The 72,089-nt window shown below is 43.7% G+C and overlaps 2 protein-coding genes across 3 annotated transcripts; both read left to right on the plus strand.

The window, feature by feature from the left end:
- Window positions 1–24,848: 24,848 nt before the first annotated feature.
- LOC123449478 (la-related protein 1B-like) lies at window positions 24,849–34,512 on the plus strand. 2 transcript variants are annotated; one of them, XM_045126717.1, is made up of 7 exons: window positions 24,849–25,401; window positions 25,562–25,636; window positions 25,827–26,370; window positions 26,449–26,608; window positions 26,690–26,780; window positions 32,821–32,922; window positions 33,806–34,512. In XM_045126717.1, the coding sequence occupies exons 1-7, from the start codon at window positions 25,150–25,152 to the stop codon at window positions 34,109–34,111; spliced, it is 1,530 nt and encodes a 509-aa protein (XP_044982652.1). In that variant the 5' UTR covers window positions 24,849–25,149; the 3' UTR covers window positions 34,112–34,512. The 2 variants fall into 2 exon arrangements, with proteins under 2 accessions (XP_044982652.1, XP_044982653.1); XM_045126718.1 differs by having other exon boundaries at window positions 26,452–26,608.
- A 20,004-nt stretch (window positions 34,513–54,516) lies between these two features.
- Window positions 54,517–55,327, plus strand: LOC123449479 (mavicyanin-like). Its single transcript, XM_045126719.1, has one exon. It carries the CDS (start codon window positions 54,613–54,615, stop codon window positions 55,144–55,146), a length of 534 nt encoding a protein of 177 aa, XP_044982654.1. The 5' UTR covers window positions 54,517–54,612; the 3' UTR covers window positions 55,147–55,327.
- Window positions 55,328–72,089: the final 16,762 nt, after the last annotated feature.

The raw sequence follows: 72,089 nt of genomic DNA on the forward strand, positions 1-72,089 counted from the left end.
CCCTAGTGGGTTGGTGGGACAGCCCAAGAAGGCCCTATGCGCCATAGGAAGAAAATCAAAGAGAAAAAAAAAGAGGAGGTGGGAAAAGGGGGAAGGACTCCTCCTTCCAAACCTAGTTGGACTCGGTTTGGAAGGGGAGGGTTGCCCCCCTTGGCTCGGGCGACCCCCTTGGGAGTCCTTGGACCCCAAGGCAAGGCTCCCCCTCCTCCCCCTATATATACGGAGGTTTTAGGGCTGATTTGAGACAACTTTGCCACGGCAGCCCGACCACATATCTCCACGGTTTCACCTCTAGATCGCGTTTCTGCGGAGCTCGGGCGGAGCCCTGCTGAGATAAGATCACCACCAAGCTCTAGAGCGCCGTCACGCTGCCGGAGAACTCATCTACCTCTCCGTCTCTCTTGCTGGATCAAGAAGGCCGAGATCATCATCGAGCTGTACGTGTGCTGAACGCGGAGGTGTCGTCCGTTCGGCACTATATCGTGGGACGGTTCGCGGGGCGGATCGAGGGACGTGAGGACGTTCCACTACATCCACCGCGTTCACTAACGCTTCTGCTGTGCGGTCTACAAGGGTACGTAGATCGGAAATCCCCTCTCGTAGATGGACATCACCATGATAGGTCTTCGTGCGCGTAGGAAATTTTCTGTTTCCCATGCGACGTTCCCCAAAAGTGGCATCATGAGCTAGGTTCATGCGTAGATGTAATCTCGAGTAGAACACAAAAGTTTTTGTGGGCGGTGATGTGCGTTTTGCTGCCCTCCTTAGTCTTTTCTTGATTCCGCGGTATTGTTGGATTGAAGCGGCTTGGACCGACATTACTCGTACGCTTACGAGAGACTTGTTTCATCACTACGAGTAACCCCGTTGCTCAAAGATGACTGGCAAGTGTCAGTTTCTCCAACTTTAGTTGAATCGGATTTGACCAAGGAGGTCCTTGGATGAGGTTAAATAGCAACTCATATATCTCCGTTGTGGTGTTTGCGTAAGTAAGATGCGATCCTACTAGATACCCATGGTCACCACGTAAAACATGCAACAACAAAATTAGAGGACGTCTAACTTGTTTTTGCAGGGTATGCTTGTGATGTGATATGGCCAACGATGTGATGTGATATATTGGATGTATGAGATGATCATATTGTAATAGATAATATCGACTTGCACGTCGATGATACGGCAACCGGCAGGAGCCATAGGGTTGTCTTTAAACTAACATTTGTGCTTGCAGATGCGTTTACTATTTTGCTAGGATGTAGCTTTAGTAGTAATAGCATGAGTAGCACGACAAACCCGATGGCGACACGTTGATGGAGATCATGGTGTGGCGCCGGTGACAAGAAGATCGTGCCGGTGCTTTGGTGATGGAGATCAAGAAGCACATGCATGGCCATATCATGTCACTTATGAATTGCATGTGATGTTAATCCTTTATGCACCTTATCTTGCTTAGAACGACGGTAGCATTATGAGGTGATTTCTCACTAAAATTTCAAGATGAAATTGTGTTCTCCCCGACTGTGCACCGTTGCGACAGTTCTTTGTTTCGAGACACCACGTGATGATCGGGTGTGATAGACTCAACGTTCACATACAACGGGTGCAAAACAGTTGCACACGCGGAACACTCGGGTTAAGCTTGACGAGCCTAGCATGTGTAGACATGGCCTCGGAACACATGAGACCGAAAGGTCGAGCATGAATCGTATAGTTGATATGATTAGCATAGAGATGCTTACCACTGAAACTATTCTCGACTCACGTGATGATCGGACTTGAGATAGTGGATTTGAATCATGTACCACTCAAATGACTAGAGAGATGTACTTTTTGAGTGGGAGTTCTTAAGTAATATGATTAATTGAACTAATTGTCATGAACATAGTCTAATGGTCTTTGCGAATTACGATGTAGCTTGCGCTATAGCTCTACTGTTTTTATATGTTCCTAGAGAAAATTTAGTTGAAAGTTGATAGTAGCAAACTTTCAAGAGGATTGTCCTCGTTGCTGCGTAGAAGGCTTATGTCCTTAATGCACCACTCGGTGTGCTGCACCTCGAGCGTCGTCTGTGGATGCTGTGAACATCCGACATACACGTTTTTGATGACTACATGATAGTTCAGTGCAAAATACTTAATGGCTTAGAAGAAAGGCACCGAAGACGTTTTAAAACGTCACGGAACATAAGTGATGTTCTAAAGAGATGAAATTGTGATTTCATGCTCGTGCCCTTGTTGAGAGGTACGAGACCTCCGACAAGATTCTTTGTCCACAAAGTAAAGGAGAAAAGCTCAATCGTTGAGCGTGTGCTCAGATTGTCTGAGTACGACAATCACTTGAATCAAGTGGGAGTTAATCTTCGAGATGAGATAGTGATGGTTCTCCAAAGTCACCGCCACCAAGCTGTGAGAGCTTCGTGATGAACTATGACATATCAAGGATAGATACAATGATCCTTGAGCAATTCGCGATGTTTGACACTGCGAAAGTAGAAATCAAGAAGGAGCATCAATAGTTGATGGTTTATAAAACCACTAAGTTTCAAGAAAGGCAAGGGCTAGAAGGGATACTTCGTGAAACGGCAAAACAGTTGCTGCACTAATGAAGAGACCCAAGATTAAACCCAAACCCGAGACTAAGTGCTTCTGTAATGAGGGGAACAGTCACTGAGGCGGAGCAACTCTAGATACTTGGTAGACAAGAAGGCTGGCAAAAGTCGAAAGAAGTATATTTGATATACATGATGTTGATGTGTACTTTACTAGTACTCCTAGTAGCACGAGGGTATTGGATACCGGTTTGGTTGCTAAGTGATTAGTAACATGAAATGAAAGCTACGGCATAAACAGAGACTAGCTAAAGGCGAGGTGACGATACGTGTTGGAAGTGTTTCCAAGGTTGATATGATCATACGTCGCACGCTCCCTCTACCATCGAGATTGGTGTTAAACCTAAATAATTGTTATTTGGTGCTTGCGTTAAGCATGAACATGATTGGATCGTGTTTATTGCAATACGATTATTCATTTAAAGAGAATAATGGTTACTCTATTTGCTTGAATAATCACCTTCAATGGTTTATTGAATCTCGATTGTAGTGTTACACATGTTCATGATATTGGTGCCAAAAGATACGAGGTAATGATGATAGTACCACTTACTTGTGGCACTGCCGCTTGAGTCATGTTGGTATAAATTGCATGAAGAGGCTCCATGCTGATGGATCTTTATACTCACTTGATTTTGAATCACTAGTGACATGCAAATCATACCACATGAGCAAGGCCTTGTTTTCATTGAGATGAAATAAGATAGTAACTTGTTGGAAGTGATACATTTTGATGTATGCAGTCCAATGGGTGCTGAGGCACGCAGTGGATGTCATTATGTTCTTACTTCAATGACGATTTGAGTAGATACAAGAGTATTTACTTAATGAATCACAAGTCTGAAATATTGAAAAGTTCAATTCTGTTTCAGGAGTGAAGTTCGTCGTAACAAGAGGATAAACTGTCTATGATATGATCACAGAAATGAATATCTGAGTTACGAATTTTGGTACGCAGTTAAGACAATGTGGAAATTGTTTCGCAGTTCATGCCACCTGGAACATCATAGTGTGATGATGTGTCTGAACGTCATAGCCACGCACTATTTGGTATGGTGCATGCTATGATGTCTCTTATCGAATTACCACTATCGTTTATGGGTTATGCATTAGAGACAACCGCATTCACTTTAAATAGGGCACCGCGTATTTCCGTTGAGATGACACGGTATAGACTAAGGTTTAGAGAAATCTAAACTGTCGTTTCTTGAAAGTTTGGGGCTTCGACACTTATGTGAAAAAGTTTCAGTCTGATAAGCTCGAACCCAAAGCGAATAAATGCATCTTCATAGGATATCCAAAACAGTTGGATACATCTCCTATCTCAGATCCGAAAGCAAAGTGTTTGTTTCTAGAAACGGATCCTTTTTCGAGGAAAGGTTTCTCTCGAAAGAATTGAGTGGGAGGGTGGTGGAACTTGATGAGGTTATTGAACCATGACTTCAACCAGTGTGTAGCAGGGCACAGGAAGTTGTTCCTGTGGCGCCTACACCAATTGAAGTGAAAGCTGATGATGGTGGTCATCGAGCATCGGATCAAGTTACTACAAACCTCATAGGTTGCCAAGGTCACATACTACTGCAGAGTGGTACGGTAACCCTGTCTTGGAGGTCATGTTGTTGAGCAACAGTGAACCTACGAGTTATGGACAAAGCAATGGTGGGCCCGGATTCCGACAAATGGTTGGAGGCCATGAAATCCAAGAGAGGATCCATGTATGAAAACAAAGTGTAGACTTTGAAAGAACTACTTGATGGTCATAGGACTATTGAGTAAAGATGGATCTTTAAAAGGAAGACAGACGATGATGGTGATAAGTCACTATTAAGAAAAGCTCGACTTGTCGCAAAGATGTTTCCGACAAGATCAAACAGTTGACTATGATGAGACTTTATCACTCGTAGCGATGCTAAAAGTCTGTTAGAATTATGTTAGTAGTTGCTGCATTATTTATGAAATATTGCATGTAGGATGTCAAAACATTGTTTCCTCGACGGTTTCCTTGAGCAAACATTGTATGAGATACAACCATGAGGTTTTGTCGATCCTAAAGATACTAGCAAGTATGCAAGCTCCAACGATCCTTAAATGGACTGGTGCAAGCATCTCGGAGTTGGAATATACACTTTGATGAGATGATCAAGGATTTTGTGTTTGTACAAGGTTTATGAGAAACTTGTATTTCCAAAGAAGTGAGTGGGAGCACTATAGAATTTCTAATAAGTATATGTGGTTGAGATATTGTGGATCAGAAGTAATGTAGAATTTCTGTAAAGCATACAAGGTTGTTTGAAAGGAGTTTTCAAAGGAATACCTGGATTGAGCTACTTGAAGGTTGAGCATCAAAGATCTATGGAGATAGATCGAAAGCGCTTAATGGAAGTTTCAACAAGATGCATGCCTTGACAAGTTTTGAAGGAGTTCAAAATAGATCAACAAAGAAGGAGTTCTTGGTTGCGTTGTACGGTGTGAATTTGAGTAAGACTCAAAACCTGACCACGGCAGAATAAAGAGAATAGACGAAGGTCGTCTTCTATGCCTTAGCCGTAGACTCTAAAGTATGCCATGCTGAGTACCGCACCTGATGTGTGCCTTGCAGCAAGTCTGTTGAGAGATACAGAGAGTGATCCATGATTGAATCACTAGCAGCGGTGAAAATTTATCCTTAGTAACTGATGGACTAAGGAATTTTTCTCGATTATGGAGGTGGTTAAAGAGTTCGTCGTAAAGGGTTACGTCGATGTAAGCTTTGACACTAATCCGAATAACTATGAGTAGTGAAACGGATTCGTATAGTAGAGTAGATATTTGGAGTATTTCCGAATAGCACATAGTAGCAGCATCTATAAGATGACATAAAGATTTGTAAAGAACACACGGATCTGAAAATTTCAGAACCGTTGACTAAAACCTCTCTCATGAGCAAGACGTGATCAGACCCCATGACTATATCGGTGTTGGATTCGTTGGAATCACATGGTGATGTGAACTAGATTATTGACTCTAGTGCAAGTGGGAGACTGTTGGAAATATGCCCTAGAGGCAATAATAAATTAGTTATTATTATATTTCTTTGTTCATGATAATCGTTTATTATCCATGCTATAATTGTATTGATTGGAAACACAATACTTGTGTGGATACATAGACAAAACACTGTCCCTAGTAAGCCTCTAGTTGACTAGCTCGTTGATCAAAGATGGCCAAGGTTTCCTAGCCATAGGCAAGTGTTGTTACTTGATAACGGGATCACATCATTAGGAGAATCATGTGATGGACTAGACCCAAACTAATAGACGTAGCATGTTGATCGTGTCATTTTCTTGCTACTGTTTTCTGCGTGTCGAGTATTTGTTCCTATGACCATGAGATCATATAACTCACTGACACCGGAGGAATACTTTGTGTGTATCAAACGTCGCAGCGTAACTGGGTGACTATAAAGATGCTCTACAGGTATCTTCGAAGGTGTTCGTTGAGTTAGTATGGATCGAGACTGGGATTTGTCACTCCGTGTGACAGAGAGGTATCTCGGGGCCCACTCGGTAATACAACATCACACACAAGCCTTGCAAGCAATGTGACTTAGTGTAAGTTGCGGGATCTTGTATTACGGAACGAGTAAAGAGACTTGCCGATAAACGAGATTGAAATAGGTATGCGAATACTGACGATCGAATCTCGGGCAAGCAACATACCGAAGGACGAAGGGAATGACATACGGGATTATATGAATCCTTGGCACCGAGGTTCAAACGATAAGATCTTCGTAGAATATGTAGGATCCAATATGGGCATCCAGGTCCCGCTATTGGATATTGACCGAGGAGTCACTCGGGTCATGTCTACATAGTTCTCGAACCCGCAGGGTCTGCACACTTAAGGTTCGACGTTGTTTTATGCGTATTTGAGTTATATGGTTGGTTACTGAATGTTGTTCGGAGTCCCGGATGAGATAACGGACGTCACGAGGGTTTCCAGAATGGTCCGGAAACGAAGATTGATATATAGGATGACCTCATTTGATTACCGGAAGGTTTTCGGAGTTACCGGGAATGTACCGGGAATGACGAATGGGTTCCGGGTGTTCACCGGGGGGGGCAACCCACCCCGGGGAAGCCTATAGGCCTTGGGGGTGGCGCACCAGCCCTTAGTGGGCTGGTGGGACAGCCCAAGAAGGCCCTATGCGCCATAGGAAGAAAATCAAAGAGAAAAAAAAGAGGAGGTGGGAAAAGGGGGAAGGGCTCCTCCTTACAAACCTAGTTGGACTCGGTTTGGAAGGGGAGGGTTGCCCCCCTTGGCTCGGCCGACCCCCTTGGGAGTCCTTGGACCCCAAGGCAAGGCTCCCCCTCATCCCCCTATATATACGGAGGTTTTAGGGCTGATTTGAGACAACTTTGCCATGGCAGCCCGACCACATTTCTCCACGGTTTCACCTCTAGATCGCGTTTCTGCGGAGCTCGGGCGGAGCCCTGCTGAGATAAGATCACCACCAACCTCCTCAGCGCCGTCATGCTGCCGGAGAACTCATCTACCTCTCCGTCTCTCTTGCTAGATCAAGAAGGCCGAGATCATCGTCGAGCTGTACGTGTGCTGAACGCGGAGGTGCCGTCCGTTCGGCACTAGATCGTGGGACTGATCGCGGGACGGTTCGCAGGGCAGATCGAGGGACGTGAGGACGTTCCACTACATCAACCGCGTTCACTAACGCTTCTGCTAGGCGGTCTACAAGGGTACATAGATCGGAAATCCCCTCTCGTAGATGGACATCACCATGATAGGTCTTCGTGCGCGTAGGAAAATTTTTGTTTCCCATGCGACGTTCCCCAAAAAGTAGACCAAGCTAGGCCAAAATCCTAAGCTTGGGGGAGTATGTGTTCTCACCGACCTTACATTCATGCTTATGCTTTCACTTTGTTCGTCGGTGTTTACACTTTGCCACTGTATTATCCATGCTAGTTTATTTTCGTTTTCTTGTTTTCTTGTTTTTTGTGTCCTTTTGAGAAAACCCAAAAAGATTTTCCTTTCTTTTTTTTGCTTGTTGTGAGCTTTCCAATGTAAATAGTTTTCTTTTTCTTTGGGTCAAGGTAGAAGATAATGGTTACAATGTTTAGTAGCTCTTGCATGCATACCTGTTTAGCTTTCAAAGAGCCATATTACTTTGTCTTCTCCTTTGTGTTTGCCTGCAGATTCAGCTTAGTCCATTGCATGAGCACACTTATTATTGTTCACATCGTTCGATCGTGCAAGTGAAAGGCAATAATGATGATATATGATGAAGTGACTAAGACAGGAAAAGCTGGTATGAACTCTATCTATTTTGTTTTTGTAAATATGACTAACTTGTCGTTCCAGATTCAGCTTTGTTGTGAGAGAACCATGTTTGCAATGACAACTTAGAGATCATAGTTTCTGATGCCATGCTTATTTAGCTAGGAGCTTATAATGGTTTGTCTTGAATGCCAACATAGATTTTGAGATGACTATGATGTAGTATGATAGGATGGTATTCTCCTTTGAATGATTCGAGTGGCTTGACTTGGCGCATGTTCATGCATGTAGTTGAAACAAAATCAACATAGCCTCTATGATGTTAGTGTTCATGGTGATTTATATCATGTTCATGCTTGCACTCCATGTTAGTCAAACTCATTGCATCTTGATAACCGTTGTCGCTCTCTAGTTGGTCGCTTCCCAGTCTTTTGCTAGCCTTCACTTGTACTAAGCGGAATACTGCTTGTGCATCCACTTCCATAAACCCAAAAGTTTCTCCATGAGAGTCCACCATACCTACCTATTTGCGGTATTTACCTGCCGTCCCAAGTAAATTTGCATGTGCCATTCTCTAAACCTTCAAGAAATAATCTGGTTTGCATGCCCGAACCGCTCATGTGGTGACAGGGGGCTATTGGTATCTTCCATGTTAGGCGTGTTATCCTCGACATGTGTTTATGCACTATCATTCACGAGAAAGGGGCCGGTAATTGGAATGCCCAGTTCCACGCTTAAATCGAAAACATAACTGTAAAACAAGACTCCCCCGGATTGATGTTAGTATGGATGGTACCCAAGGATTCGGCTAGTCGTGGAGTGTGATTGATTGGTGGTGGGGGAGTTAACACTTTACTTTTCTGTTTGGGAACCGCCTATAGCATGAGTAGCGTGGAAGATATCGAGAACTCTTGGTCATTGCGTTGACAATGAAAGCATGCCACCCAAAATTATTATCTCTGTTTTCAAAGCTTGAGCTCTCGCACCTCTGCAAATCAATGCTTCCCTCTGCGAAGGGCCTGTCTATTTATTTTCCTGTTGAGTCATCCTCTTCTTATATAAGCACCAATTAGAGAGCACCTCTGTCATTTTTATGCTTTGCTTTTGATTGATATTGAGTATGACTATGCCTGGATCTTCGTTGCTATGAATTGCAATGTTTAGTCAGCCCTTGATCTTTGAAAGTGCTCTACATTTATGTTTTGCGGTCTCAGAAAGAGCTAGCGAGATACCACCTATTCATATTGCTTCATGCTTGTTTTGATTGAATTGTTGGTATCTGAAACTCATTATTATTTGCTCGCTAGCTGACTATGCCATTGATATTAGTTTACCGTGAGACCTTTGTGTCACTTGCTTATGTGGTTAACTTGTGATCTTGCTGAAATTCTGGTTATGAGTTAGACATAGTTGCAACAACAAGATCAAACAGAGTTTGTCAAAGTTGTTCTTTCTCTTTCAGTTTGTCAACTGAGTTGCTTGAGGACAAGCAAGGTTTTAATCTTGGGGAGTTGATACGTCTCCGTCGTATCTACATTTCCAAACTCTTTTGTCCTTGTTTTGGACTCTAATTTGCATGATTTGAATGCAACTAACCCGGACTGACGCTGTTTTCAGCAGAATTGCCATGGTGTTGTTTTTGTGCAGAAATGGAAGTTCTCAAAACGTCTTGAAAATTTACGGAGAATTTTTCTGGAAAATACGAAAAATACGTGCGCAAAGATCCACCGGAGGGGATGGGCCAGTGGGCCACAAGCCCTGTTGCCGCGGCCACCCCCCTGGGCGCGACAACCAAGCTTGTGGGGCCCACATGGCTCTGCCGCCCCCAATCTCAGCTCTATAAATTCACTTTCGCCCAGAAAAAAATTAGAAGAGAAGATTTCGTCGCGTTTGCGATACGGAGGCGCTGCCACATCCTGTTCTTCATCTAGAGGACAGGTCTGGAGTCTGTTTTGGGCTCCGGAGAGGGGAAATCGTCGCCATCGTCATCATCAACCTTCTTCCCTCTCCAATTCCATGAAGCTCTTCATCGTTCGTGAGTAATCTATTCATAGGCTCGCTGGGCGGTGATGAGTAGGATGAGATCTATCATGTAATCGAGTTAGTTTTGATGGGGATTGATCCCTAGTATACACTATGTTCTGAGATTGATGTTGCTACTACTTTGCCATGCTTAATGCTTGTCACTAGGGCCCGAGTGCCGTGATTTCAGATCTGAAATTATTATGTTGTCACCAATATATGTGTGTTTTAGATCCGATCTTGCAAGTTGTAGTTACCTACTATGTGTTATGACCCGGCAACCCCGGAGTGACAATAACCGGAACCACTCCCGGTGATGACCATAGTTTGAGGAGTTCATGTGTTCACCAAGTGCTAATGCGTTGTTCCGGTTCTTTATTAAAAGGAGAACCTTAATATCCTGTAGTATCCTTTTGGACCCCGCTGCCATGGGAGGGATGTATAATAGATGTCATGCAAGTTCTTTTCCCTAAGCACGTATGGCTACACACGGAATGCATGCCTACATCACATTGATGAACGGGAGCTAGCCACATATCTCTCCGTGTTATAACTGTTGCATGATGAATATCATCCAAACGAATCACCGACCCATTGCCTACGAGTTTGTCCCACTGCTGTTGTTACTTGTTTTGCTCTGCTGCTGTTACTTGTTTTGCTCTGCTGCCGTTACTACTGTTGCTACTTGCTACTGTTGTTACTATTGTCGCTTGCTACTCCTGTTACTTGCTACTGTTGCTACTTGCTACTGCTGTCACTACTGATGTTCCTTGCCACTGCTGTTACTCGTTACACTGCTTCTACCTGCTACAATTCTGGTTCGCTCGTCGTTAACGGGAAAAGACAATTTCCGTCAACGGGCAATTTCTGGCGCCACTAATACGATAGTTAGGAATAGTCTGCCGTCAACAGATCATTTCTGACACCGTTGTTATCATCCTACTTTGCTGCTGATACTTTGCTTGCAGATACTAATCTTTCAGGTGTGGTTGAATCTGACACATTCACCTGCTAATACTCGAGAGTATTCTCTCACCTCCTGACTGGCGTACCAACAAATTTGGGTCGAATACTCTACCCTCGAAAACTGTCGCGAACCCACGCGCTGGTGGGCCATTGCAAGATAATTGCTAATTGTTGAGCAACTGGGAGCAGTTTTGGCTCTATTGTCGCGAAGGCATCAAGTCAGGGACTCGTCAACAACATTCTTCTAGTGTCGTTGCCGGGGACTGCTAGCAGGGACCCCCTTGATAATTTGTTTTAGATTAAAGTTGTACTGGCAAGGCCCAACTTTGGTACTACATTTGCCTAATAACTAATGAACTGCATAGGGAGTAATTAACCCGAGGAATTTAATCAACCCCCGGGCTAGTGCTCCTCATGAGTGTTGGTCCAAAACAGAGCAGCTTATTAACGCTACCCGAGGCAACTCGGTGTTTGGCGTGGTAACCATCGCTCATCCGTCGTGTCCTGAGAACGAGATACGCGGCTCCTGTCGGGATCGTCGACACGTCGGACGGCCTTGCTGGATTAGTTTTACCTTTGATGAGATATCTTGTGCATCGGGATTCCGGTGATGCTTTGGGTAATATCAGAGTTGAGGTTTTCCACTAGGGAATCCGACGAGATCGCGAGCTTCGTGATTGAGGATTTCTATGCGGCTTGTGGTAATTTGTGATGGACTAGTTGGAGCACCCCTCCAGGGTTAAATCTTTTCGGAAAGTCGTGCCCGCGGTTATGTGGCAACGTGGAAACTTTGTTTAACACTGGTTCTAGATAACTTGAAGTTAACTTAATTAAAATATGCCAACTGTGTGCGTAACCGTGACTGTCTCTTTCGTGAGTTCCTTCTCCGATCGAGGACACGGTGGGGTTATGTCTGACGTAGGTAGGTGTTCAGGATCATTCATTTGATCAACCGTAGTTCATGTCCGCTATGCGTAGATCTTCCCCCTCTTTATTTCTTGTACTCGTAAGTTAGCCTCCATATATATATATACTTAACCGCTGCTGCAACCTCACCACTTAACCTTACCTCACCCATTAAGCTTTGCTAGTCTTGATACCTTTGGAAATGAGATTGCTGAGTCCCCTGTGGCTCACAGATTCCTACAACACCGGTTGCAGGTACAGGTAAAGGTTACTCGACGCGAGCGCATTGATTGTTCATTTGGAGTTGCTTCTTCTTCTTCATCATCATCAATCTAGGATGGGTTCCAGGCCGGCAGCCTGGGATAGCAAGGATGGACGTCGTTCTTCTTTTCTCGTTTGTTTTCGTCCATAGTCGGACCCTGCTCTTATTCATGATGATTATGTATTGTACCGATGTGACTCTGATGTAGCTTGTGGCGAGTGTAAGCCAATTCTATATATATATATATATATATATATATATATATATATATATATCTTCTTTTCACTACATGTACTTGTAACGATATCCATTCTTGCGAAACGACGAGATGCGCTTCTATCCCTGACGAGGCCCTCGTGCTAAATTGAGGATAGGGTCGCATCTTGGGCGTGACATACACCCCCTGAGCAAATTAGAGTTGAACCTAGCATTGCTATCATCAAAGATCTTCTGTCCGACGATGTTGAGGGACATAATATTCACTTCTGTGAAGATGCTGCTAGAATTACTAAACCTCACGCTAGAGACAAACATAGGCCTGTTGTTGGCATGCCTGTTGTTTCTGTTAAGATAGGAGATCATTGTTATCATGGCTTATGTGACATGGGTGCTAGTGTTAGTGCAATACCTCAATCCTTATATGATGAAATCAAAGACGAGATTGCACCTGTTGAGATAGAGTCTATTGATGTCACTATTTAGCTTGCCAATAGAGATACTATCTGCCCTGTGGGAATTGTTAGGGATGTTGAAGTCTTGTGTGGTAAAACGAAGTATCCTGCTGATTTCCTCGTTCTTGCTACCGCACAAGATAGCTTTTGTCCCATCATATTTGGTAGACCTTTTCTCAATACCGTCAATTGTCATATTGATTGTGAGAAGCAAACTGTGTTGTTGGCTTTGAAGGTGTGTCACATGAGTTCAATTTCTCTAAGTTTGGTAGACAACCTCATGAAAAGGAGTTGCCTAGTAGGGATGAAACTATTGCCTTAGCCTCTATTGTCGTGCCTCCTACTGACCCCTTAGAGCAATACTTGCTTGAGCATGAAAATGATATGCGTATGGATGAAAGGGATGAGATAGATAGAGTTGTCTTAGAACAATATCCTATCCTTAAGAATAACTTGCCTGTTGAACTGCTTGGGGATCCACCCCCACCAAAGGGTGATCCTGTGTTTGAGCTTAAACAGTTGCCTGATACTCTTAAGTATTCTTATCTTGATGAAAAAGAGATATATCCTGTCATAATTAGTGCTAGCCTCTCAGAGCATGAATAAAAGAAGTTACTAAAAACTCTGAGGAAGCATCATGCTGCTATTGGATATACTCTTGATGATCTTAAGGGCATTAGTCCCGCTCTATGCCAGCACAAGATTAAAAATGATCCTGACTTCAAACCAGTTGCTGATCATCAAAGGAGATTGAATCCTAAGATGAAAGAGGTAGTAAGAAAAGAAATATTAAAGCTCCTGGAAGCAGGTATTATCTATCCTGTTGCTCATAGCGATTGCGTGAGTCCGGTGCATTGCGTCCCTAAGAAGGGAGGCATTACCGTTGTCCCTAATGATAAGGATGAATTGATCCCTCACAGGATTATTACTGGCTATAGGATGGTGATCGATTTTAGGAAATTGAATAAAGCCACTAGGAAAGATCATTACCCTTTGCCTTTTATCGACCAAATGCTAGAAAGACTGTCTAAACACACACACTTCTGCTTTCTAGACAGTTATTCTGGTTTCTCCCAAATACCAGTTGCACAATCTGATCAGGAGAAAACCACTTTCAACTGCCCTTTCGGTACGTTTGCTTATAGACGTATGCCTTTTGGCTTATGTAATGCACGTGCCACCTTTCAAAGATGTATGATGGCTATATTCTCTTACTTTTGTGAAAAGATTGCTGAGGTTTTCATGGATGACTTCTCCGTTTACGGGTCTTCCTTTGATGATTGCCTCAGCAACCTTGATCGAGTCTTGCAGAGATGTAAAGACACCAATCTTGTATTGAATTGGGAGAAGTGCCACTTTATGGTTAATGAAGGCATCGTCTTAGGGCATAAAATTTCTGAAAGAGGTATTGAAGTCGATAAGGCTAAGGTTGATGCAATCGAGAAAATGCCATACCCCACAGGTATCAAAGGGATAAGAAGTTTCCTTGGTCATGTTGGTTTCTATAGAAGGTCCATTAAAGACTTCTCTAAGATTTCTAGGCCTCTTACCAATCTCTTGCAAAAGGATATTCCTTTTGTCTTTGACGATGATTGTGAGGAAGCCTTTGAAATACTTAAGAGGGCTTTGATAACTGCACCTATTGTTCAACCACCTGATTGGAACTTACCTTTTGAAATCATGTGTGATGCTAGAGATTATGCTGTTGGTGCTGTCCTAGGGCAAAGAGTTGATAAGAAGTTGAATGTTATTCACTATGCTAGTAAAACTCTGGACAGTGCCCAAAGAAACTATGCTACTACGGAGAAGGAATTTTTAGCAGTCGTGTTTGCATGTGAAAAGTTCAGGTCTTACATAGTTGATTCCAAAGTCACTATTCACACTGATCACGCTGCTATTAAGTACCTCATGGAGAAGAAAGACGCTAAACCTAGACTTATCAGATGGGTTCTCTTGCTACAAGAGTTTGATTTGCACGTTGTCAACACAAAGGGTGCTGATAACCCAGTAGCAGATAACTTGTCTAGGTTGGAGAACATTCTTGATGACCCACAACCTATTGATGATAGCTTTCCCGGTGAGCAATTGAATGTCATCAATGCTTCACGTAGTGCACCGTGGTATGATGATTATGCAAACTATATCGTTGCCAAATATATACCACCTAGTTTCACATACCAGCAAAAGAAGAAATTCTTCTTTGACTTGAGACATTACTTTTGGGATGATCCTCACCTTTATAAGGAAGGAGTAGATGGTGTTATTAGACTTTGTGTACCTGAACATGAACAGGGACAGATCCTACAGAAGTGTCACTCCGAGGCCTATGGAGGACACCATGCGGGAGATAGAACTGCACACAAGGTATTGCAATCAGGTTTCTATTTGCCCACTCTCTTCAAGGATGCGTGTAAGTTTGTCTTGTCTTGTGACGAATGTCAAAGAGTAGGCAATATCGGTAAACGTCAGGAAATGCCTATGAACTATTCACTTGTCATTGAACCATTTGATGTTTGGGGCTTTGATTATATGGGACCTTTTCCAAAAACTAATGGGTATACTCACATCTTAGTTGTTGTTGATTACGTCACTAAGTGGGTATAAGCTATCCCCACTAGTAGTGTTGATCACAACACTTCTATCAGGATGCTTAAAGAAGTTATCTTCCCTAGATTTGGAGTCCCTAGATATCTAATGACCGACGGTGGTTCACATTTCATTCATGGTGCTTTCCGTAAAACGCTTGCGAAGTACGATGTCAACCATAGAATTGCGTCTCCCTATCACCCTTAGTCAAGTGGTCAAGTAGAGCTAAGAAATAGAGAGATTAAACTGATTCTGCAAAAGACTGTCAACAGGTCTAGAAAGAATTGGTCTAAGAAGCTCGATGATGCACTCTGGGCTTATAGGACTGCCTATAAGAATCCCATGAGCATGTCTCGATACAAAATGGTGTACGGTAAAGCATGCCATTTACCTCTTGAGCTAGAGCATAAAGCTTATTGGGCAATCAAAGAGCTCAACGTTGATTTCAAACTTGCCGGTGAGAAGAGGTTATTTAACATTAGCTCGCTTGATGAATGGAGAACTCAGGCATATGAGAATGCCAAGTTGTTCAAAGAGAAGGTTAAGAGGTGGCATGATAAGAGGATACAAAAGCGTGAGTTCAATGTAGGTCATTATGTCTTGCTATATAACTCTCCTTTAAGATTCTTTGTAGGCAAGCTTCTCTCTGGATGGGAAGGTCCCTATGTTGTTGAGGAAGTATATCGTTCCGGTGCTATCAAGATCAACAACACGGAAGGTAATTGTCCGAGAGTTGTAAATGGGCAGAGAATCAAGCATTATATCTCAGGTACTCCCATAAATGTTGAAAGCAATATCATCAATACCATAACTCCGGAAGAATACCTAAGGGACATTTATCAGCCTGTTTCAGACTCCGAAAACGAAGAGGTATGTGATTCGGTAAGAAAACAGAGTCCAAAACTTTTCCAGTAGGAATTTTTCTCCGTTTTGGAATATTTGAAAAAATACAAAAAATGGAAGTAGTCCGAAAAGTGCGCGAGGAGACGACAAGCCTACCCGGCGCGGGCCCACCCCCTGGCCGTGCCGGGAGGGCTTGTGGCCACCTCGTGCGCCTCCCGGACTCCGTTTTCGTGCGGGGTACTCCTTCTGGTCTAGAAAAAATCAATATACATACCCCCGTTTGGCCTGACCCCTGTATCACGCAGATTTCCTCTGCTTTTCGTTTCGAACTTGTTTTCTGCCGCAGATCTAGGTCAAGATGTCTTCTCAGGATTCAGAGGGGGAGAGCTATGTGGCTGATTACCTCGCTAACCCCAAGGTCTATGGGGACTTGGATCCTTATGGCTGGACCACTGATGAGGAAGAAGATTGTGATCCCAAGGGGAAGGAACAAACAAGCTCCGATGAAGAGGAGGCTCCTCTACCTCAACCTGGACACACCCATGTGGAGTTCAAGAAGTCAAGCCTCCCTGACTCGAGGAAGAAGCCTAAAACTTTGTTTATCCCTTCTCGTTTCTTACAGGAGAGCAAGTAGGAATTATGCCAAAGGGTGTTGAAGCTTGAAGAGGAAAACGATGATCTGAGAGAGCAGAATTTTATGCTCAGGTGGAAATTAAACAAGCTCAAGACCTCTGCAATAACTCCACCAGCATCACCCCCAAAGGGAGACAACTAAACATGGGTATGGACAATCCCCTTGGCTTGTGCCAAGCTTGGGGGAGTTGCCCCGGTATCGTATCACCATCAGATCTTTTGCCTTTACCTTTGTCTTAGTTTGTTCCTTTTCAGTTTTCTTTCTTTTTCTCAAGTAAAAGTCTTAGTGTTTTAGTCTTGAGTTTTGCTTTGTGTCACCCCCGATGTATTCGAGCTCGTGAGCCATATAATAAAGAGTGTCTTAGTTTAAGGGCTTTGCCTCTTGCCATGATCAAAAGATTGAGAAAAGAACAAAAGCATGAAAGATCATGTAATGATCTTATGGGAAGTGATAGCTTCACATATAAAAAGAATGTTGATTGAAACTTGTTGAGGGTAGACAAAGTAGACCTTGGTCATTGTTGCAATTAATAGGAAGTGATAAAGAAGGAGAGGTTCACATATAAATATATCATCTCTGACACCATCTATGATTGTGAACACTCACTAAACTATTGCATGCCTAGAAGTAGATGTTGGACAAGGAAGACAACATAATGAATTGTGTTTGCTTGGCTCCGAACAATGTTATATGATTAGAGATCCCTTAGCATGTGACGATTGCTTCCACCTCACATTAGCCAAACCTCCCGCACTAAGTAGAGATACTACTTGTGCATCCATAAACCATCAACCCAGTTTTGCCATGTGAGTCCACCATACCTACCTATGGATTGAATAAGATCCCTCAAGCAAGTTGTCATCGGTGCAAGCAATAAAAAATGCTCTCTAACATGCATGATCTATTAGTGTGTGGAAAATAAGCTTTGTACGAACCTGTGATGAGGAAGACATAAAAGCGACGGACTGCATAATAAAGTTCTTTATCACAGGAGGCAATATAAAGTGGCGTTCCTCTGCACTAAGAGGACACGCATCCAAACCTCAAAAGCGCATGACAACCTCTGCTTCCCTCTCCAAAGGGCCTATCTTGTACCTTTACTTTTTTCCCTTGAAAGAGTCATGGTGATCTTCACCAATTCCTTATTTCGCCTTTATCTTGGCTAACGTCATATGCTTGGGAAAGATCTATATTCATATGTCAACTTGGAAGTAAGTATTCATGAATTATTATTGTTGACATTACCCTTGAGGTAAGCAGTTGGGAGGCAAAACTGTAAGCCCCTATCCTTCTCTGTGTCCAGCTGAAACTTTGATCTCATGAGTACCACGTGAGTTGTAGCAACTGTAGAGAACGAAAGAATGATTGAGTATGTGCATTTGCTTTACAAGCTCTTATTTGACTTTTTCTGATGTTGTAATAAATTTCAATTGGTTCAATGACTACAGGCTATCGGTTGTTACTTCTCGGTAAGGTTCTTGATCCATGCTTTACTTTGTGAAGGAATTATCATTTTAGCATGAGAGATTATATGTTGGTATGGCTGTTCTGATCATGATCATGATGCATGCATGTTCGTATTCTGTTTTGTCGACACCTCTCTCCCTAAACATGTGGACATATTTATTGAACTCGGCTTTCGCTTGAGGACAAGCGAGGTCTAAGCTTGGGGGAGTTGATACGTCCATTTTGCATCATGTTTTCATGTTGATATTTGTCGCTTCTTGGGCTGTTATTTCACTTCACGGTACAATACTTATGCCTTTTCTCTCTTATTTTGCAAGGTTTACATGAAGAGGGAGAATGCCGGCACCTGGAATTCTGGCCTGAAAGAGGAGCAAAGTTGAGATACCTATTCTGCACAACTCCAAACACCGTAAAAATCAACGAGGATTTTTTCCGGATTTATAAAAAATACTGGGCCGAAGAAGCGCGAGAGGGGCGCCAGCAGCTGGCCACAAGCCTGCTTGGCGCGGCCACCCCCCTGGCCGCGCCAAGGGGGCTTGTGGGCAGCCTGCTGGCCCCCCTCTTCTACTATATGAAGGGTTTCGTCTGAAAAATAATTCAAGGAGGAGCTTTTTCATGGATTCGCCGCCGCCACGAGGCGGAACTTGAGCAGAACCAATCTAGAGCTCCGGCAGGACGATCCTGCCGGGGAAAACTTCCCTCCTAGAGGGGGAAATCGTCGCCATCGTCATCACCAACACTCCTCTGATCGGAGGGGACTCGTTACCATCAACATCTTCATCAACACCATCTCATATCCAAACCCTAGTTCATCACTTGTAACCAATTTCCGTCTCGCGACTCCGATTGGTACTTGTAAGGTTCCTAGTAGTGCTGATTACTCTTTGTAGTTGATGCTAGTTGGATTATTTGGTGGAATAATTTATGTTCAGATCCTTGATGCTACTCATTACCTCTCTGGTCATGAATATGATTATGCTTTGTGAGTAGTTACTTTTGTTCCTGAGGACATGGGATAAGTCATGCTAATAGTAGTCATGTGAATTTGGTATTCGTTCGATATTTTGATGTGTTGTATGTTGTTTTTCCTCTAGTGGTGTTATGTGAACGTCGACTACATAACATTTCACCATTATTTTGGGCCTAGAGGAAGGCATTGGGAAGTAGTAAGTAGATGATGGGTTGCTAGAGTGACAGAAGCTTAAACCCTAGTTTATGCGTTACTTCGTAAGGGGCTGATTTGGATCCACTAGTTTAATGCTATGGTTAGACTTTGTCTTAATTCTTATTTCGTAGTTGCGGATGCTTGCGAGAGGGGTTAATCACAAGTGGGATGCTTGTCCAAGTAAGGGTAGTACCCAAGCGCCGGTCCACCCACATATCAAACTATCAAAGTAACGAACGCGGATCATATGAACATGATGAAACTAGCATGACAGAAATTCCCGTGTGTCCTCAGGAGCGCTTTTCCTCCTATAAGACTTTGTCCAGGCTTGTCCCTTGCTACAAAAGGGATTGGGCCACTTTGCTGCACCGTTGCTACTTTTGTTACTTGTTGCTCGCTACGAATCATCTCACCACACAATCACTTGTTACCGATAATTTCAGTGCTTGCAGATATTTCCTTGCTGAAAACCACTTGTCATATCCTTCTGCTCCTCGTTGGGTTCGACACTCTTACTTATCGAAAGGACTACGATTGATCCCCTATACTTGTGGGTCATTAGTGTTCCACATGTGTAAAACTGTCTTGCACCCGTTGTATGTGAACGTAGAGTCTATCACACCCGATCATCACGAGGTGTCTCAAAACGACGAACTTTGGCAACGCTGCACACTTAGGGAGAACACAATTTTATCTTGAAATTTTAGTAAGGGATCACCTTATAATGCTACCATCGTCCTAAGAGAAACAAGGTGCATAAAAAGGATTAAAATCACATGCGAATCATAAGTGACATGATATGGCCATGGTCTTGTGCTTTTGATCTCCATCTCCAAAGCACCGACATGATCTCCATCGTCACCCACATAACACCATGATCTCAATCATCATGATCTCCATCATCATGATCTCCATCGTTGTATTGCCATCGAGGTTGTCGCGCCAACCATGCTTGTACTACTATTGCTACCGTTTAGCGATAAATTAAAGCATTACATAATGCTTAATGAGTGAGACATAGGTCATACAATAATTAAAGACAACCCTATGGATCCTACCGGCTGCTGTAGCATCGACATGCAAGTCGATATTAACTATTACAACATGATCATCTCATACATCAAATATATATAATCATGTTTTTGGCCCTATCATATCACAACATACCCTGCAAAAACAAGTTAGACCGCCTCTAATTTGTTGTTGCATGTTCTACATGGCTGCTATGGGTATCTAGCAAGAACGCTTCTTACCTACGAAAAAACCACAACGGTGATATGCAAGTTGCTATTTAACCTTCTACAAGGACCGCCTCGGTCGAATACGATTCAACTAAAGTAGGAGAGACAGACACCCGCCAGTCATATTTATGCAACAAGTTGCATGTCACTCGATGGAACCGGTCTCTCGTACGTGGACGAGTAAGGTTGGTCCGGAGCGCTTCATCCCACAATACCGCTGAATCAAGAAAAGACTAAGGAGGGAAGCAATCTGAATATAAATGCTCACAAACTCCTTTGTATTCTACTCGAGATGTCATCTACGCATAGACCTAGTTGATGATGCCACTGTTGGGGAACATTGCATGGGAAACAAAAAATTTCCTACGCACATACAAGATCTATCCATGGTGATGACAATTTACAAGAGGAGAGATCAGATCCACATACCCTTGTAGATAGCTAAGCGGGAAGCGTTAAGAAACGCGGTTGATGTAGTCGAACGTCTTCGCGATCCAAATCACAAGCCGTCCCGCGATCAATCACGATCTAGTGTCTAACGGACGGCACCTCCGCGTTTAGCACACGCACAACTCGATGACGATCTCCACCTACTTGATCCAGAAAACGAGGTTGGAGAGGTAGATGAGTTCTCCGGCAGCACGACGATGTCGTGGCGATGGTGGTGAACTAATCCGACAGGGCTTCGTCGAGCCCTGCCGAACTAATATAGACGAAGAAGACGATCTATGAAGGATAGGACAATACGTGGCTTTTCAAGTGGTGGGTACCCTCAAAACCTCCACTATATATAGGAGGAAGGGGTAGGTAGGGCAAGCCTTGCCCCTCCTTCAAGGAGGAAGGTTCGACCGAAGTAGGGGGGTGGGAGAGTCTACCTCCCACAAGGGAGGTGGACACCATTGGGAGGACTCCTCCTCCATCTCCTCGACCAAGTCTTGGCGCATGGGACTCTTGGAGACGGCTGCCCAGGCCCACCGAGGGTTGGTGCGCCACATCCTAGGCCCATGTGGCTGCCCGGGGTGGGTGGGCCCCTCTCGGTGGACCCCCGGAACCCTTTCGGCACTCCTCGTACAATACCGAAAATCCCAAAACTATTCTGGAACCCGAATACCACTTTCCTATATATGAATCTTTACATCCAAACCAATTCCGGAGCTCCTCATGGCGTCCAGGATCTCATCCGGTCCTCCGGACAACCTTCAGTAACAACATACATAACTCAATAATACCGAAACGTCACCAAACCTTAAGTGTGCAGACCGTGCGGGTTCGAGAACTATATAGACATGAGCGAGACACTCTCAGGTCAATAACCAATAGCGGTACCTGGATGCCCATATTGGTTCCTACATATTCTACGAAGATCTTTATCAGTTGAACCTCTATGTCAAGGATTCAGTTAATCTCGCATGTGTTCCCTTTGTCCATCGGCATGTTACTTGCCTGAGATACGATCGTCGGTATCTGCATACCTAGTTCAATATCGTTAGCAACAAGTCTCTTTGCTCGTTTCGTAATACAAGATCCCGTGACTAACTCATTAGTCACATTGCTTGTAAGCTTCTTGTGATGTTGTATTACTGAGTGGGCCCTAGAGATACCTCTTTGACATAGAGAGTGACAAATCCTAGTCTCGATCCACGCCAACCCAACAGACACCCTCGAAGATACCTGTAGAGCACCTTTATAGTAACCTAGTTACATTGTGAAGTTTGATACACACAAGGCATCCCTCCGGTTCCGGGAGTTGCATGATCTCATGGTCATAGGAACAAATACTTTACATGCAGAAAACAATAACAATAAACTGACATGATCATATGCTACATTCATTGTTTGGGTCTTGTCCATCACATATTCTTCTAATGATGTGATCCCGTTATCAAATGACAACTCATGTCTATGGTCTGGAAACCTTGACCATCTTTGATCAATTAGCTAGTCTTATAGAGGCTCGCTAGGGACAGTGTGTTGTCTATGTATCCACACATGTATTTGAGTTCCAATCAATACAATTTTAGCATGAATCATTAACAATTATTATGAACAAGAAAATATAATAATAACCACTTTATTATTGTATCTAGGGCATATTTCCAACAGGCAGCTACTACCGACGGCCACCACCCCACCGTCCGCCACCCCATCATCGATCACCAAGGCCAGCCGATCGTCATTTGCGTCAACGACCTTGCGCGCTATATTAACTTCCTAGGGAAGGAGGAACGCTAGGTCGTGCACGTAAAGAACCTAACCACCGTTATGGCCGCAACAGAAGACGCAACAGTGGCACGAAAAGCGTATATCTAGGAGGAGTCCCACCACTTTGAGGAGGCACGTTAGGAGCTACGCAGAGCATCAACAACACGCGACATATTTCACTCCTCTAGCTCGTCGGCAGACTCCTCTTCTCTGTCTCTTACTGAGCTTGCTCGGCAAGAAGAGACTGTTGGAAGTAGTACAAAGTCCCTCTGTAGTAGTATTTAAGGGCTATTTTGTTCAGTTCATCTCACTGTAAAATTAGTTAGTATATATAGTTCAACCAAATTTTGGTGCGTGATTTGTAACAATTGAAGAAAAGTTTGTTTGGTTCAGCTGTCGAGTTGAACTGTTTTGTATAAAAACGATTGCTTAATGACACACACTTATTATCTTAGATAATTTTTATTTATTATACAAATCACATTTTCCATTTTGTATTTGAGAATGGCACAAACTGAAGTTATCTTTTCAGTCATTTTAGACTTATTTTCTTGTATTGTCTTTGTGGTGACACACGAGCATTTTAATAATGGACTCCACTACATAGCGACGCCCCACGTGCGCCTTGCCATGCGGCAGCCCAACTAATCACCAATGTAATGTAAAATAGCGTGCATGTAAAATTAGTGCCTTCCGTTCTGTTGCTTTACTTGAAAAAGCGCGTCATGTCGAAGGAAATCCATGCTCTATCTCTCTCATACATGCATGCAATGATGTTATCATAATTTTCTCTCATGTTTGGAATTCAAAAAGTTTTATCTCTAAAACAGTTAATTTGATACACGTTCTGTTTTCACCATTGACTTTATTGTAACTAGATCTTTGAAACTAGATTCCATGTTGACATGTTTTGGCAAAAAAATCCGTCCTTACTTGCCACATTGTTGCATTTACTTGTCATATTTTTAAATACTCACTTGTCTGACAATAAATAACTTAATTGACATATTTTTTACAATTGCATGTAAAATATGACACCTTGATTTAATTAAATTGCAAGCACACAAACGTCGCTTTTTGGCAATGATGTGTAAAAAGTTGACAACTCATCATACTTAAAACTGGCAAGCACAATAAATCATTACCGGCAATTACCTGTAAAACATGACAAAAATTGCATAGTTATAACTAGCAAAGGACAACAAATCATTTATGGCAATTACTTATAATAAAAATGACAATTCCAAGTAGTTAAACTGACAATTACATCTATGACATTGTTTTGAAAAAACTATCTTTGATATGCATGTAGATTGAGAGGTGATAACAAATTGATGAGAGTTTTCAAATACAGCTAATGAGCTTCCCACCTTTAGCAAATGCGAGCAGGTGAGTAGCAAAGTAAACAAAACGCATTGTAGCGTAGCATTATAGTGTTTAGCATAAAGTACTGTAGCTAGACATCGCCATATGCACACATATGACACCGGAGGGGCCATCGCATGCAAACATGGCTGTGCGTGCCAGCCCGCCGCACGAAAAGGACGCGATGCGGGGTCTTTAATTTATATTTCCCCTTTAATAATAATTTATAAAAAGCATTTATCTTCCACTACTGTAATTCCGTCTGATTAACGAAGAGAACGCGCATTATGAGGGCGGCGTGTGCGGTCCGCAGCCGGTGGTGGATTTGCGAATCCGGAGGACGCTTTGCGAGGACGTGGATCCTCCGCAACCTCGCAGCCGTCGATGCGCCATCGGAGGGCCTTCCCATTCCCCCGAGGTGTCACACCCACAGCAACCACCGGCGCCGCAGCCAGGTGGGCCAGGCGGTGCGGCGCCAGCGCGCTCGTCAGCCAAGCAGACGCCAGCGCGAGCAACTTTAGAGCGGCGCCGGGGCCCACGAGGCGCCACGGCCGTCGATCGATCTGGATCGGACGGCCCAGGATGGTGCGAATGGACCCTGGGTGGCTGCGTCTGCGTGCGGCTACCCTCTTGTGTGCCCCACCGGCAAGGGGGCGATCCCCTCCCCGTCCATTCCGCCCGTGGGAAGGGAAGAGCAGCGAGCCGCCGCGCCGCGCCGCACCACCGTCTCCTCCTCGCCCGCTGCTCTGCTCCCCCTCCCCGATCCGATCGCCGCCGGCGCGGCAATATTTGGAACCCTCGGTGCCGATCGACCCATGCCGTACCACTGAGAACCGATCCCGCCGCCATCCGCCGTCGTCATCCCCGTCGACCGCCTCCGCGTTTATTCATCGGCCCGCGGAACCGGCACCGCCCGATCGGATAGAAGGAGGTGTGGGGGATGGCTTCCGTTGCCGCCGACCCGCAGGCTGCCCTCGCTGGCGCGGGGACGCCGCCCCACTCCGGTAGCCCCGTCGCGGCGAAGAGGGCGGCCGCCACCGCGTGGAAGCGCCCGGAGAACGGGCCGGTGCTGGTGGCGCCCGGGAGCCCCATCATGGACGCCGACTCCTGGCCGGCGCTTCCTGGGCTGGCCTCTCCCCAGCCGCCCACGCCGCCCAAGGCGTCGCCTAAGGCCACTCCTCCCCCTTCCACTGTGAGTTGTTTGTTATCTCAGTGTCTGATTTACTTAGTGATTTCGTATCAGTGTCGGATTTACTTAGTGATTTCGTATCAGTGTGTGATTCATCTAGGATTTGTCGGGGGTTAGATTTCGTACCGATTGATGAGATTGCATTTTGTCTGAATGGTCTCAGGTGGTGGCAATGATCTTGCCCGTGTCTTTGGACAACTCCGGCGCCCCGGATGCTATCCCTGACAAGGACGCACTGGTATGCTTCTCTCCCTTCCACTGTGGGTTGTTAGTTGTATGGTTTATTTCAGTGTTTGATTTAATCATTTAATTAGTGTTATTAGAGTTGGATTACATCTTGGTGTTTGATCTATTTAGGATTGTTGTTGTTAGATTTTTTATTGTCTAACAAGATTGTGTTTTGCTTCCTATTGTGGACATTGTCTCAGGCGGCGGTGATTTCACCGGTGTCTTTGGACACCGCCGGTGCTCCGGATGCTACCCCTGACAAGGATGCCCTGATCAGTAGTCTACCAGTCCGGCGTGTGCTGATGATGCCTGCAGGGGATGATAGTCCAGACATGCATGCTCCTGTTCCAGAGCTATCTCCAGGGTACTCCCCTAATGCCCGGAGCAATGGTACCGGTGTTCATCATCAGAATGGCCGTGTTGGTTCCCATTCTCATGGCCGTGGTGGCAGTTATGGTGGGGGGAGCAGAAGGGGTAATGGTGGAGGTGGTAGTCGTCATGGTCATGAGCACCATGCTGGGTTTGATGGGCAACGGCGTGGTGGCGGCCGTAGAGATGGACATGGGCCAGGGCACCAACATCGTGTTCACCAGCCATCGTACATTAGGGCTCCTCCTTCCCTGGCTGTTTTAGCGGCGGGACCTCCCGCGCCACCATTTGCTGGCCCTGCCACGCCACAGACACCACCTTATGGGACTGCTGCTCCACAAACGCCACCTTATGGGGCGCCTATGGGATTCCCTGGTACGTTATGCATGATGTTTGTGGGAACGTGGCTTTGTGTAATTGTTATGTCACCTTAATTTGCTTTATGTTTAACAGCAGAGATGGCACCTCATGTTTACTATTTTGCCGTGCCCACCTCGGATGGCCTTCAAACCCTTCCTTTTGCGCCGCCTACACCAACCCCTCCAGCCATGCTAATTTCTCCACTGGAACAACTTCAGAGGGAGCTACTGGTGCAGATAGACTACTACTTTAGGTATTTGTTTGTCCATATTTGTAGGAAATACTTTGCCACCAATGCGGTCATTTTATTGAGCCGTGTGTTCAATTTTTGCAGCGATGAAAATTTGTGCAAGGACATATTCTTGAGGGGACATATGGATGACCATGGTTGGGTGCCATTGTCCTTGATTGCTGGCTTTAACAAGGTTAGTTTGCAGGTTTTACACATTGTTTTTATTTTAGAAAATCCCCACTTCTTTCTTGCTTTCCTACTATAATCCAGCAGTCTATGTGGAAATTTGTCAGCAGTCTAGTAATGTTCTGGTCACCTTCTAAAGTTGTTTGCTTGCTGATTGAGTGGGAGATGGAGAGTTGGCATTTAACATTTTTGATCCATTCAAACCGAGTTTGCAGGTTTCCCATTTAGACTAGTGATAGTGTGGTTAACATTGGATGTTTAGTAATAGTGTGGTTAATTTGTTATCAGTTGGACATTGGATGTATAGTTATGGCGTGGTTGATATAACTTGGGTAAAGAGCTTTCCATCAGCCTAGAAAATTTAGACTCTACCTCATGATGCTAAAGTTGCATCCGATTTCTGTTCCTGCGCATCTTAAATTAGATAAACTTGTTCCAAGTTATTTTTATGATACTTTATTCCTTTGTTACCTGATCGGTGTATCTTCTTGGGTTACAAGAAGAGACACTCAAATACTCTTTAAATGTGGCCGTTTGTTGTGAAATTTAATAAAATGAAAGCTGAGAACTTGTATCCTGTGTAATTTTGCTGTTCTTGATTACACTGGGCATACACAAATAGTAGCATTGCCGCTTCTAAGTAGCATCAGTTAAAGAGCCTCAGTCTATGCAATTATTCATGGACTTTCGAACTCTACCGTTGATAGTTAGTTAATTTGGTGCACAGTGTGCTGCAATGCTTGTTTATGGTGCTTCTGTGAGTCCTGGTTGTTTTTTCCAAATGCAAACGCTGAACCTTATGATTCTTTCTTCTAGTTTCGGGTTTCGGCAAATCACTTACTAACATTGGCACTTGTGTTCTGTTATCTGTGTTCCTTCCATTCAAAAATATAGGCCGTCTTAGTATGTGTGCATTTGTTGCTTGCAAATGGAACCAAAACATGGAAATGTACACCAAGACAATTTGAATTTCTGTTTGGATGAAACTTAAACATGAGCTGACACTTCTTCCTTCAAACTAAAGAAATTTATTATGTGCTTCTGTACTTGATTGCCAGAGTTTCAAGAGAATGGAAATTTAATCTCGATATGCATTACAAATGCTAATGTTTAGGTAAGACAACTAAATAGTAGAAATGTTTTGCATAATGATGATGGTTTGAAAAAGGATCTTAGAGTGTCTAGGGTTGGGCCAGGAGGGTCTCTTAACGATAAAAAGAAAAAGGCTTATGCTCTTTTATCTTAAAAGAACAGACTAACAGGGTCAGAGAATGGAGAAAATAAAACATTGTAGTTGCCCATAGTTGTTCTTTAGACTGTAGTAGGAATGTTTGGATGAATGACCAGAATAGAGGAAATAAAAATTTGAAGTTGTATTTAGTGGTTTGTATTCGACGGACTTGGACATGGCTCTCTGGACATCGATAGTAACATTTTATCAAAAGCAGTTGGCGTTGTAGTATTACTTGCATCGATAGTAACATTTTACTAACATGACAATATAGCTAAAAAAATGTATTACTTGCATTTTTTCAACCAACCAGCAGGAGTGCTGCCTTCTCATTAAGAAGGAATATAGTATTTACATACTACTCCTTCCGTTCCTAAATATAAGACCTTTTAGAGATTGCACTATGAACTACCTACGGATGTACATAGACATATTTTAGAGTGTAGATTCATTCATTTTGCTCCGTATGTAGTCTCTTAATGGAATCTCTAAAAGGTCTTATATTTAGGAACGGAGGGAGTACTTAGTACTTACAGACTGGTGGTCATGTTTTTAGGTGGAACATGCCAAAATTCACCCTCACTCAAAGGACCACTGCTCGTGGTCGTGTGCACCACCAGTGTGTTAACATGAATATAGGAAGTGCACTGTCACTGAATTATATCTAAATTCCTTCATTTTTAGTTGGAAAATAATATCTAAATTCCTGGGGTCTGTTATGAATATGTATGGTCTGGTGATATTGCACTTGAATTCACCTCAGCTTCTGCTATCACAGATTTATATGAAAATTATATGGACTGACGGTTTGTGTTTGTTGTAGCTCCACCTGTAACATCTATGCTGTCCCACCACTCCACAAGCCATCCATTGTTTTTCAATATATCTTTATATTATTGTTTATTGTAGAGTGCATATGTATCAACACTTTGTATGCCACCCGTTATCAAGTACTGTTTCGGGCAATTCCTGTCCAGTTTGTCAATGGACGCCACTTTAAAGGAACTTGTAATTAGTTGAACTCACTTGAATTTTTTCTAGAACATTTTTTCTATTTTTTCTTGTAATTAGTTTGTCAATGTCCAGTTTGTCAATGTCTGGTGAAAAGCAAGTTATGTTCTAGAACATTTTTTCTATTTTTTCTTGTTCTTTTGCTTTGGTTTGTAAAGGGCAGTCAACAGTTTCGGTCTTGCTCATATTTTTGCTAGAATTTTGCGTTCCCTAAAACTCACTGTTTTGGACATTAGTAATGTTAAACTTCAAAACTTTGACTAGTAATTTTTAAAATATATTTGGATTGGGTACTTGAAAATTATGTGTACATTTGTCCCAAAAAGTACTTCCATGATATATAATTTTGTGATTATATAGGTTGAATGGTGAGAGCTTACCTTGCTGTAGCTGGTTCTTGTGTATTGCGGTGATCACATCGAGACATCTTCTTGCTCTCCCTCTTCTAGGGGAGCCTCCACATGGGCTTGGGCCCTATGAGTGGGCTAGAGTAGTCATGGACCAGGCCCATTGCTGGTCCCAATCCCTTTGTCAAGCAATCTGCACATTGTTGCTCAGAGCTGACATGAGCAAGGTTGATGATCCCAGCATCAAGTTTCCCCTAATGAAGAAGCTGACTGATTGTCACACCACACCCTCAAGGGTCCTTCCCTCGGAAGTTCCAACTCGCGCAGTAGGTGCTTCACCCAGAACATCTCACTCAACCCTTGAGATAAGGCTTTATACTCAACTTCTGTTGTTGATCTTGACACCATTGTCTGTTTCTTGCTTCTTCATGACACCAAATTTCCTCACACAAACACACAGTAGGCAGAAGTTAATCTTCTATCATCTTGGCAATTGGCCCAATTAGAGTTACTATAGTCATCCACCTCAAGATGTCCACTCTTTGAGGCGAAATCTTCTATCATCTTGGCAATTGGTCCAATTAGAGTTACTATAGTCATCCACCTCAAGATGTCCACTCTTTGAGGCGAAATCTTCTATCATCTTGGCAATTGGTCCAATTAGAGTTACTATAGTCATCCACCTCAAGATGTCCACTCTTTGAGGCGAAGCAAGACGTTGGTGGGCGCCTCATCGCCTAAGCGCTTAGGCATAAGGCAAGTGTAACACGCCGTTACGCCTGGAGGGATCTAGACTGGCCCCATAGACCAACACTAGTCTTTCCTGTGCACTTTGTCATCACTCATGCACAAGGTCGGTCACCCATCCTAGAATTGCTCCAAGCCAAGCACGCTTAACTTTGGAGTTCTTTTCGAGTGGGTTCTCGGAAAAGAAGGAATTCCTTCTTGATACGAGTCGTCTATCATTCCTATTAAGCCAGGCTCTCACATGCAACCCCACTCAAAGGAACCGATGTCCTCGTCAGCCCATCAAGAATATTCCCTCTTGGCACACGTATGTGTGTCCAGTCCGGCACATGTGCCATGCCGTGTGCCACAACAGGCCACACGCGCCATGCACACATGCCTGCGCACCCGACCCGCACATCCCCGTGTAACTGCAAGGGTCGGCTTTGATACCAATTGTAACATACCGTTACGCTTGGAGGGATCTAGACTGGCCCCACAGATCAACACTAATTTTTCCTTTGCACTTTGTCCTCACTTGTGCGCACCTGGGACCAACTTCCCGGTCAGTCATCCATCCTAGAATTGCCCCAAGCCAAGCACGCTTAACTTTTGAGTTCTTTTTGAGTGGGCTCTCGGAAAAGAAGGAATTCCTTGTTGATATGAGTAGTCTATCATTCCTATTAAGCCAGACTCTCACAGGCGATTCCTTAAGAGGGTTTTAAGCAGCAGAATAAAGTAGAATTTGGTAGGGGGATGAGGTAAAACAAATGTTGTCCTGGAGAGGAGGGTGAAGCTGCAGGAGAGGAGGGGGACAAGCTGCGAGAGAGGATGTGGGGGCAGATTAGATCTGCAACTCCAGCCGCACCAAAGGTCCAGGTGGGGGAAAACTGGTTCGATCTCTCTGATTCCCCCTGCTCGTAACTGTTGGCACACGAGAGCTTCTGGTTCCCGTCCTTTTGTTCCTGCCAGTGACTTGTTTCCCGCCTGAAGCCCCTGCCCCTGCTCCTGCCTGAGGCGTCCAGATTTGTCTAAGGCGGGCAGATTGGCGTCTAGGCGGACGACTTGGACGCTCTTATGATATTAAATAAGTTTGACTATATCCTTTGGCGACCAATCTGGCCTTATACCGTTCCAGCTTCCCCTTAGGATTCTGCTTCATAGTATAGATGAACTTACAACTCACTGCTTTCTTTTCCGCTGGCAGTGTGGTTAGCTCCCGCGCCATGAGCACCCGCCGCAGCGCCGCTCACGTGCATGCTGTTCCTCGAGCACACGGCTCTTCAAGGGAGAGAGCAGCTCCGCCCGCGGCTGTCGACCTCCTCCAGTCACATCGCCGCGCGCAGCTGCACCGCTGTTGTCCAGGTCCGCGGCCGGCGCGACTACCCCTGACCTGATACCATACTGAATTTTGAGAGCTTGCCTTCCTGTAGCTGGTTGTCGTGTATTGCGGCGCTCGCCCTCTTCTGGGTCAGCCTCCACATGGGCTTGGGCCCTATGGGCTAGAGTAGTAATGGACAGGCCCATACTGGTTCAACAATATAAATATTGCATGGCAGATTAGTTGTCAGCATATAGAGATCTAAAATGACAACTATTAGGGTACCGGTGGGAGTATTATTCATTTTTTCCCTCTCTTGTCAGCAATGACTGTTTGATGTGATTAAGCTTTCTCATGTTGTACTCAATAAACTTGAAGTCGCATACTGCTAGCAAAAACTGGTGCAGACATCAGTAGATTTTGTTTGTTTAGATTCCTAGTTTTTATTCCCAAGGTTGAGAATGGTTGCCTTTCCTCTTGTGCATCCAGAATACCATCTCCATGTCTCTCATCTTCTTGTCATGTTGACCTGAAAACTTCTTATTGTCTGTTATGCTTGTCTTCTGGATTAGTCATTTGTTTGCTTAAATGTTGTGAATTTTTGCGGCATTCTGTCCTGGATGTGCATTTATTTTTAATAGTCGAGGCAAGCAAGATAGTGTTATGCCCCATAAGATTGCCAAGTGAATGATCTTGTGTTTCTTTTCACTAATTACAGTCTTGCAAGGTAAGAGATTGATTTAGTTGGGAATGTATGAATATGATTTGTTAGGAAACTAGGTATCCTCTTCTCCAGCACCAAGTCAGACTTTTCTATCCATGTTATTATGCAATCAATGAGAATTGTCAACTAGTAAAAATATAATCCCTGTCCCCAACCTTTGCTCCCTCTCATCCCCGGAGCCATGGGTCTAGATTCACTCCTTGAAGCCATACCCCCATTGCTACACTCCTTGGTCCTCAGATCCTTACCAACCCTAGCATGTGACACTTACCATACACCAACTAGTCTGAAAGTGGCTTGCACAATCTTTCATTGTAGAGCTAAAAAGGGTTCGTTAAAATATTTGGAGCTTTATAGTTCGAAAGGGGGCATTTCTTTTTTCTGCTACTCTATTTTGTTTTGTAGCTGCCAGGTGTATTGTGTGGATGATGGTTTGCCCTTATTCTACATTATACATGATTAAGCATTGATAGCTGTGAGAAATTGTATTTGTACATCTGTTGTTATATCCTTTTGTTTTTGAATGTTACATCTGTTGCTATATGAAAGGGGTATTGCCTAGTAAAGACGGTGTTTCTTTCTGAGCATAATGAAATGAGACAACTCTACCCAGAATATTCAGAAATATATTTTGCCTTTTCTTTTAGAAAGAAAGGACAGATTTCTCAACTAAATTGTTTTGCACAGGTCCAAAGGCTCCTATATCGTATTGGGCAAGTCAAAAACTTGACCAATGGCTTACAGTTTATCTTGGATACAGTCATGCAGTCTACTGTGGTGGAAGTACAGGTAATCAAATGCTGACATCATGTGCCATAATGTAACTTCTACTAAAAAAACTAAACTTGTTTGGTTGATGTTATACATAAAGTATCTTGCCATGCTGAAGATATATGCTTTTGTACCAAAGAAAATGGCTTCTCTTTCTGAACTTACCATCAACAATGCTAAACTTGGTCTATAATCTTCACAAATACAATCTTCACAAAAACTTGATTTAGATTCATTTCAAAAAGTTTGTATCTCCTATTATGGACTACTACGTCACTCTTTATGCACTACCAGCGGGACATAGCTTGTAAGTCCACCTTTGGTTACAGAAAATTAGGTAAGAATATTAGAGTGCATGACCTGTTTATGTCCAGATTATCCTTCTTGTTTATTTGAGGAGTTCTATTAGTATCCTTGATGGTCAACCACACAATGAGATCTTGAAGCGATTGCTTATAGCACTTTATGATTCTAGAGGGTCTCATATTTCACTAGACTGTCTTTTTATTTTTTATTTTTCTTGACATGAATAGAACACCACACCTTCACTTGCAAAGTTCCTTTGGTTAACAAGAAAATTATGACTCTAGGCCGCAATTTGGCATGTCAGATTGCACTTTCTAACACTACTGCAATTGGCAGCTTATTGCTACAATTCTTATGAAGTAAAACTACTTGCAATGAAGGTCGCTTGAACCAGTCACATTCCAATTCACTTGCTGCTTTCCTCAGTCATACATGTATAACGTCACATGCTCCCTTTTGCTCTGTATTTATCATAGGTGAAAACAAAACCTGAATATGACTACTCTTTATTATCTAAATATTCCGTTGGTGACGCACTACCAGTCACACCACACTTTTCGGTGATGAAAGGCTCAGTTTTTTTCTGCTTTGTCAGGGTGACAAAATACGGAGGCGTGTAAGATGGGAGGTTTGGTTGCTTCCAAGATCAAATTATTCTGCTGGAATTTTTTCTGGTTCACGTTCCCCCGTGACATCCAACATTGATTCATTGGCGTCTCAGTTTCAATCTGTTGGACTTGAGGGGACATACTATCCTCGTGAAGCTCTCCTTACTAGATCAGCAACTTCAGTTAGTATAGGCTATCAAGCACCTACCTTCAGAGGACTACACAGCAATGGCAGTGGACCCATTTTTGGGCAGCAGACCGAGAGAAGTTTACTCAGGAGCGATACCTTTTGATACACAACAAAGATATGCCGAGTTTTCACTGGTTACGGCACACTCAACTCTTCTACTCAGGGGTACTTCGGACGAGGAATGAAGATACTGTTTGTTTGAAAAAAAGAGCATAAAAAAAAGAAAATATAGATGGACATACCAAAAAAAAAACAAAAAAACTAAAAACTAAAAACTATATATATTAAAAAAAGAACAGTAAGTGATATGCGTGACTTCTGAATTTTTCATGGTTGAGCTTTTGCTTTTTCGGAGATGTGTGTTATTATGTCGTGTTTCTGCTCTAGTGGACAGTCTGTTCTCTGTGTATACTCTGTTATCTCAGACTTTATGGATGGTACCATTCAGACCTGTTGAGACCATATATATATATATATATATACACTGTATACCTGTTGAGACTATATTCATCTTGTGTAGTGTTTGTGCTGATTTGAATTGGTTGATTATATTATGTTTACTCTCGGTGATAAACTGATAATTCTCCACAGTTGTGTCAGCATGTTGCTAAAGCCAACCTCCATCTATTTCGGCATACAACTGTTTGCCTCCAACATCTGTTGGGAGCAACTTAAGACAACTCCAACGCTGATCACCGAAACGGACTTCATTAAATCACCGGATCCATTGCTAAAATGCATCTGCGTTGATCCATTTCTAGCTCAAATTTCAGACTAAAATAGATCGGCACGAACGCCAAATTTCGGACTAAAATGGATCGGTACGAACGCGAAGCGGAGGCGCGCCCTTTCGATGTCCGCGTGTGGCTGGTCTGACCCATTTGTTACACAGCCATCCACCCATTTCTGTTTGTTTATTTAATTCGTCGATCTACTCTCATTCATCTTTCTTCTACTCCCTCCGTCCGGAAATATTTGTCCTAGAAATGAATAAAATAAATGTATCTATAACTAAAATATGTCTAGATACATGCATTTTTAGGACAAGTATTTCTGAACGGAGGGAGTATTATTCTATTGTCATCTGTTCATTTGCTTTCCATTGAGTGTATGTATTGATCCATTTAAAAAAAGGGATACAGACAGGCCAAACGACCCAAACGAACGAAAAACGGACAAAATCGCTGCCTGTTTGGATCGATCCGTTGAAGTTGCTCTAACTGTTTGCGGATTGGACATGGAGTTTGTGAGCTCGAGCTCACATAAGTCCGGACGCACAAAACATTCTATTTTGTTTGGCAAGAAGCATTGATGTTTTCTCCATACACGTGTAGATTTTTAGGGGTGTGGGCAAAATAAATCTGCTCCAAATTTGCAAGCGTGTAAAAAAAAGCATCAATGTTTCTTGTAAAAAAAAACACATCTTAAAAAAATAATATCTTTTTGTTGGAATTTACTGTTAACTCAATTTCATGTGAGCTTGGGTTCACGGTAGCACTTTCGTTTGCGTACTTCCATTTCTGAGCAACTAAGCCGTGTGGTTCTTAGCAATAAGCCGATGGACCTATGGTTGAGATTTGCGAGTCATCATTTCACAACACGAGCACAACAATTTTAGCGTGTCGATCAGAAACTTGGAATAATTCTCAGCGCGAAAGTTTTCATGAACCAAGAAACATTGTTTAGCAGACGTACAATACTGCAATGATCTACAATAATATGGAGTACAATACCACAGTGATACGGCTTTCAAACGATGACTGGCAGCTATGTATGACAAGGGATTGAGGACGATGATGATCAGCTTGCTAAATGCGGCGAAGTGCCTCTCCTCCAGTGAAGAGAATAACTTACTGCCATAGGCCATCCCGTCATACCTAGACAAGCATATGCCATAGAGATCATAAGAAAGATCAGCAGAAGATAGATAGCTCTAGTTGACAACACAATGGTGATAAAAGAAATGTGCTCAAAGTGCATTTCAGCGAGCAGCGCAACAGTAGTTTGAGAACTGAGACCAACATTAGGATCTTTTTTTTTTTGCGAGACAACATAGGGATTTTTATTCCATATTGATAGTGTTACAATCATCAGCGACTAAATTACGGATACATGGAGGTGGACGCCCCAACCAGTAGGCTGTGCTATCACCACATCTACCAAAGTTCGTTAAACAATGTGCAACCCTATTCTGTTCTCTGAGAATTTTGAGAGGAACAAAAGCCCTAATGTTCATATACTCCCTGATATCCGCCACCAAGTGTCCATAAGCTGATCTGTTGGGGGAATCATTGACAATCATCTTGATTGCCTCTGCACAGTCGGATTGAAGGATAAGTGTAGCTTGAGAATGCTCCGTAGCTAGCTGGAGCCCTTCTTTGATTCCATGCAGCTCAACTTCGAGGGCATCATTGCAATGGAACAGCTTACGGTATGAAGCAAATATTACCGCTCCTTTACTGTCCCGCAAAATCATGCCCGAACCAGCCGATCCATCCACAGCCTGGAATGATCCATCAACTGACAGTGCTACCTCATGTTCTGCTGGGTGTGGCCAAACCAGTTTGCACTTAGGAACATCTCGGTGAACTGGCTGATGCCCCATATCGAGCACTGGAGTCTTTCCTTTTAGGATCTCGTCGACACTTAACGAGATATGTTTGTACGTATTATAATAGCTAGAGAGAAAGGACCGGGATGTATCCACTGGGGGGGTGGTTTTGCCATGCATCAGCTCATTCCGAAGATGCCATATTCGCCAAAGTACCATAATAATCCTGCTTCTGATGTCTTCATGTGAGTCAGCAAGCAAATGCAGTAGCCATTCTGATCCAGTGCAAGGAATATCCACCCGATTAGGTAGTGGCCACGAGAGCTGCATTGCATCCCACATTAGAGCGGCATTAGGGCAGACCAACAAAGCATGAAATGACGATTCCTCCTCTCTATCACAGATACTGCAGTGGCCGGAATTCCCAATGTGACGTCTGAACTTTTCTGCATTTGTGGGTAGAGAGCCTGAGATAACCTGCCATGCAAAATGCCTCATCTTGGGGGGAGCATCAACACTCCACACCAACTTCCAGATCGGGCGATCGCCCGTGGGTGCATCGCTTGCAGAACTGGGATTAACCTGGTCCCTTACCGATGACATAGCAAAGTGGTAGGTACTACGGACAGTAACATTCCCAGATTTATCCCAAGGCCAGGAGATAAAGTCGTCCTGCTGGTTAGAGGAGGTGCGTATCTTCAGGATAGCTTCGATGTCGGGTTGGCAAAAGTGTTGGTGGAGCAGGTTTAGCTGCCAATTCCCCCGCTCATCAAGGAAGTTCTGGATCCTGTTAAGACGGCAGTTCCGTTTAGGTAGAATAGGAGTAAATGGAAGACCCCTAGGGATCCAAGGATCCCTCCAAACTCGAATACTTGCCCCATTGCCAACCCGCCAAATCATTCCACGTTTAACTAATTGCAGCCCGTGCTCAATGCCCTTCCAAACTGCTGAGCTGTTACCCGGGAAAACTGTATCCATAAGACTGCCATTAGGAAAATACTTTGCTCGGAGGAGTCGAGCGCACAGCGAATCTGGTGATGTTAAAAGTCTCCAAGCCTGCTTTGCTAGCAATGCCTGGTTATAGGCACGCATATCTCGGAAACCAATACCTCCTTGGGCTTTAGGAAGTGTCATGCGCTCCCAAGCAACCCAAGTCATTTTCTTCTTCCCATTCTCCACTCCCCACCAGTACTGTCGCATCATTTTAGTTAGGTCATCACAAACAGAGAAAGGTAGCTTAAAGATGCTCATAACATAGACCGGAATAGCTTGGGCCACAGCCTTTATAAGGACCTCCTTACTCGCAAAGGAAGAGTATTTTTCACTCCAATCCACCAAGCACTTACTCAATCTTGATTGCAAGGATTCAAAGCGTCCTTTATGCATACGCCCTTCTGGTACTGGTAACCCCAAATACTTTGGTTCAAATTCCTGCTGTGTGATACCCAGGATCAACTTAATCTGCTCTGCAACTTCAGATGGACAACCTTCGGAGAATAGGATGGAGCACTTAGAAGGGTTAATAAGTTGACCCGTAGCTGAGGCATAAGTGCTCAAAACATCCGAAACAATCGATGCCGAATCAGTAGTTGCATTGAAGAAAAGCAGTGAATCATCCGCAAATAACAAGTGTGAGATAGCTGGAGCTCTTCTACAAATTTTAACAGCTTCTATTCCCCTCTGTTGGACTGCCTTATTAATCAGAGAAGATAGGGAATCAGCCACGAACAGAAATAGAAAGGGTGATAATGGGTCACCTTGTCTTAGACCACGTGAGGGGGAGAACTGCTCCAGGAGACGTCCATTAAACTTCACTGAATACTGCACCGACCGTACACACTCCATGGTTTGCTTAACCCATTGTGGAGCAAAACCCCATCTCAGGAGTGCTTGCTCCAGAAAGTCCCAATCAACTCGGTCATAAGCCTTTGATAAATCCAGCTTGAGAGCACAAAGATCCTTGTTCCCTGGAGAAGACTGGATATGGTGGATACACTCAAAGGCAATAATGGAGTTGTCTGAGATTAATCTACCTGGGATGAAAGCACTCTGATTCTCAGAAATAAGCTCTGAAAGGAACAGTCTTAAACGATTTACCATGCATTTTGACACTATCTTGTATATCACATTACATAAGGATATAGGACGGAAGTCTTTTAGCGATGCCGGGTGTTGGATCTTTGGGATCAGAACAATGCTAGTATCATTGACCCCTTCTGGCATATGACTAGTAATGAAAAATTGTCGAACAGTTGCAAATATTTCTTCCTTGAGGCAACTCCAGTTTTTCTGATAGAAACGGGACGGAAAAACATCTGGGCCTGGTGCCTTCAACGGGCCAATTTGGAAGAGCGCATCGGATATCTCTTTGTCAGAAAGGGGTGCAAGCAAGCTCTCATTCATTGCATCCGACACAGTAGGTTCTATCACCGCAAGGGCTGCCTCCGGGACTATCGTAGGGTCCTTCATATACACCTCTTTGAAATAAGATGCAGCCATACGTTCCATATTGGATGGGGAATTGCACCACGACCCATCAACCTTCTATAGTCTCCGAATATTGTTTCTCCTAGCTCGCCACACCGCTTGCCGATGAAAGAAGTTTGTGTTTCGATCCCCCTCCTTCAGCCAGACAATACGGCTCCGCTGCAGCCACATCATCTCCTCCCGATATAACAGCTCATCCATGGTTGCCATCTTCTGACGGATCAGAGTACGATCCATGCTATTGAGCTGCAACGATTCTAGTTCTGTCCGCAAGTTCTCGATTTGCTTCTGCACCTATCCAAAAGTCTCCTTACTCCACTTCCGAAGGTCTGTCATGACCGTCTTCAGAGACTTGGCCACACTACCCAAATCACCCTCGGGACGTGATCGCGACCACGCCCGCGAGATTACATCCGGTAGTGTTTTATCTCGCTCCCACATGATCTCATATTTTGGAGATCCCTTGCACCTGCGATCCTCGGTGACATCCAGGGCCAGCAGTAAGGGGCAGTGATCGGAACGAGGGGAAATCAGATGTTGCACCTTTGCATACGGAAACTCCTCCCGCCATTCATCCGTTGCACATGCCCGGTCTAGCCTCACCCTGACATTACCCTGCCTAGTCTGGCCATTATCGTATGTGAAAGGTGCTCCCGAAAACCCCAGGTCTATCAGCTCGCAGACGAACAAGGTGTCCCGAAAAGCTTCCATCTGGTTCTCCCCTCTGGTAGTCCTCGAGAAATGTTCGTGTTGCCACAGAGCCTCATTAAAATCACCACAAACTACCCACGGCAGGGCCGAGATCCCCTTTAATCTGATCAAATGTTCCCACATAAGATGGCGCCGTTCAACACGTGGTTCCCCATATACGAAGGTGGACCTCCAACTTTTCCCAGAGCCTTGATCAACTATACTAACATCAATGTATCTTTTGCAAGAGTCAAGAATTGTCACATGGAGGGATTCATCCCAGAAGAGTGCCAAACCACCCCCCCCCTTCCATCACAGTCCACACCAGAAAAACCTCTCAATCCTAGCTTCCACTTCATTCTTTCAACTTTCGAACTTGGCTGTCGTGTTTCCGCAAGAAAAACCAAGCTTGGGGAATGGGCTTTTACAAGAGCCCCAACTTCAAGAACTGTTCGGCGGTTCCCCGACCCCCGACAGTTCCAAAATAGATGACTCATTGGGACAGGCGGCGCTCCGCCTGGGAGCCCGCCGAAATATTTTCAGATGTTGACTGATCACCAGCTAGCTTAGCTCGTTTACCCCCCGAGCTGTTACTCGGAGACGTTGCCTCTACCGTTTCTTTACCATCAGTGATCAGCAGCTGTCCTCCAGCAGGGATAGATAAACCCTCTTCCTGGGGTGTGACTACCCCTTCCTCCATGTTCAGCCGCTTGCGGGATGTCTTGTCGAGCTCCATATCTATAGGTTGGGATGGTTTATGCGGACTAGACGCCATGTCCTTCAGCTCCCCGTCACCCAGTCCTTCGGCCTTCCTTGCTGCTGGTTTGGGAGTTGATAAATCAGCATTGGACTTTTTCCCACTACGGTTCCCCTCCCAATCCTGACGAACACGGCCCGGAGGTTCTGCATACAGATAAACCCCAAATTTGAGATCTTTCTCTTCAAACACCCCATTGCTGCACTCATTATGCTCATGCCCAATGATGCCACAGACACTACAAAATCTTGCAAGCTTCTCATACCTCACCGCATACACACTACGGTTCTTCCCTTTAACAATGCTAACAAACCTAGTAAGGGGCCTCCTGATATCATGTCTCACCCTGACCCTCACGTAATCCCCACGAGAATTACCATTAATCCTGGTTTCTAGCACTTCTCCAGCAGATCACAAGAGCTTCACGATTAGCTCGTGTCTGCAATAACCATTTGGCAACTTGTGGATCTGAAGCCAGATTGGCATATACAGTATTGGTACCTCTTCAGCCTTTGTAAATCCATCATACTGAGTTAGCAGGACCGCCATGTTACGGAACAGCCATGGTCCTTGGTCGATGATCCGATCCCAATCACCAAGGCAATACACCTGAATCACAAAAAGATTAGGGCCTATTGGCCTGAACCGAACAGCCTGGGAGCAGTTCCACGCTGCGCGCATGTCTTTGTAGAAGGCCGCTTGGCTAAAGGTTTTCGTGGTTTGAACCCTAGCTAGGGCTATCCAACGAATTTCGTTTAGCAGCTCCGGGGCTTCCTCTTCGACCACAACATCCTCGAACTCCTCCTCCTGCAGATCTAACTTATCAAAGAAATCACCCAAGTCATCATCTTTCCCTTGGGATCCGCGATTTGTGGACGAGAACGCGTCTGACGCCGACGCCATGACGAACGGCCCAGAAAACTGCACCACGTGCAACCCTAAAACCCCGCCGGCCGGGAAACCGAGGCGAAGGTAGGGAAGTTTGGGTGGAAGGGTTTGGTGACGATCGATCCATGGGACGGCAAGAATCAATGGTAAGGTGGACTTGCGGCGGGGAATCGCCGCAAGGATATAAACCCTAGCCTATGCTCTGAGACCAACATTAGGATCTTGAGGGTAAGTTTTGAGTACATTCCTCTTTTCTTGCTCTGAGTACTCAGTTTGTTTTTCACCCAACCAGCAAGTTATTTTTCAAACTTCTATTATTATTTACATATATGCACATATTGTGTCAGTATAATAAGCAAAAGTAGTGAACAGCTACGACATATATTGCCGGATATCTGAATAGAGTTGCATTATAGAAAATTGTAGTAATAGTGCAAGCGGACAGATGAAATCACTTGTCAAAAATATAATATGTTAAATGGAATAACCACAAGATTCATACAGAAACATCACAACCCCAAACTTGCTCCATGAATTTCTAAATAATTAAAGGAACCAAAGTCTAAGAAATATTCAGATGATCATACCTCTAGTTTTAGCTGAAACTACTGCAAACAAAATTGAAACCTGAAAAGATAAGGAAAACACAGAATCAATTCTGGGAAAACCTACTACATACAAATGGGAAATATGAATGCTTGGTAAGTACTCCCTCTCCCTCCGTTCCATAATTATTGTCGTGGTCTCAAATTTGAACTAAAACCACTCAAATAATTATGGAACGGAGGGAGTACTATGGAAATACGCATATTTTCTTTTAATAAGAGCTTCACTTGTAACATACTGAGTACTTCTTTATATACAGATATTGTAAAGTGGGACTAACTTTATTAAAATAAGATGGTATTCTGGTTATTTGATATGTAACACTGCACATAAGATAATTCACAAACAATTACAGAGGGCAGCAATATGAAGCAAACATTTGACAAAATAATTGATATGTTATTTGTTATGAGATGTCAACTAAAAAGGGAGAAAACAAGAGCCAGATGGTCACATGCTTAGTTTGTACATTGATCTAGATGACAACAAGCTCAATCAAAATGGGTGGATAGAGGATAGCATTCACCTATATGGATGCTATCTACCAATAATATTGGGGACCATTCTTTTGCAAAATGTTGATAAATTGCAACTCATACATAATTCCAATACACAATTGCAATTGCAGCTACTTGATGTTGTAATTGCTACCGATTAATTTGTGCATACAACGTAGTTTAATCCAAATTCAAATTGATAGTATGGGTTTTTGGATAATAAAGCCACTTACAAACATGTATACATTGTTGTCTTTCACTTCATCAAATACGGGGAGCCTAAACGCTCCTCCACATAAATCAAAATTTCTAACAATAATATTCATCTAATTGGATTGGTTTTCTTCACGGCCTAATATATAAAGTATAAACATATTAACAAATGAAAGAGACAAGAGACATAAGGAGCAACTCACATCCAGATGCAGAAATTTTGCTAGTTTATTGGACCCTAATTTGCTCCATGCGTATGCCATAGGTACTCAGTATCTTCAAAAGTTTGTGAACCTTACTATCAATGAATTTTTTGTCTAAAAGGACCCTTAGCCGAGTCAATTTGTCGGAAAGGACTACCTGCGAATGAAATTAGCAAAAAAAGACCCCCACCAACCGTGGCGGCGGGCGCGCCAGGCGACGCGTGTCACCTGCCGCCACCAGACGAGGCGGCTGGGGCCTGCCGCCACGGCGCGAGGCGGCCGACCACCCACCGCATGCAGCCATGCATGCTGAGTTGCTTCGGTCCTTGACCGCATGCAGCCATGCATGCTGGGTGCTTTGGTCATTGGTCTGACACCGCGGCGCGGTGAAACAGGAATGCCAGGAGCCGCCTCACCTGGTGGCGACAGGTGACACGCGTCGCCTGGCGCGCCTGCGGCCACGGTGGGTGGGGGTCTTTTCTGCTAATTTCATCCGCAGGTGGTCCTTTCCGACAAATTGACTCGGCTAGGGGTCCTTTTGAACAAAAATTCTACTATCAACATTTGCACATTTGATTTCAATGATCTTAAGACAGTTGGATTCAACTGACTGTCCTAATGGTTTGTACATTCCTTCAGTTTCAGTCACATATGAAGGTCTCTAAGATAAAATAATAGGATCCATCAGGTATCTTGTATGGTCACTTTTATAACAGGCAACTATCCATCTTAAGAATATATACCTTAGAAAGTTGAAGAGTAAGCTTCTCCAAAATCGGCGAGTGTTGGAGAAAACAAATCAGTGCATTGTGGTCGGCAGCCAAACACGAACCATTGAGTAACAAAGTCTTCAGCTTGGTAAATGTAGGGCACCACTTCAAATCCCTGTCAAAAATAATCTAGGGAAAACACAAAAGAGCCCGATCAAATAAGAACCTTTTGGCCATTGTTGTACAAACTACAAAGTGCAATCTGGCTATGTGTGAAGTATGTCATACATAACGCAACTGTGATGTGTGACGATGGATGTGGTTGCTGCACTAGAAATAATGAAGCAAAAACAGCGTAGTATTAGGAATCAAGAAGTAGTTGCAAGCATACCAACTCAGAATTAGCCGACAACTCCTAGCTTCGGATAAGCCTTTGAGAAAGATGCTGTTATTGCGGTCATAAATAGGCCCATATTCAGGATCCCCATAATAATACCAGCAATCTTCACAGATATCAGCACCACAGTTGTCAAATCGACCCTTTGGGCATCGATCACTACAATCATCATTAAGCACAACAACAGCTCTTGCTAACCGTGGCAAGCTTCCAAGTAAACGAACCCTTCCTTGGTATTCGATCAACTCGAGCGAAACGAGACTGGGTACAAAAATAAGGATGCGAGTGTGCTCAGAGGTATAACAGCGGGTAATGCGCAGATGCTTCAAGGATGGAAAGAGCAGCTGTTTGACAAAAGGGAAACGCTTCCAGACGGCTGGCTGGCCGGGGCTTGCAACATTTTTTCGTCCAGATTTGCTGCAATCATGTTTAAATTTGCTACAACCATTTCTTATTTTGCTATAATTTATCTATTAAAAAGTTAAATCCACGTTTGGTTGCAATTCGAATTCGTTGAATTTTTTTGCTACAATCGGCGTTTGATTTTTGTTACAACCGTGTTAATTTTTGCTACAACCGGTATCTTTTTTGCTGCATTCGTTTATTAAAAAAGTTACAGACACGTTCGTGAGAGTTGTAACCCGAGTTCACTGAATTATTTTGCTACAACCAGCATTTTGTTTTGCTACCATGCATCATCAACATCTTTTTTTACTACGACCATGTTGATATTTTTTTGTTACAATCATATTTTTGTTGCAACCATAGATGAAATTTGCTGCGTTGTGGCCTAAATTTGCTAGATCGAGGAATTTTTGTTACATGGAAGATCTAACGGTGCGGTCCGTGGATCTGACGACTGGGCTGCGACCGACGCGAGGGCTCGGGCCGGCGTGTCGCAAACATCCAAACTCAGCTCCACCAGTGCCGTACAGCCTGAAAAATCAACAACACTGTCTTTCACACGGACACCAACAAGCTCCAACGCGAGCACGCACGTCCGCACCACCTCTTCAACCGGAAGTAAGCAGAGCACATTGTGGAGGATGCCGTTTGGGAGGGCGCTGATGCGATGCGATCAGCCCCGCTCGCCATGGACAAAGCTTCCCGCTGTGGAGCGGTATTCCGTCGAACAGTTGGTGTGCGCTGCCGCTCGGCGAACACGGAAGGGAGGATGTCAGACAAAACGGAAATGAAGGGGGAAAGAAGAGTTCAGTTCATTCAGTCCATGCCTCGACCTTACAGAACTGGGGCACGGCCCAGCGTTAAAAAAGCCTGCCATGGCACGGCCCTTTTATAAAAGGACGGCTAGAGTACTGAAGGGAAGGGCATACCCTATTTGGCGCTGCAGGCAGCCGTTATAGGCCATTTTACTAACCGGCGCCTGCAGCTCGCATCCCCGCTCCGTTGTTGGGCCGGCCCAGTTCGACTTCGTTTTTTGTATTAACATTTTAAAAAAATGTTAAGTTGGGGATCTCGAACCCACAACCTCACCGCACTAACCAGTACGCCATTGTGATCAATGTGTTTGATCTTGTTCGCTTTTCCCTGGTTTTTCGCTTCGCTACAGTTTTTGGCATTTTATTCATTTTCCCCGTATTTTTCTTTGTTTTCTGAAATGTGCAGATTATTTTTTCAAATTCTTAAAAAAATAATTTCAGTTCTATAATCTTTTTATTTCTAATTTGATGAACTTTTTTCAAACTTGATGAACTTTTTTAAAATTCAATGAACTATTTTTAATTCTATGAACTTTGTTTTCTTTGTTTTTGTTTTCATAATCAATGAACTCTTTTTTAATTCGATAAACTTTTCTAAAATTTAATAAACTTTTTTCGAATTTGATGGACTTTTTTAAATTTCAATGAATTGTTTTCATATTCGATGAACTTCTAAAAAAAATGTATGAACCGTTTTCCCACTTGAAAAGTTTTTTTTTGCAAAATTGATGAACTTTATTTTTCGAAAATCACAAAACTTTTTCAAGGTCTGCAACAGGACGCATGAGCTGTGTAAACGGCCGCGTGCAGCACCGTATAGGAGGTCCCGGAGGGAAGCAACTAGTTAGCTCATTCGACTACTGAAGAGAAGCAATTAGTTAGGAGTACTCAAGGGTCCAACGATCATTCACATGTTTCGTTACTTGAGCGCGTTCTCATCCATCGTCATGGATGGTGTTTTAAGTGTTTCCTTTAAAAAAGTATTTTTATTTTTCTGCGTACATTTTTAGTTTTTTAGATTGGTATTTTTTGTGGTAAATGTTTGGGACTGATGCGTTGGCCGAACGCTTCGATCGGTCTCGTTCACTCGCTCGCGGCTACAGCTAACCAAATCGGAAGGCAACACCATGTTATCTTTTTCCTCATCCCCGCGTCCTTCTCCTTCCTTTTTCCCAACCTTCCGGTTGCCATGGAAGATCCTATCCCGACGATCTAATTCAGCGAGCCCGCCTCTTCTTCTCCGACGACCATCCTCGAAGCCTACCACCGAACCAGTGTCCTCCCCTCGATTTCCCCTCTCTCAACTGCTCCATGGCGACCGGAGCTGCAATGGACATGGCCGACGAAGTTGCATCCATGGCTGAAGGCGTAATTTACTACATGCTTCAACCGGTATCGAAATTTGCTATAACCGGCACCGCATTTTGCTACATCACACGTGGAGTCGCGATTTTTGCTACAATCAGTGTTTCATTTTGCTACAACCGGCATAACGTTTTGCTACATCCATCACAGCTGAGCTGCATCTCGCACATCGGACAACTTTGACGGTCACCATGGCCAGCTCGGGAACCATGCTCCCGTTTGTTGCAACCGTTGACAGAAAAAGCTTCAACGGCATATGAAAAATGTTTCAACTGGTAATAGAAAAAGCTTCAACCAGACACTCATTTTGCTACCTGCATCATGGCGGAGCTGGGACCGACGACGAGGGCCGCGACCGACAGCGAGGGGCGGCGACCAGGGATGACTGACGGTGAGAGAAGATGAGGAGGCGAGGCGTGGGGGTGCGGCCTGTGCGGGGACTGTGCCCTCCTTTTTCTCTCTTTATTCCGTGTGGGAGGTTGAAGATGGGATGCGGAAGAGGGGGAGATCTAACGGCTACGCGTGTGCAAATCGAATGGATCCGGGCTGACAAACCGACAATATTGGGCCGGCGCGCCGGCGCAGAGCGCTGTCTTTTTTTGTGTTTCGGTTTTTTACCGGTCTTTCTTATCTTTGCGACGAAAAAACATTTTTTGCGCAGAAGGGCGCCTTTTCAAGTTTTTTTATGAGAGGAATGATTTTTCTATCGCGAGAGGCACGATTTTGTTTTCACGAGAGGCACGGCCGTGCGTCTTAAAAACAAAAAAAACGTGTTTTTTTGCGAGAGGCATGGTTAAACGGTTTTGTTTTTCCGAGAAAAACGGACGCGCCTATCAAAAATGAAAAGAAACGTGTTTTCTGTTGTTTTTGTGTGAGAGACACAATTTTGCTTTCGCGACCGTACCTTTCGGAAACGAAAAAAAAACGTGTTTTTTGGTTATTTTTGTTAGAGGCACGGTTTTGCTTCCGTGGCCGTGCTTCTCGGAAACGAAAAATATTCACATTTTCTGTTTTTTTTATCGCAAGAGACACAATTTTTCTATTTATTTTCATCCGGATTTTTTCGTGATTTTTTTTGTCAAAACTTATCAACATGGGATCTAGTTTTAAAGACCTCGATGCGAGAAACCCAACGGTAAAAATGGTTTGAGATTTGAACACACGGTTGCGACAAAAAATGAAAAACTCACAGGTTGCAACACACATAGTGCGCCACTTGTTGCAACTTGAAAAGCTAAGAGTGATATTTGAAAGGAGTACTTTTCAGTTAATAATTTTGATACTCAAGGCGCCACTCCTATTAAGCACTGGTAGGCCGGCCCATGTACACATTCATATTTGAAAAAACAATACAAAAAAATAATTAATTAATTCGAAAAAGTTCACCTGTTTTGAAAGAGTTCTTTAAATCAAAAACAGTTCATCGAATTTTGAAAAAACAAATTCATTGATTTTCAAAAAGTTCACCAAAATTGGCAAAAGTTCAAGTTCATCACTATTTAAAATGTTCATTAATTTTATTGAAAGTTCATCAATTTGCAACACAAATCACAAATTGGGAAAAAAGATCTTTTTTTTAAAAGGTGAATTAAAATTTCCCCTAGTTTAAGTAAAAAGAAAAGGAAAAAAAGTAGCTAAATCGTCCGGCCCAACTTAAAGGACTCCAGGCGCCCATTTGCAGATGCACAGTAACTAGCGGCACTACCGTCAAATACGATATCCCCGGTGAAAGTATCGGGGTGTTCCACGCAATTTAAAAAGTTCATAAAATTAATAAAAAAATTAGCACATTCACACAACATCAATGTATGTTGTCATAAAATTTTGAATCAAAATTGAAAACACTGCTCGAGATACAAAAATGAGAAATTTGACATTAGTGTGATAATGGACCAAATCTAAAGCCTAATTTATGGATGTACTATGACCATCGAATTTGTCATTTATGTTTCTTGAGCTATGTTTTGAATTTTAATTCACATTTTATGAACACATACATTGATGCTGTGTGAATGTACTCACTCTGTTTTAAAATAAGTGTCTTAACTTTGTACTAGCTCTAGTACAAAATTGTATTAAGCTTGAGACAGTTATTTTGGGACGGAGGGAGTACTAATTTTTCAGAATTTTTCGAACATCTAAAAATTGCTACCAAGTTTGGAGCGCCAAAAGCACCCTAGGGGTGGGAGCACCCTAGGATTCTCTTAAAGGAGCACCAGGAAGTGTCTTGGCTAACGTAAAAAAAATTCTTGGGCAAATAATCGATCATACTGGGCCTTGGCCCAATACTGTTACTTCCGCTTGTTCCGTCGTACCATAGTTTTGTTGTTGGTTACAATTTGTTTTTTCGTTATATTATTTCCTAACACTCATTTATAAGTTGTACTTCAAAAATGAAAAAAAGTTTAATAATTTTAAAAATCGAAACAATTTCACTAATTTGAGAAAAACACAAAGTTCATAACTTTCATAAAAAACTTTACAAATTTGAAAAAGATCATGATTTTAATAAAAAAGATCATGAATTTGAAAAATTCTCGTCTTGGAGAAGTTCTTAATTTGAATAGAGTTTGTAAGTATACTTCATGAATTTTAGAAAAGTTCACAAAATAATTTAAAAAATCATGATTATTAAAAGTTCACGAAATTTGGATAGAGTTCAGGCATTTGATTTTTTAGAGAAATGGGGAAAAAGAAAATCAAATTTGGAAAATGTTCACGTATTTGATAAAAATTAAAAATGAAACTATATAAAAAAAATAATAAAACCAAAAAGGGGGAAAATAAAAAAGGGAAATGTAATAAAAATCATTGTTGTGGAAAACATAAGAAAATTTGAAAGAAAAAAATTCCTAGAAAACCCCGCAAAACATGAACAAGTGGGAAAAAACTAATTGGGACGGCCCATATAGTGTGTGTCCGGGAACTATGTGAGCTTTTCCAGATCCTCAAATCTAGCTTCTCGCGCTAGCTTCTCACTCCTCCTGACGAAGAGAGGTCTCGTACCGATTCATTTTTCTAGTAAAGGAAGAGCGAATCGTTTTCTTTAGCAGTGGCACTTTAATTGTAAATATGTGCAACTCTTCATTTTCATTTATCTGGAGTTGGGTCAACGGGGCTTCTTGTTATTACGCCGAGGGAGACTCTAGCTTCTCAGATTCAGCTTTATAGAGATAAAATGTTCGACTGGACTGCAAGTGTGGAGTTCGTGGAGTTGGGGCTGCTACGCGTCAGTTGATGGATTTTTTTAAAAAGATCCTTCGCCGCTCGAGCCGTTGGATCTAATACAAATTTAATGATTTTTTACTTTGCTGCAGAGATCTTGTTGCAGAAACATTATAACAGAGTTTGTGTTACGGAATTTATGTGTAACAAAGGTTCTGTTGTGGAATTTTTTTTGCAACAAAGGTTGTATTGCGGAATATTTTTTTACAACAAAGGTCTTATAAAAATTAGTATATGATACTTCCTCCGTTTCATGATGTAAGATGTTTTTCTGGACACGACACTACGTTTTACATTACGGAGGAACTACTTACCATCATGACGATGGAACACTTAGCCGAACTAATGAATTGCCAAGTGGAGACATCATACAGTACTTGTTCTCCTGTTTGCCTATCAAGTTGAAGTCGCCGACAACTAATAACCACGGTCCCACGTGGAGATGACAGACATATCTCTCATATCTCATGCAGAAAACCGATCTTATCCATATCCACTTGGGGTGGTGATCCACCATTATTAAGGCGCATCCTCTTGCACACGCTTCCAATTCTGTATTGGAGGGAAAGCGTCGTGAGGTGGGACTGTTCCGGTGGTCCATGCTAATCCCCAATGTCACAACGTATCAATCAAATCGGATAGGAGAGAAGCATAGTCTTTAACCAGGTAAATGTATGGCACCACTTCAAATCCCTGTCGAAAACAGTCTAGGAAAGTGCACAAGAGCCAGATCAAATCAACGTATCAAGTTGAACCTGTTGACCTTGGAAGTAGAAGGTGCAACGTGCCTTATTATGTGTGAAGTTTGTCATGAGTGACGTAATCGTGATTTGTGATGACGGATGTGGTTGCTGCAACAGAAATGATGAAGCAAGAACTAAGTACTCCCTCTGTCCTAAAATAAGTGTCTCAAGCTTAGTACAACTTTGTACTAGAGCTAGTATAAAGTTGAGACACTTATTTTGGAACGGAGGGAGTACTACGTATGATATACTATTAGGAATTAAGAGCATCACTAACAGCAGCCCTAAATTAGGCCCGGTGCCCTAAAAAACCGTTTTATGGGGTATGGAAGGAAAAAAAAAGAGTCTTCAACAACTGCCCTATCATGTGCCTTATTATAGGGCTGCCTCAAATTTTCATCATCTCTATCCCAAATATGGGATAGAAAGGGCCGCGCACCTTCCGTGTCTTTTCCTTTTATTTTCGTCGCGCGCGAGCCAATTGCCACGTTGAAACGCCATCTCACCCTTGTGCTGCGCCCGTCACGCCTCCGATTTCACCGCCACCGGCCTCGATTCGCTCGCCGCTGGCCGCCCTGTGCCGCCAAAACACCGTGCCGCGCATCTGCGACCTAGCCCCGACCGCCACGTCGATGGAGATGCCCTCGGACGCGCCGTCACTTTCGTGAATCGGGATCGAAGACGCCGTCGGCGGCGGCGTCGATTTGGGCCTCTCCGTCGCCACCGAGGTGTAGGATAGGTGGATCCGGGCCTCCCCGTCGTCGCACTTCACCTTCGCGCGATGCCGAGCCCCGCCGAGCTCCGGCCCTAGCCGCCGAGCTTCAACCCGTGACGCGAGCCCCACTTAGCTCCTGCCCTACCTGTCACATCTAAGAACCTGCCCGCCCATCTTCACCTCCGCGCGGCGCTGTCGTGGTCCTGCCTTGCCCAGCTTCAATCCGCCCGACGCCGCGGCCGCGACCACCTCCTGCCGCTCCGGCTAGTTCGAGGTGTGTTTTGTAGTTTCCTTTTGCAAAAAAAAATTGTGCAACAATTAAGTGTAAAATTGAACCGTCAATTTGAAGTAGATTGTAATTTAGGTTTTGTATTTGTATATGGTGTTGTTTGACTACACCACGTCCAATGAGGAGTTCGATGCGCAAGAGGAGGAGGATGTTGCTATGCTTTTGATAGCGCATAGTACGATGAACAAGAGGCCGAAGCATGGAGGTTCTACGATGAGCCGAGAATACATTCGGAGGCAGCGGGAAGAAGCACATGCCAAGCTCATGATCAACTATTTTGTTGAGAGAGCAGTGTTTCCCGAGAGGTACTTTCGCCGCCGGTTTCGCATGAGCATTGATTTGTTCAAGCACATCGCCAAGAGTGTCAAGCTACACGACAACTTCTTCAAGTACAAGAGGAATTGTACCGGAAATCTTGGGCATAGCACCTACCAGAAGGTGACTAGTGCATTGCGGTAGTTGGGTTATGACATTTTAGCAGATCTTGTCGACGATCACTTGGCAATGAGTGAGAGTCGGAGCATCAAGTGTGTGAAGCGTTTTGCGGTGGCGATTGTTGAGGTGTTCGGGCTCGACTACTGGAGATGAACAAGGCAAGTGGCTTTCCAGATATGCTTGGTTCCATTGGTTGCATGCATTGGAGGAGGAAGAACTGTCCTGCAACGTGGCATGGACAGTTCAGAGGGCACAAGAAGGATTTCACCATTATTCTTGAGGCTGTGGCTGACCACGAGACTTGGATATGGCATGCCCGGTTCTTGCAATGATATCAGTGTCCTCCAATGGTCTCCTCTATTTTCCAAGTTAGCCAATGGAGAGTCACCACCTGTGGAGTTCCAAGCCAACGAAAAGACATACAAGATGGGCTACTACCTAGCAGATGGGATTTATTCCAAATGGGCGACATTTGTGAAGCCGGTGCAAGCCCTGGAATGTAAGAAGGAACTTGATTTTCATAATGCTCAAGCGGCGGCTGGAAAAGATGTGGAGAGATCATTTGGAATTTTACAAGCCCAATTTGCAATCATAAGAGGACTGGCTAGGTTTTGGGATCATGATATCCTTTGATACATCATTCATGCATGTGTGATCATGCATAACATGATCATAAAGAACGAGCATGGCAAAAATGTTGTCTACGACACGTATGAGTTGATGGGCCTGCCAGTTCGGCCAAGGAGAGGTGGAGACAAAGTTGCCCGCTTTCTTGAGTCCTACCAGTAGCGTAGCCAGCTCAATAATTCAGGATGGTTCAATAGTAAAACTTTCATTTATATTTAATTACTCACATTAGATTTTACTCATTCTTGATATAATATATAGGCTATAGAGAAATCTCAGGGTGGTCCATGGACCACCCGAATCACCCCCCTAGCTACAGCATTGGGTCCTACCATGACATTCTAGACTCCGATGTGCATGAAGATCTTCAAAAGGATCTCATTAAGGAGTGATGGACATGGAATGAAAGGCAAAAATCAATACCGTGTACTTAATTTGTGTGTATGTGGGATGAACAATTTGTGTGTTGCTTGATGAACCATTTGATGAACTATTCGTATTGTGTTGTAATAAATTAAGTACTATTTAAGTTTTATTTGTTTGAATTCATTTTAGATCATTTATCATATTATTTGTTTGATATGTATGCGCAAATGTGTAAAACGATGCCTGGGCGTTCGGTTTATTCGGTTCTATATAATTTTAGTTTTAAAGGAATAGAAGCCGAAATAATCATTTACAATTTAGAAACCGAACCATATTAACCATAATATATTGGTTCGGTTTGTTTGGTTAACCGAAAAACCAAAATTCATGCACTTGTGAGTATAAGTGTAATGACTCGAGATCATTAATTTGGATTGTATAATATGCAAAATGATAATCACAAGTTCTAGCAACCTTAATATCATTCTATGGTTTATTCGGTCAAACAAACTAGTAACCATATTAAGTAGAAAAAGCACATGGAACGTGAAATGTATTATGTGCGGAGATATGTGTGATGCCTCCATACTGTTGCATTTTGAGAAACAAGGTATTACATGGCGTATCTTACATATCGGTTTGTTCGGTCTATTCGATTTCTGAACACAAAAAACCAAACAAAAACAAAACACCGAACAACCTTAAAATTTCCCACCGAACCAAAAATCAAACCACCAAATAAACCGACAAATCGGTTAATACAGTCCGGTTCGGTTTGGTTTTTCAGTTTTCGGTTTTATAGTGTCCACCTTTAGATGAAGGGGCGTGGACGCGCTGTCCTAAAATAGGACAGCTGTTGGAGAGGAGATGCCTTATTATAGGGCAGCTAGTAAAGCAGGAAAAAAATTGATACCCTAAAATACTAAAACAGATGCCCTATATAAAAACAGCCCTTCTAAAACAGGGCACGTTAAAGAAAGAAGCAGTTGCGAGCAAACCCGGTCATAGTTAGCTGACAACTCCGTGTCAACAAACCCTTCGAGAAACGCTCGTGCTGTTGCCGCGGTCATGTTCAACCCCATACTAAGGACCGGCATCTGGACAACGGCTGCAATACTACTGCAAACGCGCAAAGCCGCAGAAATCTTTATAGAAAGGGGCAGGAACCAAACCCGGCCTGTAGTCGTTCTCCTTGTGACCTGGAGCCGCTTAATTTGAACAGTCCCTTGTCAACTAGCCGGACCGCGACGGTGACAGCACCAACATACATCCAATGCTATATTGCGATGGTCCACTGCATGTAGCTTAGACCGCGTCGGCGTGGGAAAGCTGAACGGCGGCGAGGCCTGAAAAGGTCAGCCGGCCACCAACCAAGCCCCGGGCAGCGTCTGACCGGGTACCGGTCGCTTGTTCAAACGCACATGACAATTCCACAGCAGATTTTCAATATCCAAGTGCCATTTCCACGAACCTACCGCGCGCGCGCCAACCGGCCTCCTGCGTATATAAGGGGCCTGTCCGGCACGGCAGCACAAACACAACAGCAACCCGTCCCCTCCTAAGCACCAGCCTTCTACCTCCTCTGCTCTGCGTTCCTCCTTCCGGTCACAAGAGCAATCGATGGCTGCCATGAAGGCCGCCCTCCTTGCCGTGGCCGCCATGGCCGCCTTACTAGGCGCCGCGTCAGCGGCAACCTACACCGTGGGCGAGCCGGGCGGTTCGTGGACCTTGGACACCGACTACAGCAAATGGGTGTCCGACAAGAAGTTCAACGTGGGCGATGAGATCGTCTTCAAGTACACGACCCCGACGCACGACGTGGTCGAGGTCAGCAAGGCCGGCTACGACTCCTGCAGCACCGACGGCTCCATCAAACCCTTAAACTCCGGCAACGACGTCGTCCGCCTAACCGCCGCCGGCACCCGCTACTTCATCTGCGGCATCCCTACCCACTGCAACCCCGCCGCCGCCGCCAGCATGAAGGTCGTGATCGAGGTCGGGTCGGGCTCCTCCTCGCCGTCGTCACCCATGCCAGCTGCAGGTCCTGGCGCAAGCAACTCTCCCCCGGCGCCGCCCTCTTCTGCCGCTACCTCTGTCGGGGCAACAGCAGGATTTGGCCTCGTCGCCCTACTGGCGGCCGGTCTCATGGCTTGAACGCATATGTTGATCAGCTGCTGCGCACACATATGAGCTTATATATTGTTGTTATTATCACGGGTGAATACATGTATTCTTTTTTAGAGTGAGAATGTGATAGTTACTTGTACCTATCTCGTTTATATGTAATCTGCAGGCCTTCATGTCTTTGATATAATGATCCTAGAGGATTATTTTATAAGGGTGCGTCAGTGCATGCGGAGCAGTACCGATAGTCTTCTAACTAAAAAGAAAGTATAGATAGTCCTGTTAGTTTTATCCAACCATCAACCCAAAATAATAGGTACACATTCAAAAGCGAAAACTGAAGTGCCAATCTGTGCACGAGCACAAATGCTCTGGTTAACTCACATGTTCGGGGAGCTCCACCCGGTGTCACCCTGGGCGTTTGGGTACCCGAACCCATTACCCGAACCCGAACCGAACCGAATTACCCAAATTGTCGGGTAATTCGGGTATTGGGTAAGGGTTCGGTTCTCATTTCTTGACTATTCGATTTTCGGGTTAGGATTCGAGTTATAGTCTGGAAAACACGAAATACCCATACTATCCAAATTATTCATTCTGTTCAAAATTTTCATGCTATTATTACACTAACTTGTTACCCATACTAACTAAAATACTCATATTACCAAAAATACCCATAATATTCGAGTTATTCATATCAAAAGTTGATGTATGCTCCGAATATTTTGGGTACCCGAATTACCCGAACCAAATTTTTGGGTAATTTGGGTTCGGATATATTTTTGACAGAAATAATTTTGGTTCCCATTTTCGAATATCCGAATTACCCATAAACCGAACTACCCGAACCGAAATAACCAAAATACCCAAACGCCCAGACAGACCCCGATGATTCTAAAAAAGAACTTACACGTACGTTTCCTCTAACATTAGACTGTTTCTCATCTGGCAGGATGTATAAGGGCATCTCCAAGGCCGTCCTTAAATATGACGCACTATCCGTCCACGGGCACGTCGAGGCACACGAATACGAGGAGTCGGCAAACATTTATGCGCATTTCGAGCATGAATTGAATAAACCGAACAAATTACATGTAAACCAGGATTTTTTTTGAACTGAACCGGATTCATATAAGTTTAAGAATTTAATCGAACAAAAGCTGACAGTCTATTTTTTTGTCAAACATGGACACGTCCACATTCCACACGTCATGCTGTTCCCTGAACCCGGACCATACTGTCTTCCATGTCTTACTCTTTCCCTCCATAGTGCGCTGTCTGGTCATGGACGTTGCCGGTCGAGGTGAGGTCAATGATAGGCGTGAATGGACCGACCTTATGGTCAATGCGACCCGACCCGAATGATGCGGAGGTGCTGACATTGGCATTGTTCCCGTCCGCAATCGCCATTGTCGTGATCTTATCAAACAGGGCATCGTGCTCGGACGCCATGACGTACAACCGCCACCCCTCATGGCAGATGTCATGGGTGTTGTACATGGGCTCATATAGACATGTTGCTCATCCACAGAGGTCAGGTTCTTCGTGACCATGCTCGTGAGGACATCCTTGTTCAAAATATGCCCTAGATATAATAATAAAGGTATTATTATATTTTCATGTTCATTATTAAGTTTATGTTTCTATATTACAATTGTATTGGTTCATGAATAGAGATTCAGAGAAAAACTCAACTATGTGTGTGGAAATGTGAACACCAAGTGATCCCTAGTCTAGCCTCTAAGACTAGCTTATGTATTGATTGGTGATCTTGTTTTCCTGATCATGAGCATTGTTAGTGTAACAAGGATGTTATCAATATATGAGAACACCGTTGTCATGAGGACAACAGACTTGGATAGACCCAACTTACAAATTACCGAGAGGTGTCATTGTTGGTATGTTATCGATACTTCATATAACTTGTTCATGTTTGCATTGTTCCTTAGACCATGAGAATATTGCATACCAACGTATCGGATGGTTACTTTTGGGGTTTACCGTATGTCACCCCGTAAATGGATGTGAATAAAGGTGACTTGCGGGTATACCGGAAACGTATGTCTGAATGGCGATAATTCAAGACTAGGATTTGTTCCTCTCATCATAGAGACATACTCGTTCGGCCTACTCGGTATTAAGGTGCAATTATTGTCTAGCCACACACTTGTGATTATGATCACGGGATACCGGAACACGAACACGAGTAAAGAGAATGAACCGGTAATAAGGATAACTCGTATAGCGATCAAAAAGTTTCGAGTCATGTCCGCTTATTTCCGAATCTGTAGGATCACACACTTAACAGGTTCTAGTTCTGATTACCGGAGAAATGAAATATGAGTTAAAAGAGCACCGAAAGAGTTTCAGATAGTTCTGGAAGTGTTTCATATGGTTCGAGAAGGGTTCGGAGAATTCCAAAAAGGTATAACATGATTTCGAAAAGTTTGGATCTATATATAAAACAATTTCAAGGTTATCGAAATGGGTTCGGAAGACATCCAGAAAATCCAGGATTTTATTTGTGAAGAACCATCATGACATGACGACCCCTAGTGGGCCCACGGGGGTCCACATGGGGCGCCAAGCCCTATAGCAGGCCCTAAACAAATTGTGCAAGGGAAGGAATCTCTCCCTTCTTACACCAAGTGGAAGAGGAGAAGGATCTCCCTTGCTTGGGGGCCCCCTCCCCTTCTTTGACCTACATATATATGTGGGGATACCTCCCTCTTGAGACACATCAAACCCAAGGGCTTCTCTCCCGCATAGCTCCATGCTCTCCCGGTCTAAATGGCCTAAGTGTTTAGGCTTCAAATTAGATGGGCTCTAATCTTGGTCTAATTGGAATAATAGAATTCGACTACTAGACGAGAAGTGCTGCTAGGGTCATTATTTCTCTCTCTCTCTCTCTCTCTCTATATATATATATATATATATATATATATATATATATATATAGGAAAGATACATCCTACCATCCAGGGGTAGTTACCCCACATGTTTCATATACTACCACGCGGGAGTATATATACTAATTTATCGTTTTTATTATGTTCATATACTACATATAAGATTTTTCAAAGTAAGTTATATGAAAAAAATTACAAGTTGACCCATAGTTTTTATTATATTTGTGAAATACGTATATATTTGTATGTAAAAAAAAGCATACACAAAATATGATACATACTACCAAAAAAATAGTATATATACTACCTAAACATGATTATATACTACATACTACACATACATACTCTCCGATTTGATAGATACTACATACAACATACAAAACGCAAGTGATGGTAACTATCACCGGTGGTAGATATAAAATATATATACCTATCTATCTATCTCTCTCCCTCTCCCTCCCTCTCTCTCTCTCTCTTCTTCTTCTTCTTCTTCTTCTTCTTCATCCAGGACATCGAAGCTCTACCGGACCACTATCACGAAACATGTGGATATATACCTCGGAGGGGTCTTCTACTTCGACTCTCGCCTTGGAGAACATTCTTGCGGCTAGGAGGTGTAACCTAGCTGTGGGAACCGGTGGGAATCGTTATGCTGCACTGACTCTTCACTGATTCTGCTACTCTGCTCGTTAATCAGTTTGATCATTATCTCCATCTTCATAGTGTTCTTGGGTGTGATGGAGTAGCATATTTTTTTTGCTGCATAGCATGTTCCCCAACAATCCTTGTTCGCCTGCTCCCCCGCGAGCCTGGTGTTGCTCGAGATATTGCAAATTGTACCGATGCTCCTCTTGCATCATTCAAAACGTAATCGAGTAGTAGATTTTTTTTGTTGCATAGCACATTCCCCTACAATCCTTGTTCGCCTACTCACCCACGAGCCCGGTGTTCCTAGAGGTGTTGCAAGTTGTACCAATGCTCCTCTTGCATCATTCAAAACATCGAGACCGGCAACGCAGACTACTCCGACTCAACCTGGACGAGATGAGCAGTCTTTTGGACCGGCTCGTTGCTTGCTCGGTCAGGGTCGGCTCGGTCCTGGCTCAGTAAAAAAATCGTCCGGCCCGGGCCGTGAAAACAGGACCAAAAAATCCTTGGTCGTTAAAGCTCGGCCCACCGAGCGGACCGAGCGAAACTCCAGTGGCATGGCGAGAGCATGGTGGGGGCAGGGCCGGGGCGTGGCCGGAGCATGGATGGGGCTTTCCAGGGCTGCGGTGATGGTGTGTGAGGTGTGTGGCGAGGGCGTGGTGGCCCAGGCATGGCATGGGTGGTCGCCGTCGCGGTGGCAGTCGCCGCGGTGGCCGCCGTCCATGGTTTTGTGCGGCCAATGGACTCTCTGTACGTAGAAATCATGTCCACTGGACCTGCTCCACTTGGATTTATCATCTCCATAAAAAAAATCAACGAGGGAGGTCCTACATCGCCGCATTAGCCATCGCTTCTTTCAACTCCGTCCACCGGCCGTCATGCCAGATTCGTCGCACAATGAGCCCCCTGTGGTGTTCTTCTTGGTCATGTAGCTTTCTGTGATTCTTCTCAAGCTCACAGACATCTTTTCGATGAGCTGTGCTTCCTCTAGCTTCTATGAGCCGTCGCCGGAGCTCTAGAGCGCGCTTTGTCCATGTCTAGGCCGGTCCTCATGGTCCTCTCGGCCTGGCCCAAGATCTGCCATTACCGGTCTGGTCCCCGAAGACAGGACCGCGACACTGCTCGGTCCGGTCCGGAGCGGACCGCCGGCGATCGGTCCAAACGCCGTCTCGGACCATGTCTAGGTTGAACTCCGGCAGCTCCTCCTCCACCCGTGGACTCGTCGTAAATGAGTCATTGCCTTGTCCTAAATGATCAAGCACATATGAAGCCCAAATGTAGTGCCATGTGAAGTATTCTTGTTTGGGTCGAACATTATCCTAGAGACTTGGACACCAATCCTCCTACCTTACATTGATACTTGGATACGTATCAGATGCGCAATAAGGGATATGTCCAATACGCCAATTTTTAGAAAACTAGGATACATTGACACTTTTGTATACATATATTAATCATTAAAAATATGAAAAATAGGATTTTTTCATATGAGGTGTACCATTTGTATATATGGAGAATAGAGATCCAAGAAGGGGAGGGAGAACAAAAAAACATGCCTCCTGCAGGGAGACTTGGAAGTTCCGTGACAAGGCGATGACTGATCAAAGATTGGATTGGTATTCAGAAGGACATAACATGAGGGGGAGGAGAGGAGTCGATGAGTTGAGAACTTATGGAGATGTGTAGCGGCTCCATGAGGGTGTCGAGGGGTTTTGATGTCGAACGAAGGGTTTCCCGTATCAAGAACGCAACATTATTCAAGGATTATCAAACATTATTTTCTTTTTAAAAGTCAATAAATGAAAGGATGTGTACATGATACATATCTATCCGTATCTAGCTCGATACGTATGCTTTTAGAAGTATCCATGCAACTTAGCAATCCTCCCTCATTGCAACTCCTACCATCGATAACTACGACATCAAGAAGATCCCATCTGTGGGAGTTATCCTTTAATATTATCTTGGCCATAACTCTTGATTGATTATAGGTCTCGAGAGTCATTCTAAAGAAAACCCAGCCCCCCTCCCCCAACCTTAAACACGAGTTGCAAGCAACAACTATTGGAAATATCCCGCTATCCATAATTTTTTGTTGAGGAAGTAACTTTTGGGCATACATATTTTCTTTGACGTCGTCGACACCTAAATAACATATGACGTGACCCTAAGACACCGAGCAACATTGGGTTTCTTGGTTGTAATGCACAATGCTTACTTGTGCCTCAATATGCAAGGGGCAAAGTGCATACATTCAATAAGGGAGGCATTGTCCAAGCATGCCACGTGAACCTAGATGACCATAAGATGTCCCTTCATAACCTCTTGAGTGATCTCACACTACTCAAGGTCCGTAATTAAGATTAAGACAACGTGTGCCCCTCCCCCTCCCGACTCCCGGCAAGTTGAGAAGTCCCAACCCTGTGTAAAGGTTGGAAAGGGAGACCAGAAATAACAAATGTATTTTTGTAACCCCGATTAGGTTTGTCATGGCTCACCTTATTTCTCGCCCTACAATAGTTTGAGGTCGTCCGGTGCCGTTGGAGGACTAGCTTGGGGGCTATCCTCACTTATTTCTGACCAATTTTCAAGCCTTTCACTTGCCTTAATCTTTAGTTGGAGAGAACACTTCGAGACCATTGGGGTAGCCCAGGATAAGTAGTTGTAGCTCAAATGGTTTGTTTCGACAAAGGATAACATTTATTGGCTCAAAATAGAGCATCAAGAAGATAAATATCACGATGAGCACGCACCCGACCTCTGTATAGTTAGGACACACAAAATCAACACCAGCTCACAGACGCGAAAACATTCCAACAACTAGCAAAATCATATAATGTAGAGGAGGTATGAAGGCTCACATCACTACTAGGAAAAAGCTTATAGGTAGAATATTACCTGTAGCGGTGGAAACACTGCCGACACTTCTATTACTTAGTAGTAGCGCTGGGTAAGAACACACACTATAGGTAAGTTGTACTAGTAACACGTTCCACCCTATCCAGTGTTACTAACATTTCACGCACGGGGGCTAGCCATAGTAGCAACACTGGCATGTGAACGGTGCTATGATATGTCTCCAACGTATCTATAATTTTTGATGGTATCATGCTATTATCTTGTCAAACTTTGGATGCTTTGTATGCCTTTTATATCTTTTTGGGGATTAACTTATTAACTCAGTGCCAAGTGCCAGTTCCTGTTTTTTCCGTGTTTTTGACCCTTTTCAGAGGAGGATTTTAAACGGAGTCCAAACGGAACAAAACTTCCAAAAAGATTTTTTCCAAAACAGAAGACGATCGGGGAACTTGAGAACCAAGGCAGGGGGCCACCAGGGACCCCACAAGCCCTAGCCGCGGCCAGGGGGGCCGCGCCTCCCAGGCTTGTGGGCTCCCCGGGCCTCCTCTGCCCTAGGTCTTTCGCCTATATATTCCCAAAAATTCCAGAAAAAATCAGGAGATCATCGAAAGTACTTTTCCGCCGCCGCAAGCTTCTGTCTCCGCAAGATCCCATCTGGGGCACGTTCTGGTGCCCTGCCGGAGGGGGATTCGGATATGGAGGGCTTCTTCATCAACACCATGACCTCTCCGATGATGCGTGAGTAGTTCACCATAGACCTACGGGTCCATAACTATTAGCTAGATGGCTTCTTCTCTCTCTTGGATCTTCAATACAAAGTTCTCCATGATCTTCATGGATATCTATCTGATGTAGTCTTCTTTTGCGGTGTGTTTGTCGAGATCCTATGAATTGTGGATTTATGATCAGATTATCTATGAATCTTATTTGGGTTTCTTCTGATCTCTTATATGCATGATTTCATATCCTTGTAATTTCTTCGAGTTGTGGGTTTTGTTTGGCCAACTTGATCTATGATTCTTGCAATGGGAGAAGTGCTTGCTTTTGGGTTCATACCATGCGGTGACCTCATCCAGTGACAGAAGGGGTAGCGAGGCACGCATCGTGTTGTTGCCATCAAGGGTAAAAAGATGGGGTTTTCATCATTGGTTTGAGTTTATCCCTCTACATCATGTCATCTTGCTTAAGGCGTTACTCTGTTTGTCATGAACTCAATACACTAGATGCATGCTGGATAGCGGTCGATGTGTGGAGTAATAATAGTAGATGCAGAAAGTATCGGTCTACTTGTCTCGGACGTGATGCCTATATGTATGATCATTGCCTTAGATATCGTCATGACTTTGCGCGGTTCTATCAATTGCTCGACAGTAATTTGTTCACCCACCGTAATATTTGCTATTTTGATAGAAGCCTCTAGTGAACACTATTGCCCCCGGGTCTACTTCACACCATATTTTCAGTCTTAGTCTTTTACTTCGTTGCACTTTCCGCCTTCAGAACTCACTTTGCAATCAATCTTGAAGGGATTGACAACCCCTTTATAGCGTTGGGTGCAACTCTTTTGTGTTTGCGCAGGTACTCTGGACTTGACGAGATTCTCCTACTGGATTGTTACCTTGGTTCTCAAACTGAGGGAAATACTTACTGCTCCTGTGCTACATCACCCTTTCCTGTTCAAGGGAAAACCAACGCAAGCAAGTCTCCGTCAACGTGTCAATTTCTGACGCTGTTGTTTGAGAAGTAGCAGAAGGATTTTTGGCGCCGTTGCCGGGGAGGATCAAGTCAAGAACTCATCCAAGTAAGTGTCGCAAACTCATCTCTTGCATTTACTTTTTTTCCTCTCGTTTTCCTCTCCCCCACTTCTGAAAAACAAAAATTTACAAAAATATTTGCCCTTTTCTTCGTTTGCCTTTTTCGTTCGCCCTTTTCTCTCGCTTGCTCTTTGTCCGCTTGTGTGCGTGCTAAGACCTGTATGGCCCAACCAAGGGATTTTGATGCTCACTATGCAAGGTTGGAAGAAACTGAAACTAGTGTTAAAGGCTTCATGTCTACACAGTTTGAATACAATAGTTACTTTCGTAGAGAACTGAAGGAGCAAAATTCTTTTTTTGCTTTTATGAATAAAGAAGTTGATGATATGGCCAAATAATTCCTGGCGCTAAATTCTCAGTTTGCTCGTCTTAAAAAATTGGTAGGCCAGATTTCTGATAAACAGGCTACTTTAGTCAATAAAATGGCTGCTAAACGTGAAATTTGTGATGAGAATCACGAAGATCTTAAAGTGCTTGGTGTGACTCCCATTGAATCTTTGTTTTCTTGTGTCAAACCTAATGATGATGGGGCTGGATATGAATCCACTTTGATTGAAAAACGCCCCAATGATTCGGAGTCCATCTATCTTGATGCTAAAAGCATTGAAAATGGAGTAGAAGATATTAAAACTTTGAGTAGTAATGAAATTACTACTTTGGATTTCAAGGAATTCAATTATGATAGTTGCTCCTTGATTGAATGCATTTCCTTGATGCAATCCATGCTAAACTCTCCACACGCATCTAGCCAAAACAAGGCCTTTACCGATCATATCGTCGAAGCTATGATAAAATCTCTTGAAGAGAAACTTGAATTGGAAGTCTCTATCCCTAGAAAGCTTCATGATGAGTGGGAACCTACTTTCAAAATCAAAATCAAAATCAAAAAATATGAATGCAATGCTCTGTGTGATTTTGGTGCTAGTGTTTCTGCAATTCCAAAGTCTTTATGTGATGTTCTGGGTTTTAATGAGATTGAGGAATGTTCTATTAATTCGCATCTTGCGGATTCTTCTGTCAAGAAACCCATGAGAAGGATCAATGATGTTCTTATTATTGCAAATAGGAACTATGTACCCATGGATTTTATTGTGCTTGACATTGATTGCAATCCTACATGTCCTATTATTCTTGGTAGACCTTTCTTAAGGACTATCGGTGCTATCATCGATATGAAGGAAGGGAATATTAGATTTCAATTTCCTTTAAAGAAGGGCATGGAACGTTTTCCTAGAAATAAAATAAGATTGCCTTATGAATCCATGATGAGGGCTACTTATGGTTTGAGCACCAAAGACGACGATACGTGATTCTATCGCTTTATGCCTAGCTAAGGGCGTTAAACAATAGCGCTTGTTGGGAGGCAACCCAATGAATTTATCTTTTTCCGTCTGTTTTTTTGCGTCCAAACCATCATAATTCTGTTATGATAGTGTCTTTTGTGTTTCTTGTTGTGTTTGAGCCAAGTAAAACCTTTATGACTAGTCTTGGTGATGGTTGTTTGATCCTGCTGGAAAAAGACAGAAACTTTTCGCTCACGAGATTATTTTTCATTTTTATTCAGAAATAGATTTTGAGTTGATTCTTTTTGTTGCTGGTTGATATGCCTTTTGCCCAGGCAGTCGTAATTTTTCAGAATTTTGAGGTGCCAGAAGTATACGAAGTATACAGATTGCTACAGACTGGTCTGTTTTTGACAGATTCTGTTTTTGTTGAGTTGGTTGCTTGTTTTGATGAAACTATGGATAGTATCGGGGGTACTAGCCATGGAAAAGTGAGAATACAGTAATCTAACACCAATATAAATAGAAATCAAGATTGCTACAGTACCTAAAGAGGTGGTAGTTTGTTTTCTTGTGCTAATGTTATCACGAGTTTCTGTTTAAGTTTTGTGTTGTGAAGTTTTCAAGTTTTGGGTGATGTTCTCATGGACAAAGTGTTGGGCACCGTCGCGTGGGAAACAAAAATTTTCCTACACGCACGAAGACCTATCATGGTGATGTCCATCTACGAGGGGGATTTCAGATCTACGTACCCTTGTAGATCGCACAACAGAAGCGTTAATAAACGCGGTTGATGTAGTGGAACGTCCTCACGTCCCTCGATCCGCCCCGCGAACCGTCCCACGATCCGTCCCACGATCCGCTCCGATCTAGTGCCGAACGGACGGCACCTCCGCGTTCAGCACACATACAGCTCGTCGATGATCTCGGCCTTCTTGATCCAGCAAGAGAGAGGGAGAGGTAGATGAGTTCTCTGGAAAGGTGACGGCGCTCCGGAGGTTGGTGGTGATCTAATCTCAGTAGGGCTCTGCCCGAGCTCCGTAGAAACGCGATCTAGAGGAAAAACAATGGAGGTATGTGGTCGGGCTGCCGTGGCAAAGTTGTCTCAAATCAGCCCTAAAACCTCCGTATATATAGGTGGGAGGGAAGGGGCCTTGCCTTGAGGCTCAAGGAGCCCCAAGGGGGTCGGTCGAAGGGGGGAGGAGGATTCCTCCTCCAATCCTAGTCCAACTAGGATTGGAAGGTGGAGTCCTTCCCATCCTTCCCACTTCCCCCTTTTTTTCTTTTCTCTTTGATTTCTTTTATTCCTGTGCAGGGGCCTTCTTGGGCTTGCCCACCAACCCACTAAAGGCTGGTGCGGCACCCCTAAGGCCTATGGGCTTCCCCGGGATGGGCTGCCCCCCCGGTGAACATCCGGAACCCATTCGTCATTCCCGGTACATTCCCGGTAATTCCGAAAACCTTCCGGTAATCAAATGAGGTCATCCTATATATAAATCTTCGTCTCCAGACCATTCCAGAAACCCTCGTGACGTCCGTGATCTCATCCGGGACTCCGGACAACATTCGATAACCAACCATATAACTCAAATACGCATAAAACAACGTCGAACCTTAAGTGTGCAGACCGTGCGGGTTCGAGAACTATGTAGACATGACCTGGGGGACTCCTCGGTCAATATCCAATAGCGGGACCTGGATGCCCATATTGGATCCTACATATTCTGCGAAGATCTTATCGTTTGAACCTCAGTGCCAAGAATTCATAGAATCCCGTATGTCATTCCCTTTGTCCTTCGGTATGTTACTTGCCCGAGATTCGATCGTCAGTATACGCATACCTATTTTAATCTCGTTTATCGGAAAGTCTCTTTACTCGTTCCGTAATACAAGATTCCATGACTTACACTAAATCACATTGCTTGCTAGGCTTGTGTGTGATGTTGTATTACCGAGTGGGCCCCGAGATAGCTCTCCGTTACACGGAGTGACAAATCCCAGTCTCGATCCATACTAACTCAACGAACACCTTCGGAGATACCTGTAGAGCATCTTTATAGTCACCCAGTTACGTTGCGACGTTTGATACACACAAAGCATTCCTCGTGTGTCAGTGAGTTATATGATCTCATGGTCATAGGAACAAATACTTGACACGTAGAAAACAGTAGCAACAAAATGACACGATCAACATGCTACGTCTATTAGTTTGGGTCTAGTCCATCACATGATTCTCCCAATGATGTGATCCAGTTATCAAGCAACAACACCTTGTACATAGTCAGAAGACCCTGACTATCCTTGATCAACTGGCTAGCCAACTAGAGGCTTGCTAGGGACAGTGTTTTGTCTATGTATCCACACATGTATCTGATGTCTACTATGCAACCTTCTCCTTGTAGACGTTGTTGGGCCTCCAAGCGCAGAGGTTTGTAGGACAGTAGCAATTTTCCCTCAAGTGGGTGACCTAAGGTTTATCAATCCGCGGGAGGCGTAGGATGAAGATGGTCTCTCTCAATCAACACTGCAACCAAATAACAAAGAGTCTCTTGTGTCCCAACACACCTAATACAATGGTAAGTTGTATAGGTGCACTAGTTCGGCGAAGAGATGGTGATACAAGTGCAATATGGATGGTAGATATAGGTTTTTGTAATCTGAAATTACAAAAACAGCAAGGTAACAAATGGTAAAAGTGAGCACGAACGGTATTGCAATGCGTGGAAACAAGGCCTAGGGTTCATACTTTCACTAGTGAAGTTCTCTCAACAATGATAACATAATTGGATCATATAACTAGCCCTCAACATGCAACAAAGAGTCACTCCAAAGTCACTAATAGCGGGGAACAAACGAAGAGATTATTGTCGGGTATGAAACCACCACAAAGTTATTCTTTCTGATCGATCTATTCAAGAGTCCGTAGTAAAATAACACGAAGCTATTCTTTCCGTTTGATCCATCATAGAGTTCGTACTAGAATAACACCTTAAGATACATATCAACCAAGACCCTAATGTCACCTAAATACTCCATTGTCACCTCAAGTATCCGTGGGCATGATTATACGATATGCATCACATAATCTCAGAATCATCTATTCAACCAACACATAGAACTTCAAAGAGTGCCCCAAAGTTTCTACCAGAGAGTCAAAATATGTGCCAACCCCTGTGCATAGGTTCCCAATGTCACGAACCCGCAAGTTGATCACCAAAACATACATCAAGTACTCACATGAATCCACGTGTGCCAACCCATATGCATAGGTTCCCAATTGTCACAAACCCGCAGGTTGATCACAACAGATAGACACGTGCAAGACATACATCAGGTGCTCTCAAAGACTCAATCCTATAAGATAACTCCAAAGGGGAAACTCAATTCATTACAAGAAGGGAGAGGGGGAAGAACATCATAAGATCCAACTATAGTAGCAAAGCCCATGGTACATCGAGATCAAGACATCTCAAGAACACGAGAGAGAGAGAGAGAGAGAGATCAAACACATAGCTACTGGTACATACCCTCAGCCCCGAGGGAGAACTACTCCCTCCTCGTCATGGAGATTGCCGGGATGATGAAGATGGCCACAGAGATGGATTCCCCCTCCGACAGGGTGCCGGAACGGGCTCCAGATTGGTTTTTGGTGGCTACAGAGGCTTGCGGCGGCGGAACTCCCGATCTAGGTTTCTTTTTGGGGGTCTCTGAATTTATAGGATTTATGGCGGTGGAATTACGTCGGTTGGGCCCACGAGGAGGTCACAAGCCTGGCCTGCGCCACCTAGGGGGTGGTGGCGGCGCCAGGGCTTGTGACTCCCTCGTGGCTCTTTTGGCCTTCTTCCAAAGCTTCGGGGGGTCTCTTTTGGTCCAAAAAAATCATCGTAAAGTTTCATTCCATTTGGACTCCGTCTGAAAATGGGCCAAAAACACGAAAAAAACAGAAACTCGCACTTCGCACTGAGTTAATAGGTTAGTCCCAAAAAAGATATAAAATAGCATATGCATGCATATAAAACATCCAAAGTTGACAAGATAATAGCATGGAACCATAAAAAATTATAGATACGTTGGAGACGTATCAATATCTAAGTCTTCATTCAATACAACTATAGCATGGATAATAAACGATTATCTTGATACAGGAATTATAATAATAACTTATTGATCATTGCCTCTAGGGCATAATTCCAACAGTCTCCCACTTGCACTAGAGTCAATAATCTAGCCCTCACATCACCATGCGAAATTACATTGTAATAAATCTAACACCCATACAGTTCTGGTGTTGATCATGCCCATGGAAGAGGTTTAGTCAGCGGGTCTGCTACATTCAGATCTGTGTGCACTTTGCATATATTTACGTCCTCCCCTTCGACGTAGTCACAGATGAGGTTGAAGCGTCGTTTGATGTGTCTGATCTTCTTGTGAAACCGTGGTTCCTTTGCTAAGGCAATGGCACCCGTGTTGTCACAAAACAGGGTTATTGGATTGCATGCGCTTGGCACCACTCCAAGATTTGTCATGAACTGCTTCATCCAGACACCCTCCTTAGCCGCCTCCGAGGCAGCCATGTACTCCGCTTCACATGTAGAATCAGCTACGACGCTTTGCTTGGAACTGCACTAGCTTACCGCACCCCCATTAAGAATAAATACGTATCTGGTCTGCGACTTAGAGTCGTCCGGATCTATGTCAAAGCTTGCATCGACGTAACCTTTTACGGCGAGCTCTTTGTCACCTCCATACACGAGAAACATCTCCTTAGTCCTTTTCAGGTACTTCAGGATATTCTTGACCGCCGTCCAGTGATCCACTCCTGGATTACTCTGGAACCTGCCTGCCATACTTATGGCCAGGCTAACGTCCGGTCTAGTGCACATCATTGAATACATGATAGAACCTATGGCTGAAGCATAGGGGGCGGTGCTCATATGCTCTCTATCTTTATCAGTTGCTGGGCACCGAGTCTTACTCAATCTCGTACCTTGTAAAACTGGCAAGAACCCCTTCTTGGACTGTTCCATTTTGAACCTCTTCAAAACTTTATCAAGGTATGTACTTTGTGAAAGTCCTATCAGGCGTTTCGATCTATCCCTATAGATCTTAATGCCTAGAATGTAAGCAACTTCTCCTAGGTCCTTCATAGAGAAACTTTTATTCAAGTAATCCTTTATGCTCTCCAAAAACTCCATGTTGTTTCCAATCAGCAATATGTCATCCACATATAATATTAGAAACGCCACAGATCTCCCACTCACTTTCTTGTAAATACATGATTCTCCAACCACTTGTATAAACCCAAATGCTTTGATCACCTCATCAAAGCGTTTATTCCAACTCCGAGATGCTTGTACCTGTCCATAAATGGATCGTTGGAGCTTGCACACTTTGTTAGCATTTTTAGGATCGACAAAACCTTCGGGTTGCATCATATACAACTCTTCCTTAAGGAAACCGTTAAGGAACGCCGTTTTGACATCCATCTGCCAGATTTCATAATCAAAAAATGCAGCTATTGCCAACATGATTCTCACAGACTTAAGCATCGCTACGGGTGAGAATGTCTCATCATAGTCAACTCCTTGAACTTGTGAAAAACCCTTTACCACAAGTTGAGCTTTATAAACGATCACATTACCGTCAGCGTTTGTCTTCTTCTTAAAGATCCATTTGTTCTTAATAGCCTTGCGGCCTTCAGGTAGTACTTCCAAAGTCCACACTTTGTTTTCATACATAGATCCTATCTCGGACTTCATGGCCTCCAACCATTTGTTGGAATCTGGGCCCACCAGTGCTTATTCATAATTCGCAGGCTCATTGTTGTCTAACCACATAATTGATAAGACAGGATTACCGTACCACTCTAGAGTAGTACGCGGTCTCGTCGACCTGCGAGGTTCGACAGGAACTTGATCCGGAGTTTCATGATAATCATCATTAACTTCCTCCTCAACCGGCGTCGCAACGACATGGGTTTCCCCTTGCCCTGCGCCACTATCCAGAGGGATGAGAGGTTCGACAACCTCATCAAGTTCTATCTTCCTCCCACTCAATTCTCTCGAGAGAAACTCCTTCTCGAGAAAAGCTCCTTCTTAGCAACAAACACTTTGCCCTCGGATTTGAGATAGAAGGTATACCCAACTGTCTCTTTTGGATAACCTATGAAGATGCACTTTTCCGCTTTGGGTTCCATCTTTTCAGGGTGAAGCTTTTTGACATAACCATCACATCCCCAAACTTTAAGAAACGACAACTTTGGTCTTTTGCCATACCACAGTTCGTATGGTGTCGTCTCAACGGATTTTGATGGTGCCCTATTTAAAGTGAATGCAGCTGTTTCTAATGCATAACCCCAAAACGATAACGGCAAATCGGTAAGAGACATCATAGATCGCACCATCTCTAATAAAGTACGATTACAACGTTCGAACACACCATTACGTTGTGGTGTTCCAGGCGGTGTCAACTGTGAAACAATTCCACATTGTCTTAAGTGAGCACCAAACTCCAAACTCAGATATTCACCCCCACGATCAGACCGTAGGAACTTGATCTTCTTGTTACGATGATTTTCAACTTCACTCTGAAATTGCTTGAACTTTTCAAATATTTCAGACTTGTGCTTCATCAAGTAGACATAACCATATCTACTCAAATCGTCAGTGAAGGTGTGAAAATAACGATATCCGTCGCGTGCATCCACACTCATCGGACCACACACATCGGTATGTATGATTTCCAACAAGTCACTTGCACGCTCCATTGTTCCGGAGAATGGAGTTTTATTCATCTTGCCCATGAGGCATGGTTCGCACATGTCAAGTGAATCAAAGTCAAGTGACTCCAAAAGCCCATCGGTATGGAGTTTCTTCATGCGCTTTACACCAATATGACCTATGCGGCAGTGCCACAAAAACATGGCGCTATCATTGTTAACTCCAACTGTTTTGGTCTCAATGTTATGTATATGTGTATTATCACTATCAAGATTCAATATGAACAATCCTCTCACATTGGGTGCATGACCATAAAAGATGTTACTCATAGAAATAGAACAGCCATTATTCTCTGACTTAAACGAGTAACCGTCTCGCAATAAACAAGATCCAGATATAATGTTCATGCTTAACGCACGCACTAAATAACAATTATTCAAGTTCATAACTAATCCTCATGGTAACTGAAGTGAAACTGTGCCGACGACGATTGCATCAACCTAGGAACCATTTCCCACGCGCATCGTCACTTCATCCTATACCAGCCTTCGCTTATTCCGCAGTTCCTGTTTCGAGTTGCAAATGTGAGCAACAGAACCGGTATCGAATACCCAGGCACTACTATGAGAGCTGGTTAAGTACACATCAATAACATGTATATAAAATATACCTGATTTTTCTTTGTCCGCCTTCTTATCAGCCAGATACTTGGGGCAGTTGCGCTTCTAGTGACCCATACCC

This window comes from Hordeum vulgare, chromosome 4H (assembly GCF_904849725.1).
Source record: "Hordeum vulgare subsp. vulgare chromosome 4H, MorexV3_pseudomolecules_assembly, whole genome shotgun sequence".
Lineage (NCBI taxonomy): Eukaryota > Viridiplantae > Streptophyta > Magnoliopsida > Poales > Poaceae > Hordeum > Hordeum vulgare.

Coding starts and splice junctions, on each gene's coding strand:
- LOC123449478 (XM_045126717.1), top strand. CDS start 25,150: ATGGCTTCCGTTGCCGCCGACCCGCAGGCTGCCCTCGCTGGCGCGGGG. Junction 26,371..26,448: donor GGCGCCTATGGGATTCCCTG/GTACGTTATGCA, acceptor TATGTTTAACAG/CAGAGATGGCACCTCATGTT. Junction 26,781..32,820: donor TGATTGCTGGCTTTAACAAG/GTTAGTTTGCAG, acceptor TGTTTTGCACAG/GTCCAAAGGCTCCTATATCG.
- LOC123449479 (XM_045126719.1), top strand. CDS start 54,613: ATGGCTGCCATGAAGGCCGCCCTCCTTGCCGTGGCCGCCATGGCCGCC.